Source organism: Bos indicus, chromosome 23 (genome assembly GCF_029378745.1).
Source record: "Bos indicus isolate NIAB-ARS_2022 breed Sahiwal x Tharparkar chromosome 23, NIAB-ARS_B.indTharparkar_mat_pri_1.0, whole genome shotgun sequence".
Classification (NCBI taxonomy): domain Eukaryota; kingdom Metazoa; phylum Chordata; class Mammalia; order Artiodactyla; family Bovidae; genus Bos; species Bos indicus.
Window position 1 is genome coordinate 31375819 of NC_091782.1, and position 72089 is coordinate 31447907.

General features: G+C 38.3%; 7 protein-coding genes across 7 annotated transcripts; 6 read left to right on the forward strand and 1 right to left on the reverse strand.

Moving 5' to 3' along the window:
- Positions 1 to 5568: 5568 nt before the first annotated feature.
- LOC139178841 (olfactory receptor 5V1-like) lies at positions 5569 to 6516 on the forward strand. The gene has a single exon (XM_070777631.1). It carries the CDS (start codon positions 5569 to 5571, stop codon positions 6514 to 6516), a length of 948 nt encoding a protein of 315 aa, XP_070633732.1.
- A 5477-nt stretch (positions 6517 to 11993) lies between these two features.
- On the forward strand, positions 11994 to 12944 carry LOC139178899 (olfactory receptor 12D3-like). Its single transcript, XM_070777706.1, has one exon. The coding sequence runs from the start codon at positions 11994 to 11996 to the stop codon at positions 12942 to 12944; it is 951 nt and encodes a 316-aa protein (XP_070633807.1).
- A 6729-nt stretch (positions 12945 to 19673) lies between these two features.
- LOC139178842 (olfactory receptor 12D3-like) lies at positions 19674 to 20630 on the forward strand. The gene has a single exon (XM_070777632.1). The coding sequence runs from the start codon at positions 19674 to 19676 to the stop codon at positions 20628 to 20630; it is 957 nt and encodes a 318-aa protein (XP_070633733.1).
- An 8958-nt stretch (positions 20631 to 29588) lies between these two features.
- LOC139178843 (olfactory receptor 12D3-like) lies at positions 29589 to 30527 on the forward strand. The gene has a single exon (XM_070777634.1). It carries the CDS (start codon positions 29589 to 29591, stop codon positions 30525 to 30527), a length of 939 nt encoding a protein of 312 aa, XP_070633735.1.
- Positions 30528 to 38733: 8206 nt separating this feature from the next.
- Positions 38734 to 39657, forward strand: LOC139178844 (olfactory receptor 5V1-like). Its single transcript, XM_070777635.1, has one exon. The coding sequence runs from the start codon at positions 38734 to 38736 to the stop codon at positions 39655 to 39657; it is 924 nt and encodes a 307-aa protein (XP_070633736.1).
- A 10904-nt stretch (positions 39658 to 50561) lies between these two features.
- On the forward strand, positions 50562 to 51515 carry LOC109576966 (olfactory receptor 5V1). The gene has a single exon (XM_019985624.2). It carries the CDS (start codon positions 50562 to 50564, stop codon positions 51513 to 51515), a length of 954 nt encoding a protein of 317 aa, XP_019841183.2.
- Positions 51516 to 70686: 19171 nt separating this feature from the next.
- LOC109576696 (olfactory receptor 14J1-like) lies at positions 70687 to 71649 on the reverse strand. The gene has a single exon (XM_019985341.2). The coding sequence runs from the start codon at positions 71647 to 71649 to the stop codon at positions 70687 to 70689; it is 963 nt and encodes a 320-aa protein (XP_019840900.2).
- Between the last annotated feature and the right edge of the window lie 440 nt (positions 71650 to 72089).

The window sequence follows — 72089 nt, forward strand, 5'->3', positions numbered from 1 at the left end:
TTCCGGCTCTGGCTGCCTGTCACCGGAGGGGGAAGGTCTGCAGCCGGCTATCTCTGTTCAGTCCTTTGTTCCGTGCGCGGGCCTGGCGGTCTTAGGTTAGGGCTGGCTTTTCGCGTGGTAGGTATCCCACAGTCTGGTTTGCTAGCCCAGATTATTTCGCTCAGATAGCGCTCAGGGTATTCAGGCCAGATTCTTACTCTCAGCGATGCAGCCCACGCCGCGCCTCCCTGCCCAGCCCCGGTTTGCTAATGGCGGATGCAGGCGTCTGCGCTGCTTCTCTGCTGGGGGAGTTACCGTAGGGCTCGCAATCTGCGAGTTTTAAATTGTTTATTTATTTTTTCTCCCTGTTATGTTGCCCTCTGTGCTTCCAAAGCTCGGCACAGATTCGGCAGTGAGAAGGTTTCCTGATGTTTGGAAACGTTTCTCTTTTTAAGATTCCCTTCCCGGGACGGAACTCCGTCCCTCCCTCTTTTGTCTCTTTTTTTTTTTGTTTTTAATATTTTTTCCTACCTCCTTTCGAAGAGTTGGGTTGCTTTTCTGGGTGCCTGATGTCCTCTGCCGGCATTCAGAAGTTGTTTTGTGGAATTTACTCGACGTTTAAATGCTCTTTTGATGAATTTGTGGGGGAGAAAGTGTTCTCCCCGTCCTACTCCTCCGCCATCTTGGCTCCTCCTAAAGTGAAGATATTTTTAATTTGAAGGTGAGATTAGGCCAGATACCCAAGTGAGAGAAAAAGAGTCTTGAACCTTCATTCTGTGTGATCCTAGAAATGTTCAAAACTTATGGGGACCTCAGTTTGTTTTCATTGCCAGTTGGATAGTGGTAGCAAATAAACATGATTGGAACAGGAATGTCTAAAGGCTTAAGAGTCTCGTAAGTCAGTCTCTTCTGAGGAGAGCTCTTACATAATCACCATGAAGGATTACCATTTATCTGAGACTTTTCTATTTCAACTCCCTAAAGCAGCACATCCTGCTTCTGTAACACCCACAGCATCGGCATTTAATTAGGGATGCTGGGCTCTTGTTAAATGTTTCTAACAGCATGGAAGCTCCAGGGACAAGAAGTCTGTCACTCCAAGAGTCCATAAAAGAAGCCTCGTACCAGGTTTTGGGATTTTGAATTTGAACATCTATTCTCATGTTCTCTTTTCTACTACAAGTAAGTGTTTTTCTTTTTGTTCTTATTCTCCTTGTCTTCCACCTCCTTTCCCCCACCTCCCTACTTCTTATTTCAGCCTGAATCTTAGATTTACTGTTTTTCTTCAATCACCCTCTTTGGAAAACAGTAGGGAATAGTTAGGAAAAAGGAAATCAATGATCTCATAGACCTTTATTTGGGGAGACAATAAGATATCCATCCTGTCTCTGGGTGTGTGGGGCAGCTCAAGTGTCTGTAAACTGTGTAGCTTCCTTCAGCAATGTCATTTTTTAGCTACAGGAAAGGTGCTTGGCTCTCCAAAGTATTTGATTCATCTGTTCTGCCAATACTGTGAATTCTTGAGACAAGTCGTTCAGTCCATGACAGTGAAAAGATACAAGTCCTACTGGATGATAAAAGAGTTTGGCATGATTTGGCATAAATGACTATTATCAAATCCATATTATGTGAGAAACAAAGACAAAATAAATTTCTTTAGTCCAGAGTCAAAAGTTTCATATAGCAAAGTCCTTCATGAAGAAGAGAGACCAAACTTTACCTGTGGTTTCAGAATTTAGATCTAAAACCAAATATGTGAAATAACAATAGTAATATCTATCATTCATTGTTATTTTTATGTACTACACACTAGGTTAAGTACTAAATGCATTACCTCATTTAATGTCAAAATTTTCAGATGAGAAAGATATCATTATTTTCATTTAGGGAGGAAGAGCTTTATAATTCATTCATGGTCACACAGCTAGTAAGTGGGTAGAATAGCTGCATTTTTTGTGTTCACACAGCTGGTAGGTGTAACCATTCTTCCAGTAATAAAACACAGTGACCAGGGACTTCCCTGATGATCCAGTGGCTAAAAGTCCTTGTTCCCGATGCAGGGGGCCAGGGTTTGGTCCCTGGCCAGGGAACTAGATACTACATGCTGCAACTAAACATCCCACATGCCACAACTAAAATGTGGTCAAGCCAAAAAACCCCACAATGATCAAAATTTTTTTCTAATACTTGGATTTGTCTAAAGATGGAATAGCCTCCCTTTAAAGAGTTTACATCTCTCATCAATACAGTATACAATTTTAGATTGGGTTATCACCTTGCAAAATATAGGGCTTCCCTGGTGGCACAAATGGTAAAGAATTCTCCTGTAATGCCAGAGACTGGGTTCAATCCCTGGGTTGGGAAGATCCCCTGAAGGAGGGCATGGCAACCCACTCCATTATTCTTGCCCGGAGAATCCCCATGGACAGAGGAGCCTGATAGATGACAGTCCATGGAGTTGCAAAGAGTCAGACATGACTGAGCAACTAAGAACAGCACAGCAAAACAGCTGTATAGGGTATTTCAGTGGCCGGACTAGATGACTTTTAAAGGCTCCTTCCCAATTGGAGCTGGAATTTCCATTCTGTATATTCCATAAGAGATGGTCCAAAATACCGCATTGAATTTTCAGCACCATGCCTTAGACTCAAGTACCATGCCTTAGACTCAGTAATGCTCATTGATTATATAAATAGCCATGGTTAGCCCCAACTTTGATTTCAATGTTGGAGAGGAGATGGATAGTGGTGGTACAGCAGATAAAAGCCTAAAGAAAAGGTTTTCTCAAGATTTCTACCTTTTTCATGATTTTTCAGTTAATACGTACAGTGTTATCATTTCTAGAGAATTCATTAATTAAAGGGAAATACGCTATTGTAGAGTTTTTCCTTCACTTATCTGAACACTCTACAAAAACAGCAACATAGGGTCAAGTAACACCAAACAAACCATTTTCCAAAATGGAACTTTTCCAAAACAAAAGTTTCTTATTTGTATACTGGATACAATGGTCAGATGATTCACAGAAAGCTTTGTTGTGTAAATGAATTCATATTAAATCCTTCACTTTAATATTGATAAGAATTCTGAAAGCCAGTTTAAATTTTACCTTAGTTCTAGTACTGAACTCTTGGGATTACTATTTCTTTGTCTTCCATTCAGTTCTCCACTGAGACGGAATTCAGCCAAGTATTGCCATCTGTAGACTAACTCATGGCACCCCACTCCAGTACTCTTGCCTGGAAAATTCCATGGATGGAGGAGCCTGGTAGGCTGCAGTCCATGGGATCACTGAGAGTCAGACACGACTCAGTGACTTCACTTTCACTTCTCACTTTCCTGCATTGGAGAAGGCAATGGCAGCCCACTCCAGTGTTCTTGCCTGGAGAATCCCAGCGGTGGCGGAGCCTGGTGGGCTGCTGTCTATGAGGTCGCACAGTGTGGGACACGACTGAAGCGACTTAGCAGACTAACTCACGAGAGATTTTCTTCATGGAAAGTTTATTTTTCATGATACTGAAATGATGCATGGCTACCGGGAAATTAAATAGAAATAAAATAATTTGCATTTACTAAGTGTATTTAATCTCATAATTTTTTGAAATAAGACTCAGTCTTAATCTCAGTTTCATTAATATTTCCTTGATGTTTGTTCTTTGGGCCTTAAACCAAAACATATTTCTAAGGTGTGTTTTGGAAACAGTTTGGCCAACCTAGGGGGAAACAACTAAATAATTAGAAATAAAAATTACTGATTATTACCATGGATATTATGTTGCTTTCTTACCCATTTTGTTTTTTTACTATTTTTTATTTTGACAATTTTAAGCATATAATATATACAAAATTTTATCCTATGTCCAAGAGATCCAAGTTTTAAGTTATCCTTTATTTTGTGTGGAAATATTTATAAATTTGATCTTTGTCATAAGTATCTGAGTTGGAGTAATTCAAACTTTTCATGGATCTGGAAAAAGACAGAAATGGGAAAGGACAATGGGCTAATGTCTCATCAAAGCCAGTGCCGTCCCAGCAATATTTTACTCAGCGTTTTATTTTAAATTTACTCTTTGAGTTGTAATATGCTATGATCATAGTATACTTAATTTACTGAGATCATTAATTATGATATCACATTACCAAAACCATTGATGAGAAATTGATTTTTAAACATTTTTGTTTCTTCATCATTCTAAGCAATCAGAATGGATCAACGGTCAAACTAAAACTGTTACTTTTACATCATAATACATAAATATTTTTCTGGAATTTTGGAGACAGAGAGTTTATAATAATTTTACATATGACTCAGGATTTCCCCTGTGGCTCAGCTGGTAAAGAATCTGCCTTCAATGCATGAGACCTGGGTTCAATCCCTGGGTTGGGAAGATCTCCTGGAGAAGGGAGCGGCTACCCATTCCAGTATTCCGGCCTGGAGAATTCTGTGGATTGTATAGGCCATGGAGTTGCAAAAAGTTGGATATGACTGAGCGACTTTCACATCACATATGACTCAACAGGGAACCAGAAAATTAAAATGATCTTTCCATGTTCAAACAGCTAGTGGATTGTAGAACTGAGGAGGGAACTCAGGTATTCTGACTTGTTGTGAGATGTGTTCTCTTGTTTGTTTCATGTTTTCTCTGATCAGCTAAGGTTGTTGTTGGTGACCATACCAGTTAAAGAGAGAGAAGTCTGATTTTTAAAGTTCCTGCTCTGAATGCAGACACAGGACTTAGTGACTAAACCACCACCACATCATGATATTTGAGGCTAAAATGAGACAAAATTATTATTTAAAATTTTTATTCATTTACTTGGTCTTACTTTTACAGCAGTGAAAACTCCAAGTCCTAATCACTGGACCACCAAGGAAATTATATGACAAAGCTTAGGGCACTGGAGAGTGGTTTCAATAACTAATTCCATTGATAACAGTGTCATCTTCAAGTCTTAGTGTCATGGTTTGAAAGAGTCTGTTCCAGGACATGCTTACTAGTGTCAACTATTGTTTTTTAAGATAAAGTTTTATCAAAGTACATGGTATCACATTCTGGAACTGTCTTGTTTTTGGAATTTTCTATTCCACTTTCATTTTCTTAAAATATAACTTAAAACCATAAAGATCAATCTCTAAGTGTGCAAGGAAGACAAGGAGGCATCACAAGGAGAAACTCAAATAACCCCACAACTCTTGAAACAAATTATGTAATGGATATTCACCAGTCATCTCTAAGACACAACGAGGTGTTAAGAAATGGGCTTGCCAAGACCTATTTACATAAATAGCTCTTATGCTGCACATAGACCTTTAAAATATTTACTTTTTCCTGCAAAGGTGTTGCTGATGTTCTGTAAGACATGCGTCCTATAGGAAAAGTTTAAATGTGTGTCGAAGGCTTATGTGATGATTGTGGTACAACACTGTAACTTGTCATAGATTCTAAATTTGAGTGTTTTTTCCTGTTATTTTCTGATGATTATTTTATCTATAAAGTTATATGTTCTTGTTTTGTAGATTACTGCTGCTGCAGCACATGAATACTGCAATCTGTACTGCTTCTTTCTCAGTTTCCAAGAGAAAACATCATGGAAGGAGAAAATCACACTCTGTCTGAATTTATCATCTTAGGATTCTCTGACTTAAATGATGTGCAGTTTTTATTCTTTACCATATTTCTTATGATCTATCTCTGTACCCTGGGAGGAAATATTTTCATTATTTTGGTAACATTGGTCGATATACGACTCTATACCCCCATGTATTTTTTTTTAAGGAATCTGGCCTTTCTTGATATCTGTTATACCACCACTAATGTCCCCCAGATGATGGTGCATCTCCTATCAAAGAAGAAAAGTATTTCTTACGGGGGCTGTGTGGCTCAACTTTTTGCATTCCTTTTCTTTGTGGGGGTAGAATGTCTCCTCCTGGCAGCCATGGCATATGATCGTTACATTGCAATCTGTAAGCCCTTAAGGTATTCGGTTATTATGAACAAGGTCCTATACAGCCAGTTAGCAGCCTCCTGCTGGACTGGTGGTTTCCTCAACTCAGTGGTGCACACAGTACTGACATTCCACCTGCCTTTCTGTGGCAACAACGAGATTAATTATTTCTTCTGTGACATCCCCCCTTTGCTGATCTTGTCTTGTGGGGACACTTCTGTCAATGAGTTGGTGTTACTTATCATTGGGGTCTTCATTGGATGGGCTCCTTTCCTAGGTATCATCCTTTCCTACCTCTACATTATCTCCACCATCTTGAGGATCCGCTCCTCAGAGGGGAGACAAAAGGCCTTTTCTACCTGTGCGTCTCACCTGGTCATTGTCCTTCTCTACTATGGCAGCTCCATCTTCACCTATGTGCGGCCCATCTCATCTTACTCATTGGCAAAAGACCGGCTGATCTCAGTACTGTACAGTGTGGTGACCCCTATGCTAAACCCTATCATTTATACTTTGAGGAATAAGGATATCAGAAAGGCCCTGAGAGCTGTGGGAGAAAAAGTAGCAACTTTCAAATTTCATTTCCCTTGAAGTGTAGTGTTTATTTTTCTCTCATGATAAATCTAGAAAATTATCTGTCTTGCCCATGCAATCTGTTTTTTCTTGCCAACAGTATTGATTTCAATGATAAATAGGGCAAAATGTTGACAAGAAATTAATCTGGGTAAAGGATTAATGGATTTTGGGAGTTCTCTTCTTATTCCTGAAATGCTTCTGTATATTCTATATATTTGAAACTATATCTAAATAAAAAGTTAATTTGAATCTTTTGAGCATAACTAAAACTACAATGTGCTTGTCTCTACTTGTGCACACTTTTTTTGGTATTTTAACCTCCATATCAAATATAGTGAACTGAAGTTGCTCAGTCAGGTCCAACTCTTTGCAACCCTAAGGACTTAGCCCTCCAGGCTCCTCCATCCATGGGATTTTCCAGGCAAGAATACTGGAGTGAATTGCCATTTCCTTTTCCAGGGGATCTTCCTGACCCAGTGATCGAACTCAGGTCTCCCACACTGCAGGCAGCCTCTACCGTCTGAGCCACTAGGGAATCCCAAATATATTCAAACATATCAAATATATTCTTCAGTTAATCTATTGTTCTTAAATTTTATTTTGTCTTATGGTGAACTAACTATCCATTGACTTGTGGTTCTCTAACTTTCAGCATTTGTCTCAAAGTTGTCTTCCTTTGTCACTGTCCTTCTTACGTTTACTGTACTTTCCCAGTGGCTCAGCTGGTAAAGAATCCGCCTGCAACGTGGGAGACCTGGGTTTGATCCCTGGGTAGGGAAGATCCTCTGGCGAGGGGAAAGGCTATCCACTCCAGTATTCTGGCCTAGAGAATTCCATGGACAGAGGAGCTTGGCAGGCTACAGTCCACGGGGTTGCAAAGAGTCAGACACAACTTAGCAACTAAGCATAAACCAGTGGTTAGAACTCAGCGCTTTCACTGCTGTGGCCTGGGTTCAATCCCTGGTGTCAGGGAACTAAGATTCTGTAAGCCACATAATGTGACCAAAAAAAAGAAAGAAACAAAATAGAAAATATATATTTATCATAATAGCACAAATAATAACCTTAGATTTTTTGCAATACTTCAAAGATCCCATACATAAAATTGCAAATTAAACAAATTTATTCCCATTGTTTATTCTTCCTTGTTTATCATTTCCCCAAATCCTTCCTTTTTCTTTATCTGTGGAATTCAGTTTATAATTCATATTTTTAGTTTTCATTATATTGCTCTAACTGATATCACTTTTTTGCATTTACAAGGTGTTAGACTTTTGAAGGATAGAGCTGTCTCTTCTCTTTTATATTCTCATCACTCCCTTTTGCTCATGATCAATCAAAGGCTCTGCCCCAAATTTATTATTAAAGAATTAATCTAGTGACTTCACAAGCACACCAAAGAAGGGTATAAATTGATACTTATGGAAGAGAAATATGGAGAGAATAAGTCTCTAGAGAGAAAAATCCCAAGATATTAATGTCCAGATACCCCCAGGGAAGTTTATACAGGATTTAGTCTGTTTGTTCTCTCAAATAAGACATGGATTTGCTGAGATTCAATCTCACATCTAGATAGAGGTTTCTTGCAATAAAATGGGTGTAAGAGTTTTGAACAGCTGGAACTATCTCTGATGATCTTATTCAAAGAGACAGTAAATGCAGCTGATCTCTGATTTTTGGATATCCTTTTTGAGCCAAAATTTTATTTTATTATAAAGTACGTGAAGACATGTGCAGGACAAATTGGCTGAGAGTAAACAGAAGAAAAGTGAGCTTAGATTAGAGGAATAATTTTCTGAAGAAGGGGTGTTAATATAATTGGAAAAAGCAAGTGAAAGTAAATGGGGAAAACTCTTTGAATCTAAGCCGTGAAAATTACAGAGTGGAAGAGCAGGTGGGTTTACAGCATAAGTCATTAGCAAGTAAAGCTTTGAATTTCTCAGTCTATGTGTATGTACATTTTTGTTTTTGTTTTTGGTTGTTTGTTATTTGTTTCAGGGTAGACTCTCATTGTGACCAAGTTAGGTCTATGTTTTAATTAAATGTCTGAGTGCCTATATCTGTTTAGTGGTGTGTGGGTATGGGTGTGGGTGTGTGTGGGTGGGTGTGTGTGTTACCGAGAGTTATAGAAAATATAAAGAAAAGAAGAAAGTGAAGTAGAGAAAAAAATTACATGAGTAGTACCTTAATGTATGTCAAAATTAATAATGCAAAAATGATAGGTTCTAGTTCTAGTCAAGCAATATGTTAGATTGTACCTACTATTTATATAATTACATAACTTTGCAATAGTATGATTTTTAGTGGGAGATGGATGGTGCTATTATCCAGGAAAAATATAATAATTTTCAAAACACTTGTATGAAGTATTTACTTAAGTATTAATATTTTCACTTGAGTACATCCCCAGTTTCCCATATATGCATAGGTAATAATGTCCTTCAATTATATTTATGACTCCTGAGATTAATCATCTTCTCTACCAACAACTCCATTTAGAATATTTCTTCTATATCCATACTCATGGAGTGCAGCTCCTAGATTTTTGTTTTCTTTCACCAATAATGTAATTTCTTAAATTTAAAATACTGTTTATAGACAGCAATTAATCATTAAGAATCACAAGTGTCTTTGAGAACAGTCCATGACAAAAATTAATTGCTAAAACTGGCCCTATATGGCTAAAAGTTATTTACTTAATCACAAATATTCATTGCTCATTTTCTATGTTGCCATGTCCTCTGATAAACTGGAAGAATCTTTTGTGAGTGTAGCATCACATTCAGGAGAATAGTATGGATAGGTGAGAATGTTCAAAAGAAAACAAATTTGACCTTTTGAGGGTAGCTTTTGTAACTGATAATGATTGAACAGGTAATCCTAATCCAGTAGTTAATTCAGTAAGTATAGAGAGAGCACCAAAAAAAATGTTCCAGACAATGTTTTAGGTGCTAGGTTGCAGTAGTGAATAAAACAGACAACAGTTTTGTGTGTGTGTGTTTGAGACTGCATGTAAGTTAAATAAAAAATATAAAATATTTAATAAAATCCAATACAGCAGATTAAGATAAGTGCCATTGATAACAACATAGCAAGAAAGGATATGCTTTTTTTTTTTTTTTTTTTTGGTCATTTAACCTGGAGAAGACTCTTAAGAGTCCCTTGGACAGGAAGGAGACCAAACCAGTCAATCTTAAAGGAAATTAACCCTGACTCTTCACTGGAAGGACTGTTGCTAAAGCTAAAGCTCCAATACTTTGGCCACCTGATGTGAAGAGCTGACTCACTGGGAAAGATGGAGGGCCAGAGAAGAGGGTGAGAGAGGATGAGATGGTTAGATAGAATCACTGACTCAATGGACATGAATTTGAGCAAACTCCAGCAGATAGTGGAGGAAAGAGGAGCTTGGCATGTTGCAGTTCATCGCATCACAAAGAGTTGTACAGGAGTCAGTGACTGAACAAAACAATCAGAGAAATTCACGATGAGGGTGTAGCTTTAGGGCAAAGGTCTGAAAGAGATGTGGGAATTAAACATGTGAATTTATTAAGTGTAAGAATGCTTCATATAAGTGGAGAGCTGGTGCACAGACCTTGAGATGAGAATGTAGTTAGTGTTTCAGTAACAACATAGAGATCAATGTGGCTGAGGGATAGAGTGGAAGTGGAAGCTTAAATCATTAGACATGTTTAACAGAATAATCCTGGATGCTGCCTTGAGAATAAGAGACTGGATAAGAGTGGAAATAAGATCATTCCAATAATTCAAATGAGTGATGATGGTGATTTGCACAGAGTCACATAGGAGACAGTGAGAAAGGAATTTTGCATCTGTAGTCATGAAACAGGGTAATCTGCACATTGCCTTGTATAGTCATTTTTCACTTTTATTGGGTCAATTTTTCCTTACATGCATACAGACACATGCCCATTCTGATATTCTTCACTTCCTTCTGCATTTCCATTCTTCTGCTTAGAGTCTTTTCTTACTGACTAGCAAACTTTTAGTGTATATTTTTAGTGTAGTGATAAATTCTCTCAGTTTGTATTTTCTCTTTTTTATGTGGGTGTGAATTCTTTTCTTACTGAGCTGTTTATATATGTCAATCAAATTTGTAAATTATGCTTTTCAGATTTTTATATTCTTACTAATTTTTTTTTTTTTTTTTTTTTTGCTTTCTCTTCTATAAGGCATAGAGAGAGAGAGAGAGATGTTAAAAACTTCTATTAGGATTGTGAATTTTACTCTTCATTATTTCTGTCAACTTTTGAAGCTATTTTATTGGGAGCTTACATTGGGTTGTGATATTCTGGACCAGTTGTTAGCAGGGGAGTGTTAGTGTGGGTAAGGGTGGGTAGGCTGCTGCTTAATCGCTCAGTCATGTTGAACTCTTTGCATCCCCATGGACTGGAGCCCACCAGGCTCCTCTGTCCATGGTATTCTCCAGGCAAGAATACTGGAGTGGGTTGCCATGCCCTTCTCCAGGGGATCTTTCCCACACTGCAGGCAGATTCTTTACCATCTGAGCCACCAGGGAAGGGGTATACCAGGTAGTTTTTCCATTCCTCAATTCAAGGGCTCCCTCTTCTGTTACTAAGGTGGTGATTATTTTTTACAAATGGCAAAGCGTTTAGTATATATTTTTCCTCTCTCTTTCAATGCTTATGTTTTATCTTCTTCTAATTCTCCTCCTCTTGTAGAAATTCCCACTAAATGTAGGGCACTTTTTCCTGGGCCTGAAAAATTGGGGATGTTTTCAAAATTCTCTTCCTGTTAACACTTTTTACTCTTTCAAGTTTTTCTCATCTACACACACAAACCCACCACTGTGCTGCAGTTTTGTGGCTACTGAGGCTAACTATGCTGGCGTGATGGGATTCATGGGGTCGCAGAGTCGGACATGACTGAGAGACTGAACTGAACTGATGCTGTTTTTATTCCCTCTGCTTAAACACAATATTTGAAGATTCTGGATTTTATGTTTCTTAGTTTTGCTGAAAGTTTAGGCATGTAGGAAGGATACATTAATTTCCTGAGGCTTTAAAATATCTTAGGAGAAAAGAAGAAATCCTCAGTAGGCTACATCACTTTTACTGCCAGAACCGAGAATCACAAGCTGAACAATTATTTCCTTTGTATGTTTTAAAATTTTCTAACCTCTAATTTTTTTTATCTAACCTCTAATTCTAATGTTGTAAATAAGATATAGTCATGCTTTACATTTTATGTTTTAAAAAAGTGTCTTTTATCTATATCTGACTTACTCATCATAAGCTGTTTTTATTAGTACATGATAAATTCTAAAGCAGTAAAAAGATGTTTGACTCATATTCAGGAGTGGTAAAGCTGTTTACTTACCACTTTTAAATATTCTCCACACTGGAGCTCACCCTTAGGCTTTTCCAAATAGTAAACTTGCTTCACTTAATTCCCACAGTGTAAAATTCAAAAAAACTAATTCATTGTCATCATTACATTTGCTTCCCAAAGCAATGGAGAATGTCACTACAGTAAATGAGTTTCTGTTACTTGGCCTGACCAGTGTTCAGCAGCTGCAGCCTTTCTTCTTTGTGATTTTCTTAATCATTTACTTGATAAACTTGGTTGGAAATGGAGCTATATTAGTGATTACGATTTTGGAACCCAAACTGCATTCCCCCATGTATTTTTTCCTGGGAAACCTTTCTTGTCTGGATATCTGCTACTCTTCAGTGACATTGCCCAAAATCCTTATAAACCTCCTCTCTGCTCGCAGGACCATATCTTTCCTGGGCTGTATCACTCAGCTATACTTCTTCCACTTTCTGGGAAGCACAGAGGCCGTCTTACTGGCTGTCATGGCTTTTGATCGCTTCACTGCCATCTGCAACCCACTTTGTTACCCTGTCATCATGAGCCCCAAGGTATGTATTCTCTTGGCAGCCATGGCCTGGATCACCAGCATCTTTAACGCTCTGGTACATTCTGTCATGACTGCACGCCTGAACTTTTGCCACTCTCAAGAGCTCAATCACTTCTTCTGTGATGTCAAGCCCCTCTTGGAGCTGGCCTGCAGTAACACGCTGCTCAACCAGTGGCTGCTTTTTGTTGTCACAGGCAGCGTATCTATGGGAGCTTTCTTCCTGACGCTTCTCTCCTACTTCTATATTATTTGCTCCCTTCTGCTCAAGCATAAGTCCTGCAGGATACTCCACAAAGCTTTGTCCACTTGTGCCTCCCATTTCACGGTCGTGTGTCTTTTCTATGGACCTGTAGGCTTCACGTACATTCATCCTGCCTCAGCCACTTCCATGACTCAGGATAGGATGGTGGCCATCGTCTATAGTGCAGTCACTCCAGTGCTGAATCCACTGATATACACTCTTAGGAATAAAGAAGTGAGGCTGGCGCTGAAGGAAATCTTCAGGAGCAAGTTATTTAAAGACTGCCGGCAGCACCACTGAGATTAATGAGGCTTATATCTGACTCTGATTAAGATTTTTATCCCTTCACTCTAATAAATGGTCTACATGATTTTTCCTCAGGAATTTGTAGCCCCATAACCATGTTCTGTGCTCAACCATGTGTCATTATTTGCTCAGTTTTTATTTACCTACTCACTTATTTAAGAGATAGTCATTGAATATATATTGTGTCAGGCAGCATAGATGTAGGAAGCAAGACTGAACAAAAGAAATTCTACAATCTTACACAATGGACAAATTCATAAGTATATATGTCAGGGTAATTAGATGCTGCTGCTGCTGCTGCTAAGTTGCTTCAGTCATGTCCAACTCTGTGCAACCCCATAGACGGCAGCCCACCAGACTCCTCCGTCCCCGGGATTCTCCAGGCAAGAACACTGGAGAGGGTTGCCATTTCCTTCTCCAATGCATAAAAGTGAAAAGGGAAAGTGAAGTCGCTCAGTCGTGTCCGACTCTTAGTGACCCCATGGACTGCAGCCCACCAGGCTCCTCCATCCATGGGACTCTCCAGGCAAGAGTACTGGAGTGGGGTGCCACTGCCTTCTTCAATTAGATGCTACAGAGAACTAAAAAGAGATAAGAAAGCTAGGGAGGGATGAGAGCAGGCACTTACTACATAATAAATGATTTATCTATTTCTTTTCTATTCTGGCCATTCTATTATATATGTCAGATGTTCTCATATCAATTTATTTATCGGAAAAAGATCAGCTGATCTGAACGCTAGAAAATGCACTCAATTTATTGGTAAATCCCTTGTTGTATACCTTGAAAAGGGAAGACATATTAAAACTGAGATTTATAATAAATGTCTCCATCAGCATCTGGATGCAGAATAATTGGAAGCCAGACTCTCAGGCAGCAATTTTCAATGAATGTCTATAGACTTCCTTCAGTCTGTAAGGAATGTCTGTAAGAAGTGAGTTTGCTTCTCCTTCACTGAGCCCTGGGGTGGTAGCCAGTTAAGAACAGTTTCTTTGTTTGTGACTGTCTGGTAAGCCCAAAGATACAAGCCCCTCTGGTCATTAGAGCAGGCTATCTGGGTTATGTGGCCTCTGGGTGTCAGCAACAAAAACCGGAACATCAGGAAGATGTTTTTTTTTCTCAGAAACACCAGATATCTGAGCTAGGGCAGAGCTATAGCCTGAAGATTGCATCCATTGGACTCCCTGAGCTCTAGAAAGGATTGTACTTGCCCCCTGTTGCTGCTGCTGGTGCTAAGTTGTGTCAGTCATGTCCGACTCTGTGTAACCCCATAGACGGAAGCCCACCAGGCTCCTCTGTCCCTGAGATTCTCCAGGCAAGAACACTTGAGTGGGTTGCCATTTCCTTCTCCAAGGCATGAAAGTGAAAAGGGAAAGTGAAGTCGCTCAGTCGTGTCTGACTCTTAGCGACCCCATGGACTGTGGCCTACCAGGCTCCTCCGTCCATGGGATTTCCCAGGAAAATGGCACTGGGGTGCCATTGCCTTCTCCAGTACTTGCCTTCTAGCTATGTGATAAATGAGAAGCCTGCCTCTTAGGCTGTAGCTTTTAAGGGAAACAAATAGTCCTATTTCACAGAAAGACTGGGTGTTTCTGTCTATGTCTCTGTGCTGTCTCAGGGGAGATAGCCTGTTAAGAATTGTTTCTCTGTTTGTTACAGACCTGTGGGAGCCAAAAGACATGAGCCCTGCTGGCCACTAGAGTCAAATGGTCAAGGGGTGTCCTCTGGATGTTGGGATATATTGGCAATCTGAATGAGGCAGAGGAATAGAAAAGAGATGGTGTCTGCTAAGGCCTCTGTCTATGGAGAGTATTGTAGTTGGCCTCTAGAAGTGTGTTAGATAAGAAGCCTACCACTTAAGTCAAGCCTTTAAAATAAGCAAATAGATCTCCTTCACATGAAGACTGGACACGTTTCATTAAATGGGAGTTTTTTTGTCTGTTTGTTTTGTCTTTTGTATTTTGACTATTCCATATGGCATGTGGGATCTTAGTTCCTTGACTAGGGATTGAACCTGTACCCTCTGCATTGGAAGCTCCAAGACCTAACCACTGGACAACCACGGAATTCCACAATTTGGTTTTTATTTTATTTTATTTAACTTTACAATATTGTATTGGTTTTGCCATATATCAAAATGAATCTGCCACAGGTATACATGTGTTCCCCATCCTGAACCCTCCTCCCTCCTCCCTCCTCATACCATCCCTCTGGGTCATCCCAGTGCACCAGCCCCAAGCATCCAGTATCATGCATCGAACCTGGACTGGCAACTCGTTTCTTACATGATATTTTTTTACATGTTTCAATGCCATTCTCCCAAATCATCCCACCCTCTCCCTCTCCCACAGAGTCCAAAAGACTGTTCTATACATCAGTGTCTCTTTTGCTGTCTCGTATACAGGGTTATTGTTACCATCTTTCTAAATTCCATATATATGCGTTAGTATACTGTATTGGTGTTTTTCTTTCTGGCTTACTTCAGTCTGTACAACTTGGTTTTTAAAAAAGCATTTTGATGGAAGAAAGTCTCCTGGGGCTTCCTTTGCTGTTTTCACCTCCTATGTCTAGTCCTCCCATGAGAACGTAAGAGGGTCACTCTGGGAAGGACTTCAGTCTTAACCACTGGACCTCCAGGGAATTCCCTAAGACTGGACACATTGCAATCTGCTGCCTCTTTTCTGAGCTTTGGGGAGTAGTAGGGTGTCAGTTAGCCAGAGTGAGGTCCTGTGAGCTTTTTAAGCTTTTTCTCCATAGCCTTGTAGGTCTCACATATGCAAGCCTTGTTTTTCAAAGCTAGATGTCTGGGGGCTTGTTCCTCAAGTGAAATTCTTTAGAGTTGGGGTGCCAGATGTGGAGTCTAAACTCTTTACTCCTCAGTGAGAAGCTGGGAGTTGTGAGTTGCCATGCTGGGAATAGAATGTTTGGCCAGACTGTATCTTGGTCTCTCTGCCTGATTCAGTGTGGAATGTTTCTCATTGATTTGATGTGTAACAGTACTTCAACTAGTTTCTGGTTTTCTTTTCTGTGTAGCTATAGATTGGGTGTGCCCATGGGAAGAGGTGAGTTCAGGGTCTCCTACTCCACCATCTTGAACCAGAACCTTTGTTATTCTTTTTTGTTAATTTAGAATCTGCTTGTCAATATCCATGAAAGAAAATACATTTTAAATTGGATGAAAAGTAATCCTTTGGCAAATGTCATCATGCAGTAGAACTGGATAAAATTCTAGATATGTGATTGAGGTTTCCAGACTATAATTCTTAACATCACAGATTCTCTCTCTGCTTCTTGCAAAATGTTTTTATAACCCTTATTCAGAATTCTCTGTAGCCATGATTGTGTGTGTATGTGTGTAATCACTTATATAGAGTTTGTTCACTTACAGATATTATTTTATTTAGCCTTAGTCATCACATCAATCAAATTAGGTTGGTTTCATTATTAGCATATGTTTACAGAAGGGGAAAACCAGAAACCAGAAAGGAAAAGTAACTTAACTATAGTCACATTACAAGCAGAGCCAGGATTCTAACTCCAGGAGATCTTGTTCCAGAGTCTGAGAGTTTTGCTGTATGCATCTATAAATAGTCATTATTAAGAAATTTTTGGCTAAGGCAGATTTTAAGAAAAATCTGTCAATTTCTCTTCCATTTATAGACAGGATCTATTTTGAGTCTAACAAGGTACTTTATTTTTTATTTTGGTGGCTATAAAGCCCTTATTTTGTTGCTGTTTTCTTTTTCTCTGACGTTTCTCAAGTTAAATCAATCACCTTGTCTTGTCAAAATGGTTCAGTTTAAACTTTATCATCTTTTAATTTCTTAACATATTTCTCTAAACAATGACAAACTTTGGATCCACAAGCTGTTAAGAGTTTCCAATGATAGGAGCTGTATTGTTTAAAAATTGTCATACTTACTCTTTCTTTAACCTTTCAGTGGAAATCACTGGCTCAGCATAATATTCTTTTCTAGTTAAATGTAGCAAAATGTTCTACCAAATAGATTAAAAAAACAAAATAACTATTTATTGAAATATTAAAGTAGAGAATAACCCTTTGAGAAGAGATCCCTAGACATCTATGCTAGGAACATCTCTAGGGAGAGTTCAGAGGGGATTCAATGTACTTATTTTGTGCTTAGAATGGGAATGAAGGCCAAGTCCTCTGTGATTTATATTTACTCTTAGGTATATGATATTTGTCATATAAGACTCTGAGCAGCTAAAATCTTTCTGATAATTTTATACAAAGAGATAATCAACATATTATAGCCCTCATTCTTGGGTTTCCTTATGCACCAAAACCATATATTTTTTCCAAGGATGTACACAGAGAAGTAAAGAATAGGGTGAATTGCCACAGTCAGTAGGTAGAACATAAGAGAATAGGTAAGAAGGAAGGTTTTTGTTTTTGTATGTGTAGAAATGTGTGGGGTTTTTTGTTTTTTTTTTTGGTGTTTTGTATATGTGTGTGTGTTTTATAGAAGGAAACTGAGACCATTAGAAAGGGTGAGTGAGAGTAGCTGGGGAATGTCTTTGAATATAATTTGTCAAAACTATAGGGTGGAACAAATGGGTTTATGGCACAATTTCTTAGTTGGAAAAGTTTTGATTTTCTTAATCTGTTTAATCATGCATCTTTTGTATGAAGTAGATATAGCAGCACATATGCATCTCTACCTGTGTACTTGTGAATGTTTTTTTGTGCGAGACAAAAAACAGTATATAAAGAGCTGCCTTGTTTTACTATTTCCTATGAAATTAAAAGACGCTTACTCCTTGGAAGGAAAGTTATGACCAACCTAGATAGCATATTCAAAAGCAGAGACATTACTTTGCCAACAAAGGTTCGTCTAGTCAAGGCTATGGTTTTTCCTGTGGTCATGTATGGATGTGAGAGTTGGACTGTGAAGAAAGCTGAGCACCCAAGAATTGATGCTTTTAAACTGTGGTGTTGGATAAGACTCTTGAGAGTCCCTTGGACTGCAAGGAGATCCAACCAGTCCATTCTGAAGATCAGCCCTGGGATTTCTTTGGAAGGAATGATGCTAAAGCTGAAACTCCAGTACTTTGGCCACCTCATGCGAAGAGTTGACTCATTGGAAAAGACTTTGATGCTGGGAGGGATTGGGGGCAAGAGGAGAAGGGGTCGACAGAGGATGAGATGGCTGGATGGCATCACTGACTCGATGGACGTGAGTCTGAGTGAACTCCGGGAGTTGGTGATGGACAGGGAGGCCTGGCGTGCTGCGATTCATGGCGTCTCTAAGTGTCGGACATGACTGAGTGACTGAACTGAACTGAACTGATGTACTGAAAATTATTTAACTAGTCCCGTATGGTCATTTAGTTTGTTTGCAATCTTTCTTATGGTGATGCTTAAATAAATATCATGGCAAATACACAATTTTTGACATTTGCAAACACATCTGAAGGACAATCTAGAAAGTGGAATTGCTTTGAATGTGAGATTTTTAGTAGTTATTGCTAAAATATCCATTAGAGATTAAATCAACTGACATCCTCATCTGTGTGTATTTTACCACCCTCAGGCAAATATAATGTCTCAAACATTTTAATCTTCATCAAAATAGCATATCATTGTGTTTTAATTTGAAATTCTGTTTTGAATATTTGTATATTTTTTCATTAAAAATTATGTTATAGTTTTAATAGCTTCACTTAGGAATGTTGTGCTGAAGTTTTCTGTTTCACTTCAAATATTTTTTTCCGAAGAAATATATTTGATTAAGAAATCACGATTTTCTATTTATCTGTTTTTTTCTTATTGTGCTTTCATGTAGATGCAGAAGTTCTCATATTATTGTTTATCTATGAAAAAGTTGAATTTGGGGGGCAAGTTATCAGCAGGAGGTTTATGGAAAAGGGGATAGGATATTTTCCCTAGATTCTTGGCTCATTTGTCCCCTCTTGTATTGCAACATTCTTATTGCCTCTGTAGTAATGTACTTTTCTCTGCATTCCATCATTACAAGCACATTGACTCTCTCTTTTCTGATATTCCAGAGAAATTCACTCTCAGTGTGAGGTACTCTTTTCTGAGACTGAATTTTTTTGCTGTTTTCGATATTCTCTTGCCTTTAAAGAGCTTGGTATTTTGGGATTTTCCTACATAATTAGCCCTGTTGCTGTGATGCCTTCTTCTGATGCTGACACCAATTCTGCTTATTTGTATTCCCTCTGCCTACACATGATTTGAAGTTTGTGGATTTTAAAAAATGTCTTCTAGTTTTATGAAGGCTTAGGTTGTGGAGAACCTACTCTTTTTTAAAAGAAGATATTTAGGACTATTGCTAAGCTTCTATCTGTACCCAGAAATAAATTTTTATAAATATATCTGACAAGACTCTTTTTAGATACATTAATTTTAATGCTGCAATGAGGCTAAAATTGAGTCCTGTTCTCTTACTGTATTCACTGAATATCTGCCTTTATTCTATATGGGCTGCTTTATAGGTTTAACTCAGCATCCTAAATATATTTCTTAGTTCTATGTATCACATATATCACACTGACTCAGAATTTTATCATATATTTCTGTCCTTAATTATGTTGCAAGTGAATTTAATTCTAGCATTTCTAATCATTTTACTCACCGTAGATCATCCTTATATACTTTCAGATGATGAACTTGCTTCATTTAACCCATACAGTCTACTAGAGCAGCTTTACTAACTGTTATCACTCCTTCTCAGAGCGATGGAGAACGTTACCACAGTGAATGAGTTTCTCCTGCTGGAACTGACCTCCACTCAGGAGCTGCAGCCTGTTCTCTTTGTGACCCTCCTGATTATATACATGATTGATCTGTTTGGAAACGGGTCCATATTAGTGGTTGTCATCTTGGAGCCAAGACTCTACTCCCCTATGTATTTTTTCCTGGGAAATCTTTCTTGTCTGGATATCTGCTATTCTTCAGTGACACTGCCCATACTAATGGCAAACCTCCTCTCTGCTCACAAGGCCGTATCTTTCCTGGGCTGCATCACTCAGCTACACTTCTTCCACTTTCTGGGCTGTACTGAGTCCATCTTGCTGGCCATTATGGGTTTTGACCGATTTGTGGCCATCTGCTATCCACTTCGCTACACTCTTATCATGAACCTCAAGGCATGTATTCTCCTGGCAACTGTGGCCTGGATCACCAGTTTCTTTTATGCTCTGATGCATTCTGTCATGACTGCACGTCTGAACTTTTGCCACTCTCTGAAACTGAATCACTTCTTTTGTGATGTGAAGCCCCTCTTAGAGTTGGCTTGTGGTGACATTCGGCTCAATCAGTGGCTCATTTTTATTGTCACTGGCAGCTTAGCTATGATACCATGCTTCTTCACTTTCCTCTCCTACTTGTATATTATCAGCTTCCTTCTGTTTAAGAACCATACCTGTCGTGTGCTCCACAAGGCTCTGTCCACATGTGCCTCCCATTTAATGGTGGTATCTCTGTTTTATGGAACTGTGGGGCTCACCTACATCGCCCCAACCTCTGCCACCTCTGTAATACAGGAGTGGTATGTGACTGTCATACACACCACTGTCACTTCATTGCTGAATCCATTGATATACACCCTTAGGAATAAGGAAGTGAAGTTGGCTCTGAGCAGAGTGTTTGGGAGGAAACTGAAGCTGCCTAAAGAAAATCATTGGCAGCACTAGAAAAAAAATCAAAACTCTATTTTATGTTTATGACATTTATTTCTAATTTTAATACTTTTGATACATTTCTTGAATTTTCTTTTCTTATCAGAAATTTGTTCCATTTGTAACTGTGTTCTTCATGTATATGATTCCAATTACTCTTCATTAGTCATTCATTCAATTGAAATATATTTTTCAGGAAGAAGTGTTCAATTTGCAGAGGATACTATCTTGGAAAAGATCCATGAGTACCTGACATGAGGACATGGATCTTTTTCATTTGAAAAGGTTTGCAAAGATAAGATGAACAAGTTAACGCATATGCCTTTCAGAAGATAAAACACAGAATGAATGAACAAGAATGAGCATGTGCCAGCGGGCACTCTTTTGTAAGATTGGGTCTATGAAATCTTATTTAAGAAATGACATTTGAGCAGAATGCCAAAGGAAGTAGGGAAGTGAGTCATGCAAGTATGTGACAATAAAGCTTTTTATGTAGAAATGACAGAGAATGAAAGAGTATTGGTATAGAGTCTTGTTCCAGTAAGATGTCCCATATGCCTGGAGCTCAGTGAGTAATGAAGCGGGTGGCAGGAGATAAGGGCAGAAAGTTGATGATAGTCATGTCATGGGCATTCTGTTGTCTGGCTGAAGGCTTTCAGCACTAACTCTGGGTGATTAGTATGATATGGAGCATTTGAGTGAAGAATTGACTTGACTTGACTTCTGTGGTGAAAGAATCACAATGTTACTGTGTTGAGAACAGAGAGTAGGGGAGCAAGGATGAAATTAGAATTTCCTTATAATCTTTTGGATGAGAATTTATGGAAGCCTAGACAAGGGTAATAATGGTGGGGATAGGAGAAGCAGTTAGATTCTGGATGTATTTTGAACACTCAACTTTCATTATTTGCTGATAGCTGGTAGGAAGATGAGAGGCATCGAGGATGATCATTAATTTTTATGTACTTATGTTAACACCAAGATATGTCGATAGTGTAGAAAAATCAGGCTATGAACAGAGAAGTGTGTGATAAAGGTTTTGATTTGTTTTTCTCACCATAATATTGTTTTGAATTGAGTTCTCCTTCCTATTAATTGGGCTTCCCTGATAGCTCAGACAGTAAGCAATCTGCCTCCAATGCAGGAGACCCGGATTTGATCCCTGGGTCAGGAAGATCCGCTGGAGAAGGGAATGGCTACCCACTCCAGTATTCTTGCCTGGCGAGTTCCATGGGCACAGGAGCCTGGTGAGCTATAGTCCATAGGTTTACAAATAGTGGGACACAATTGAAATGACTTAGCAGGGCACACACACAAAATTACCACAAAGGTATAACAGTTCAAGTGTGGTGGTCCACGAGATCTTAGTGATGTAAAAATAATCATTAATGTTAAGATAAAGGAAAAATTCTCAAGTATTTTCTTTTGATTTCTTTTCAGAACATGCCAATACAGGCAGACCTCAGAGATATTGTGGGTTTCCAGACCACCACCATAAAGATGATATAACAATAAAGCAAGTCACATGAATACTTGGTTCCCAGTGTGTGTAAATGTTATATGTACACTCTACTGTAATCTATTAAGTGTACAATAGTATTATGTATGTACATGTATGTACCTTAATTAAAAATACTTTATTGCTAAAAAAATGCTAACTATCATCTGAACTCTTCAGTGAGCTGTAGTAATAGCAACAAAGATCACTGATCACAGGTCACCATAACAAATATAAAGTACTGGAAAATTTTGAAATACTGTGAGAATTACCAGTATGTGACAGGTGATTCAAAGTAGGCAAACGCTGTTGGGAAAATGGAGCTAACAGGCTTGCTTAGTTAGACCTTGTGCCAGGTAGTCACAGACCTTCAAGGTTGTAACAACATTACAATTTTGTAACAACAACAAAAAAACACAGTATCCATGGAGTGCAATAAAATAAAACAATAAATCTAAGTATTCAGTTCAGTTCAGTTAAGTTGCTCAGTCGTGTCCGACTCCTTGCAACCCCATGAATCGCAACTCGCCAGGCCTCCCTGTCCATCACCATCTCCCGGAGTTCACTCAAACTCACGTCCATTGAGTCGGTGATGCCATCCAGCCATCTAATCCTCTGTCGTCCCCTCTTCCTCCTGCCCCCAGTCCCTCCCAGCATCAGAGTCTTTTCCAATGAGTCAACTCTTCGCATGAGGTGGCCAAAGTACTGGAGTTTCAGCTTTAGCATCATTCCTTCCAAAGAACACCGAGGGCTGATCTCCTTTACAATGGACTAGTTGGATCTCCTTGCAGTCCAAGGGACTCTCAAGAGTCTTCTCCAACACCACAGTTTAAAAGCATCAATTCTTCGGTGCTCAGCTTTTTTCACAGTCCAACTCTCGCATCCATACATGACCACTGGAAAAACCATAGCCTTGACTAGATGGACCTTTGTTGGCAAAGTAATATCTCTGCGTCTGAATATGCTATCTAGGTTGGTCATAACTTTCCTTCCAAGAGTAAGCGTCTTTTAATTTCATGGCTACAGTCACCATCTGCAGTGATTTTGGAGCCCCCCAAAATGTAGGTATCTCAAGTAGAAAAATGGTGAAAAATGCTGGACTCTCCTTCCTATACTGCCCTCTTCTGGATCTTGGTCCTGGAAATACTCAATGCCTTGTTAGCTCTCTGACTCCTTCAGAAGGATTTTTAATACATTGACCAACCTTTTGTTCCCAACCTGAGGGTTATATAAAATAGTGCAACCTACTGTTGCCAAAAGCATAAGTTTAGCTGTAGCATTTTTTTTTTATTTTTAAAAATTAATTAATTTATTTTAATTGGATACTACTTACTTTACAATATTGTAGTAGCTTTTACCATGCATTGACATGAATCAGCCAAGGGTGTTCATGTGTCCCCCATCCTGAACCACTCTCCTACCTTCCTCCTCATCCCATTCCTCAGGGTCATCTCAGTACACTGGCCCTGAGTGCCCTGTCTCATGCATCGAACCTGGGCTGTAGCATTTTTGATTCCACTTTTGAAGTCAGGTGATTTCTCCTTTTGTAAAACAGCTGAGATGTGCAGCTCCAGATCTGTTCTCACAGCTTTAGTAACAGACTATTTCCTTCAAATATGCAGAATTATTCTCTACATCACCGCCCCCAACCAGAAATAACTTCTGTCTAATTCGGCTTACTTCTTTTAGTCCACACTGACTGCTCTGCTCTAGGAACCAGACAAGGTCGAGAAAATTTCCTGCTGCTGTCTCGTTCATATCTTAACCTGTGCTACTTACTTTAAAAAGAGAAATCTGGCAGCTTTTTCTTAACTTTGCAGAAATGGACTTCCTTTCTTGACATCTTCCTACTCCCTTCTCTTGCCTCCATTGTTTTCTGAATATTTATTTCTATTTTATTGTTCTGGGATTCAGACTTTTTCTAATATTTGTTTTGAAATAAAGTTTGGATTTAGCTTCTTTTTCTCCTTATTTCTTTCAGAAAAGTTTTTAGAAGATAAGAGAAGAACACTGATTAATCCAACCATATTATTAACACTGTTATTAACACTGATTTAATAACAGCCATATTAGCACTGGATGTTTTATTTGTAGATTTAAATGATTTATATAATAATTTTCATGGCTGAACTTCTGTAAATCTCTTCACCAAGAAAGCTGGCTGAAATTTGTGTGGTAGCAAAATAAATGCAGAATGATTAGAAAAAAATGAATCACTTGATATTATTGTCAATTGATTACAGTGGCTATGATGACATTTTACAGAAAGAGATAAAAAGCAAAACTTTTAAGGTCTTCCCTGGTGGCTCAGAGTAAGAGAATCTGCTTGCCAATGTAGGAGACACAGGTTCAATCCCTGATCCAGGAAAATCCAAATGCTCAGAGCAAGTAATCCCAGGCACGCAAATATTGAGCCTCTGCTCTAAAGCCCAAGAACCACAGCTACTGAACGCAAGTGCTGAAACTAGTGAAGCTCGTGTGTTAGAGCTAGTGCTCTGCAACAAGAGAAGCTGCTGCAGTGAGAAGCCCATGCACCGCATCTAGAGAGCGGGCCCCACTCACTGCAACTAGAGAAAATCTCGTGCAGCAATGAAGACCCAGAGCAGACAAAATAATAAATAAATAAATTTTTAAAAGCAAAACTTTTAGATATTATGCTTTTTAAGATTTCACTCTTTTTTGAACAGTTGCTTCTCTTATTTGTCTAATTGTATGCTATTTAAATTTATGTAATTATGTAATGAAGTTCACATTAACATCATTTAAATACAACAATAAAAACAACAGCAATAATAAAAAATTCCAACATTATCCAGTTATAAGGATTTAATATTATGGAAAATTATAAAGGTAATACTATTTTGTGGAAAATGATAATAATGGTATGCTATGCTAAGTCGCTTCAGTCATGTCTGACTCTGTGCAACCCCATAGATGGCAGCCCGCCAGGCTTCCCCGTCCCTGGGATTCTCCAGGCAAGAACACTGGAATGGGTTGCCATTTCCTTCTCCAATGCATGAAAGTGAAAAGTGAAAAGTGAAAGTGAAGTCGCTCAGTCGTGTCCGACTGTTAGCGACCCCATGAACTGCAGCCTACCAGGCTCCTCCATCCATGGGATTTTCCAGGCAAGAGTACTGGAGTGGGGTGCCATTGCCTTCTCCGGATAATAATGGTATTTTTCTTATTTTGCCCCTGTAGACAATTTTACAGTATACCTTAATTACCAGTAAGATACCTAAAGTCCCCAAAGTCTTCATCATTGCTATTTGGGGAAAAGTAATTAGATTCTCAGTATGCTGTGTGTGTGTGTGTGTGTGTGTGTGTGTGTGTTTTAAAGAAATTATATAAACAGGAGGGTTTATAAAGAAGAGGGTTCCTGGTGTTGGGTATGTGAGTTGGACGAGAACAGAAGAGTCCAGCCACACTTCCAGTTGTTCCAAACATAAGTGGGCACAGATGGTAACACCACAGGAGAAAATTTCACTCCTGTTCACATAATAATATGAGAGAGAGGCTATTATTTCTTTATAAGGTTAACATTTTTCTTCATGACAACTCCTGGTTGAACCTATACCACAGCAAATCAAATTAAACCAAACTGGGTAAGTGGGGCAAAAATAAGTTGTCTTGAAAAAACAAAGAGACTTTCTATGAGTTTTCTGCAAAGGGAAATCAGCTAAGTTAATTCCTCATGAAAGGAGACTAGAAAGATTGATTTAACAATGAACAAATACGTGTTGTGTGTCAGGTACTGTTATAGATGCTCAGAAGACATCATTAAGAGATAATACACTGACTTTGTAAAGATTATATCCAACTAGAGGAGTAGGTAATACACAATAAAGAGAATAAAAAAATAAATAAATGATATGGGATTTCAGAAGGTGTTATGTGTCATGGGGAAATGAAAGGAGAGTGAAGGGGGTATGGAGTGTATGAGAGCCCCAGTAGGATGATCAGAGTGGGTCTCATTGAATAAATACCATTTGAGGTAAGATTGAAATGAAGTTAGGGCTTTTGTCAGACAGCTAGTCATGGGGAAGAGCAAAGGAGAACAGCAAAGAGGCCAGTGTGACTTGACTGATTGAACTCAGGGGAGAAAGGGAGAAAATTAGGCTGGAAGAGTAAAAAGAAAAAGACATTACAGAGCTTGTAGTCTTTCTTAGAATTTGAGTTTATGGAGAATTTCCTGGTTGTCCAGTGGTTAGAACTCCACACTTTCACGCCAAGTGTCCTGGTTCCATCTCTGGTTGGGGGACTAAGATCACACAAGCTGTGTGGTGTGGCAATGAATAAATAAGTTTGAATTTACAATCTGAGCTGAAGTGTGGTGGGAGGGTTATAAGAAAAAGCATGATGATGGGAGGTGATTTACAGGTAAGGTTAGAAGCAAGAAGCTATTAATAATAATACTATAACTGTTAATAATAATAACTGAGACATGACATGGACTCACTTGATAGCTAGAGAAGTGAAAATAAGTGGAAGATTCTGTGCATATGCGTTTCATAATTGATCCAACAACTAGAGTTCAGGGGAATACTGAAGTAAAGGTCTAATGAGATAGGTTGAAGAGAGACAGGAAAGAATAAGAGTTGAGACCATCAATTTAAACATTGTTTGTGAGAAGCTTTGATGTAAAGATCAGAGGAAATGGACAGTGAAGAAAAACAGAGAGAAAGGAAGACTTTTAAATGTTCCTTTGCTGAAGAGAATGTTACATTAGAGAAAGGAAAAATAATTATGGAAGAGAGAATGGCATTGTGGGAGTGCACACCTGATTAAACAAATGGGTATCATTGAAAGGACAAGCAAGAGCTTTGGCTTTAAAAAAGCACAGGTTGGGCAGGGAGAAAGGCTCATGAGGGAGAAGATATCTGTATGATTCACATTATTATATGACAGAAACTAACACACCATTATAAAGCAATTATCCTCAATTAAAAATAAAAAGAAAGTGCAATCACTTTCTAATAATATAAACACAAATGATAGTGAGTCTGGAAGTTCTTTTCAATTGCTTCAAATTTCTTATAGACAAGGAAGCAAAGTCAGTATTGGACAGTCAATATGGAGAAGAATGTTGGCTGGAGGTTTGAAATGGTTATCCAGGAGTGTGTGAGGGTGAATGGACTTGACAGTTGTAAATAATTCCTGAATACATTGTAACTTGATCAAATAGAGGTTGAATTTTAGCTATGGTGTGAATTTCAAATATAGTTGAATTTCAGCAAGTATTTAGCAAAAATCAATATTAGCATTCTGTGAATGTCAATTCAACAAAGAAATCTCTCGCATCAATGATGAATTCCATTAGGGTTTGATATGTTTATGTTAATAACAAAGACAAAAGTGAATCAAGGAAGTTATATGCCTGGATTTCTCTCATTGGTCAGTGATATTAGTTTTCCTAAAGTACAAAACTTTTTGAATACCAGAAGAAATGTTCCTCCATTTTTGCGTTATTCACAATATAATGGCTACAAATATGACACACTTTTAAGTTTAATCTGCATCATTTCCATCACTTTCTTAAGCCTAGACAATCAAAAAACCATAAACCATGCTTATAATTTGTAGAATTTACCAATTCCTTGGCATAAGCACTTCCACCATGACCAACTGCAAGCTGTTAATGTGGTTCACTGAATGTGAATTTGGGAATAAATGAACAGGTCATTTTATGGCATCTCTAACATACAGATACAATAAAAGTGATAAACTCTAAACATGCAGATAATAGGAACATCTAAAATGATTAGGGAGTGATGTTTTGTGTAATTTTGTTGTTGTTTAGTCGCTAAGTTGTGTCTAACTCTTTGTGACCCCACAGACTGCAGCACACCAGGTTTCTCTGTCCTTCACTATTTATCTCCTGGAGTTTGCTCAAATTCATGTCCATTGAGTTGGCGATGCTGTCTAACAATTTCATCTTCTGTCACCTGCTTCTCCTATTGCTTTCAATCTTCCCCAGCATCAGGGTCTTTTCCGTTGAGTTGACTGTTCGCCTCAGGTGGCTAAAGTACTGGAGCTTCAGCTTTAGCATCAGTCCTTTCAACGAAATCCAGGGTTGATTTTCTTTAGGGTCTTGCTGTTTGATCTTGCTGTCCAAGGGACTTTCAAGAGTCATCTCCAGCACTATAATTCAAAAGCAGCAGTTCTTTGGTGCTCAGCATTCTTTATGGTCCAACTCTCACATCCATTATTACTAAAATGTCTGTTAGAGATTAAATCAATTGACATCCCCATCTGTGTGTATTTCACCACCTTCAAGAAAATAAATGTTGCAAACATTTTAATCTTTGTCAAAATAGTATATCATTGAATTTTAATTTGAATTTCCGTTTTGAATATTTGTATATTTTTTCCTGACTAAAAAGTATGTTGTAGTTTTAGTGGCTTCTCTTAGGAGTGCTGGGCTGCCATTTTTCTGTTTCACTACAAATATTTCTTTCAGGTGACGTAATTCTGTTGAGAAATCATGATTATCTATTTTTCTGTTTGTTTCTTATCATACTTTCATGTGCATATAGAAGTTTATCTATTTATTGTTTATATATGAACAAGTTGGATTTGGGGGGCAAGTTATCAGGAGGTTTATATGGCATGGGGGATAGGATATTTTCCCCAGATTCTTGGCTCATTGGTCCCCTCTTCAGTTGCAACATTTTTACTGTCTTTGTGGTAACATACTTTTCTCTTCATCATTATGTGCACACTGACTTGCTTGTTTTCTGGTATTCTGGAAAAATTCACTCTCAATGTGAGGCACTCTCTTTCTGAGACTGATAATTTTCTGCTGTTTTCAATACTCTTTTGCTACTAAAACTTCTTAGTACTTTGGGATTTTCCTGCATAAATAACCCTGCTGCTGTGATGCCCTCTTGTGATGCTCACATCAAATCTGCTGATTTGTATCCCCTCTGCCTACACATGATTTGAAATTTTGGGGTTTACAATTTTTTTTTCTAGTTTCATGAAGGTTTAGATTGTGGAGAACCTACTCTTATTTTTTTTAAGCATATTTAGGACTATTGCTAAATTTCTACTTGTACCAGAAATGAGAAGTGTGCCTATTATGTCCATTTAAAAATATTTAAATTTTTACAAATACATCTGACAAGACTCTTTAGATACACTAATTTTAATGCTACAATGAGGCTAAAACTGAGTCCTGTTCTCTTACTGTGTTCACTAAATATCTGCTTTTATTCTTTATGAGTTGCTTTATAGGTTTAACTCAGCATCCTAAATATGCTTCTTTGTTCTATGTATCACATATATCACACTGACTCAGAATTTATCACAAATTTCTGTCCTTAATTACATTGCAAGTGAATTTAATTCTAGCATTTCTAACCATTTTACTCACCATAGATCATCCTTATATACTTTCAGATGATGAACTTGCTTCATTTAACCCATACAGTCTACTAGAGCAGCTTTACTAACTGTTATCACTCCTTCTCAGAGCGATGGAGAACGTTACCACAGTGAATGAGTTTCTCCTGCTGGAACTGACCTCCACTCAGGAGCTGCAGCCTGTTCTCTTTGTGACCCTCCTGATTATATACATGATTGATCTGTTTGGAAATGGGTCCGTATTAGTGGTTGTCATCTCGGAGCCAAGACTCTACTCCCCTATGTATTTTTTCCTGGGAAATCTTTCTTGTCTGGATATCTGCTATTCTTCAGTGACACTGCCCATACTAATGGCAAACCTCCTCTCTGCTCACAAGGCCGTATCTTTCCTGGGCTGCATCACTCAGCTACACTTCTTCCACTTTCTGGGCTGTACTGAGTCCATCTTGCTGGCCATTATGGGTTTTGACCGATTTGTGGCCATCTGCTATCCACTTCGCTACACTCTTATCATGAACCTCAAGGCATGTATTCTCCTGGCAACTGTGGCCTGGATCACCAGTTTCTTTTATGCTCTGATGCATTCTGTCATGACTGCACGTCTGAACTTTTGCCACTCTCTGAAACTCAACTACTTCTTCTGCGATGTGAAGCCCCTCTTAGAGTTGGCTTGTGGTGACATTCGGCTCAATCAGTGGCTCATTTTTATTGTCACTGGCAGCTTATCTATGGCAGCATGCTTTCTCACTTTCCTCTCCTACTTGTATATTATTGGCTTTCTTCTGTTCAAGAACCGGACCTGCCGTGGGCTCCACAAGGCTCTGTCCACGTGTGCCTCTCATTTCATGGTCGTATCTCTGTTTTATGGAACTGTGGGGCTCACCTACATCCCCCCTGCCTCTGCCACATCTGTATCACAGGGACGGTATGTGGCTGTCATACACACCACTGTCACTTCATTGCTGAATCCATTGATATACACCCTTAGGAATAAGGAAGTGAAGTTGGCTTTGAAGAGAGTCTTTGGCAGGAAACTGAAGCTGTCTGTCTAAAGAAAATCATTGGCCAAACAGGAATAAATAAAAACTGTGCTTTTTATGACATTCATTTTCTCATATCTAATAAATCTGGTACATTTCTTGAATTCTGTTTTCATTTCAGAAATGGTAGGGAGATGAGAGGCATCAAGGATGATCATTAATTTTTATTTATTTATGTTAACACCAAGAAATATCTATAGTGTAGAATTAGTCTATGAATAGAGCAAGGGTGTGATAAAAGTTTTTATTTGCTTTTTGCATAATAAAATTGGTTTGAATTGAGTTTTCCTTCCTACTAACTAATCCTCTTTATGCATAGAACAATATATTAAAAAAAATCATAGATTAGTATGCAGGCTTTACTTTCAAAGACAACTTCATTTGTGACAATTTATTCTCTCTAGGCATGGTTTAATTCAATTTTTCTGGTAATAAGAGCAGTAATAAAAAAAACATAGTTTCACCATTATGGAATTTATACATAACTAAAACGAATCGGATAAGAATATAAACATAAAAGTATGGCAGAAAATGGCAGGTGAAAACGACATTCTAGATGTTAATTCGAGGTAAAATCTAGGATGAATAGAGAGCATTTGTCTAAAAGAGAAACCGTGTTATATTTGATCCGTGATAAAATTACCAAAAAGGTATAACAGTCTAAGCGTAGTGGTCCACAAGATACTAGTGATGTAGAAATAATCATTAATGTTAGGATAAATGAAATCTTCTCAAATATTTTCTTGTGACTTCTTTTCAGAATATGCCAGTACAGGCATACCTCAGAGATGCTGCGGGCTTGTTTCCAGCCCTAAAGCAGATGTGGCAATAAAGCAAGTCATGTGAATACTTTTTCCCCACTGCATACGTTCATACCATAGTGTGTAATCTATTAAATGTACAGTAGAATTATGTCTAAAACAAAGTATGTATCTTCATTAAAAACACTTTTCCTCGCCATCATCTGAACCTTCAGTGAGCTGTAGTAATAGCATCAAAGATCACGGATCACAGATAACCATAACGAATATAATAACACTGAAAAAGTTTGAAATACTGTGAGAATTACCAAAATGTGACAGGAGATTCAAAGTGGGCAAATGCTGTTTGGAAAATTGTGCTGACAAGCTCGCTCAATGCTGGGCTGCCATAGATCTTCAATTTGTTAAAAAAAAAAAGCACAGTATCTGTGGACTGCAGTAAACTGAAATACAAAAAATTAAGGTATGCTTGTACCTCAAGGAGAAAAATGGTTTAAAAAAAATGCTGGACCCTCTTTTATGTACTGCCCTCCTCTTCTAGATCTTAGTCCTGCAAGTCCTCACTGCCTGGTCAGCTCTCTGACTCCTTCAGAAGGATTTTTAGTATGTTGACCAACTTTCAGTTCTCCTCTTGAAGGTTTGTGTAAAACTGTTGCCAAAAGTGTAAATTTAGTCGAAGCTTTTTGGATCTGGTTTTTGAAGTGAGGTAATTTCTTTCTTTGTAAAGCAACTGAGGTTTGCAGTTGTAGATCTGTTCTCCTCACAGCTTTAATAACAGACTATTTCCTTCAAATACACAGAGTTTCTCGCTACATCATCACTTCCTTCCTGAAATAATTCTGTCAAATGCGGCTTGCTTCTTTGATTCTTTGAGTCCATGCTGACTACTCCTTGAAACCAAATCAGGTCAAGAAAAATTCCTACTGCTGACTGATTAATAGCTTAGCTTATGCAACTTACTTAACAAAGGGAAATTCAGCAGCTTTTTCTTAGCTTTGCACCAGTGGGCTTCCTTTCTTAACATCTTCTACTCCCTTGTTTTATCTCCATTGTTTTCTAAGCATTTATTTCTATTTTATTGTTCTGGGATTCAGACTTTTCTTAATTTTTTAAAAATAAAATTTGGATTTATTCCTCTATCATTTCTTTCAGGAAAATTTTTAGAAGATAAGAAGGGAACATGGACTTAATCTAACCATGTTAACATTGAATGTTTTACTTGTAGATTTAGATGATATCTAGAATAATCTTCATGGCTGAATTTCTGTGAATCTCTTCACCAAGAAAACTGGCTGAAATTTGTGGGGCAGAAAAATATATGCATAATGACTAGAATAAAAATGTGAAATGCCTAATATTGTCAATTGATTACAGTGGCTATGATGATATTTTATAGAAGAAGATAAAAAGCAAAACTTTTAAATATTATGCTATCTTTTAAGATTTTACTCTGTTGAACAATTGCCTCTATTTCTCTATTATTTTTATCACAATGAACTTGCCCAAATTTCTCAGATAGAAAATAATAGGGAGTTGGAGAGGACATAACCATTGCTTCTATGTGGGAATAAAGATTTATATTGTCAAACAAATGTATTTTGATACTTTAGGTATAAGGAGATAGATGTGGAATAGTGAGAAATAGTGTGCTGTGAGAAGATGCAATTTTATGTGACCCTTCTACATTATTTTATTATTTGTAAAATTCTCATATAGACATAATTTCACTGTACTATTTTCTATTGTCTTTTCTATTAAAATGACAATCATTTATTAGCTTAGTTGTCAGTTCTGTAGGTTAGAATTCCAGGTGTGTTATGTCTGGGTTTTCTGCTAAGTTTATCAAATGGCTGAAATCAAGCTGTTGGCTGGGCTGCATTCCTTTCTGGAATCCAAGCTCATTCAGGTTGTTGGCCAAATTCCTTACAGTTGTAGAAAGAGATCTTCATTTCCTTGTTGAATGTCAGTTGAAGCTACTGTTGATTTTTAGAGGCTGCCTACACTTCTAATCATGTTTAAGCAAGAGTGGAGAACTTCTCACACTTAAATTCCTCTTCTAATTTAACTCTGACCTTTTCAACTCAGATTTAGGCCCACATGATTATGTCAGACCCACCTGGAAAATCTCCCTATTTTAATGCTAATTAACTTGAGGATATCATTACATCTGCAAAATATATATATTTTGCCATATAATATAATTATGGAAGTAATATCACCTTATGTTCATATGTTCTGCCTGTATTCAAAGGGAGGAGATTATACACAGGTTAGGTTTGTTAGGATTTATCTTGGAATTTTGCCTACAAATATACACCCATCTTAAAAGTTGTTATGTGACTCAATGAGACAAATAGTATAAAAATATAGTCTTTAAAAATTTAAGTTTCTGAAATTACATGCTATTTAAATTTACATAATTATATAATGAAGGTCACTTGAACATCATTTTAAATACAACAATAAAAGCAACAGCAATCTTAATAATTTTCAACTATATCCAGCAATAAGGATATAATGTTATGGAAAATTTATAATGGCAGTATTATTTTGTGCAAAATAATAATAGCAGTATTGTTCTTTTAAATTCTGCCACTATAAACAATTTTATGCATCCATGCTGAATCACTTCAGTCATGTCCAACTCTTTCCAACCTTATGGACCATAGCTTGCCATGGTGCTCTGTCCAAGGGATTCTCCAAGCAAGAATACTCGAGTGGGTCACCATGCCCTCCTCCAGGATCTTCCCAACCCAGGGACTGAACCCTGTCTCTTATGGCCCCTGTATTGGCAGGTGGGTTATTTACCTCTAGTGCCACCTGGGGAAGCCCACAAACAATTTATAATATACCCTAATTACTAGTAAGATATTCAAAGTCTCCAAAGTCTTCATCATTGCTATTTGGGGAAAAGTAATTAGATTTTCACTACAGTGTGTATGCTTTTCTAAAGACATTACATGAACAGGAGGAAAGAAGAGGGTTTCTGGTGTTAGGCATGTGAGTTCGAAGAGAGCAGCAGCTTCCTGCCACACTTACGGTGGTTCCAAACATAAGTGGCCAGAGATGGTAACACTGAAGGAGACAATTTCATTCCTGTTCACATGAGAATATGAGGGAGAGGCTAATCCTTCTTTATAAGGGTAACATTTTCCTCCTTGACAACTCCTGGTTGAATCAAGACAGCAAATCAAATTAAACCAAACTGGGTAAGTGGGGCTAACATAAGTTGTCTTGGAAAAACAAAGAGATTTCCCTATGAGTCTTCTGCAAAGAGAAATTAACTAAGTTAATTCTTTATGAAAGGAGATCTGGAAGACTGATTTAACAATGAACAAATATGTGTTGTGTGCCAGGGACTGTTCTAGATGCTCAGAACGCATCATTAACAGTCAATACACTGATATTGTAAAACTTATATACAACTTGTGTTAGTCGCTCAGTTGTGTCCAACTCTTTGCAACCCTATGGACTGTAGCCCATCAGGCTCCTCTGTCCAGGGAATTCTCCAGGCAAGAATATTGGAGTGAGTTGCCATTCCCATCTCCAGAGAAGCTTCCTGACCCAGGTGTCAAAGCTGAGTCTCCTGCACTGCAGGAAAACTCTTTACTGACTGAGTCACTAGAAGAGCCCATATCCAACTAGGGGAATAGGCAATCCACAATAAGCAGGATAAATAGATAAATTATATATGGATTTCAGAAGGTGCTATGTGTCATGGGGAAATGAAAGGAGCATGAGAGGGGTTTAGAGTGTAGGAGGGCACCAATAGGATGATCAGAGTGGGTCTCATTAAATAAATGTTATTTGAGGTAAGATTTAAATAAAGTTAAGACTTTTGTCAGATAGCTAGCCATGGAGAAGAGCAAAGGGGAACAGTAAAGAGGCCAGTGTGACTTGACTGAGTGAACAAAGGGGAGAAAGGGGGGAAATTAGGCTGGAAGAGTGAAAAGAAAAAGATTTTACAGAGCTTGTAGTATTTTTTTAAGAATCTGATTTTATAGGGAATTCCCTAGTGGTCCAGTGGTTATGGCTCAGTGCTTTCACTGTGGTGGGCCCTAGTTCTATCCTTAGAGGGGGAAATAAGACTCCCACAAACTGGGAAAAGCAGCAAAAAAAAAAAAATTTGAATTTACAATCTGAGCTAGGGTGATTGGAGGGTTATGAGTGGAAAAATGATGATGGAAGGTGATTTACACATAATTGGGCTTCACTGGTGGCTCAGCCAGTAAAGAACCTGCCTGCAATGCAGGAGACCTGGATTCAATCCTTGGGTGGGGAAGATCCCCTGGAGGAGAGCATGGCAACCCACTCCAGTATTCTTGCCTGGAGAATCCCCATGGACAGAGAAGCCTGGTGAGCTACAGTCCATGGTGTCACGAAGAGTTGGACACAACCAAACAACTAAGCACTGCATGCACTGGGCAAGATTAGAAGCATTAAACTATTGAGAATAAGATTATAACTATTAACTGAGACATAATGAGGACTCGGTAGCTAGAGAAGTGAAAATAAGCAGTAAGATTCTGTGTATAAACATTTCATAATTGATCCAACAGCTAGGAATTGGGGGAACATTGAGATAAAGGTCTAACAAAGTAAGTTCAAGAGATGGCAAAGAATAGGAAATGAGACCATCAGTTTAGTTATTGTTTTTGAGAAGTTTTGATATAAATATCAGGAAAATGGGATGGTAAAGAAAAATAGTGAAAAAGAAAGACAACAAATTTTTATTTTATTTTATTTTTTAACTTTACAATATTGTATTGGTTTTGCCATACATCAACATGAATCTGCACAGGTATACAAGTGTTCTCCATCCTGAACCCTCCTCCCTCCTCTCTCCCCGTACCATCCCTCTGGGTCATCCCAGTGCACCAGCCCCAAGCATCCAGTATTGTGCATCGAACCTGGACTGGTAACTCGTTTCATATATGATATTATACATGTTTCAATGCCATTCTCCCAAATCATCCCACCCTCTCCCTCTCCCACAGAGTCCAAAAGACTGTGTTAGGAGAAATAATAGCCTGTTCCTTTGCTGAAGAGAATGCTTCATCAGAGAAAGAAAAAAGAATTACAGAGGAGAGAGTACCATTGCTGGAGTGCACACTTGATTAAGTGAGGGGGTGTCATCAAAAGCACAAGTGAGAAGGTTGGCTTGTGCTTTTGGGAGGTGGGAGTGGGGTTCAGGATGGGGAACACATGTACACTCATGGCTGATTCATGTCAATGTATGCCAAAAACCACTACAATATTTAAAAAAAAAAAACACAGGTGGGGGTGAGGGGGAGCTCAAAAGGGAGGAGATATATGTATACCTATGGCTGATTCATGTTGTTGTACAGCAGAAAGTGACACAACATTGTAAAGAAATTATCCTCCAATCAAAACTGAATTTTTAAAAAAGCACAGGCAGTCACTCTCTAGTAATATAGACACAGATGGGAAAGCAGACTTGTACATAGAAGCAAACACATGTGATGCTGAGTCTGGAAGTTCTTTTCAATTGCTTCAAATTTCTCATAGACAAGAAAGCAAGATTAGCATTTGAGAATAAATATAGAGAAAAAGCATAGCTGGAGGTTTGAAATGGTTATCCAGGAGTGTGTGAGAGTGAATGGACTTGAGAGCTGTAAATAAGTCCTTGAATACAGTCTAACTTGATCAAACAGTAGTTGAATTCAGCTATAGTGCGGCTATAGATTCAAGCATTTAGCAAAAATTAACAATAGTATTCTGTGAACGTCAATTCAACAAAGACGTCTCTCACATCATTGCTGAATTCTATTAGTGTTTGATATGTTTGTCTATGTTAATAAGTAAGATGAAAGTGAATCAAGGAAGTTATATGTCTGAATTTCTCTCATTTGTCAGTGACATTAGTTTTACTAAAAGTACAAAACTTTTTGAATGCTGGAAGAAACGTTCCTCCACTTTTTGTGTTATTTACAGTATAATGGCTACAAACATGACACAGTTTTAAGTTTAAACTGCATCACCAACAGGGCTTCCCCAGTGGCTCAGAGAGTAAAGACTCTGCCTTTAACACAGAAGACCCGGATCTGCTTCCTGGGTCAGGAAGCTCCCATAGAGAAGAGAATGGCAACCCATCCTGTATTCTTGCCTGGAGAATCCCTTGGACAGAGGAACCTGGTCAGGCTACAGTCCATGGGGTCACAAAGAGCTGGACATGACCGAGCGACTAAGCAGGCAGACATCATTAACATATTCCCACCACTTTCTTAAGCCTAGACAATCAACAAAACCATGAATCAATCTCATAGTTTGTAGAATTACCAGCTCCTTGGCATAAATACTTCCACTGTGACTAGTTGCAAGCTATCGATATGATTCACTGAACATGAGTTTGGGAATAAAAGATCAGTAGCAAGCCATTTTATGGCATCTCCATCATACACATACAATAAAAGCAATAATCTCTAAAGTAAAGATAAGAGGAACATGTAGAATGATGAGGGAGTGATGTCTTGTGTAAGTTACCTCTGTTTTTAATATAATTTACTCAATTGGAAGTTTATGTAATTTCATTTTAAATAATGCTTGTGCTTAATATCTTGCCTACAAAATTTCTGGACATTAACAACAAGCTTTTTTGAACCAGTAATAGCTAGCTCTAGTGCACCTTTGCTGTAGTGATTCCTAGTGGCATAAAGTATAGGATAAACTTTGTACAGTAAATGATAAATAAAATATTAATTCATTCTCCCTTTATAAAGAGTTTTTTTTGTTTGTTTGTTTAGAAAGGCTTTCAACAGGCAGAACTTATTTTTATTAGCTGAATGCCCAAGTCTGAGCATCTTGAACTGTAAGATCTATACGGTAAGATTAATTGTGAATTTCCTCTGTATTTTATGGAACTGCCCTCCCCCTCAAATATATTATCAACCCGTGGTACCACTATGTCTTTTTCCGCTCTCCTAATTCTCTAAGCGTGACCAACTGACTCTACATTCAATCCACAAATGTCAGCCTCCAGAAGTGTGCAAGGCAGCACAGTTTTTTGTTTAATTAATTTTTATTGGAGTATAGTTGCTTTACAATCAGGGCAGCATAGTTGACTGACCCACTGACAATTGTCTTCAATGAGCTTCCAAATTGCTGCAGCCCAGGAAGACAGAGTAGATGGGCCTTTTCTTCCTTTAGTGCACGTGTTTTACTTGAAAATTCAAAACTGTCTGTAGTGTTCATTTTAAAATATTTGACCAACAGATGAAAGGCTGATAATGTTTATGCTGGGTGCTAATGCATACAGTTGATTTGCTGTGGGATTGTGCATTTTTATAGACCCATCTAATATTTTCTTGATAAATAATATCTTTTCCTCTGTGAAACTTTTATTTTCTAGTTTCGTAGCCTGTTTTTGGAGCAATACCTGACTACAGATATCTATGCTTCCTCGTTCTCAATTTCAGAAAGAAAACCAGAGCTGTATTATGAAAGGAGAAAACCAAACGGTTCTATTTGAGTTTATCATCTTGGGATTCTCCAACTTAAATGAGTTAAAATTTTTACTTTTCACTATTTTCCTGGTAGCATATATCTGTACTTTGGGAGGAAATACCTTCGTAATTTTGGTGACCATGATTGATCCATGCCTCCACACTCCCATGTATTTTTTTCTGGAAAACTTAGCTTTTCTTGACATCTGCTACACCACCACCAATGTTCCCCAGATGATGGTACATCTACTATCAGAGAGAAAACGCATTTCTTATTTGGGTTGCATAGTGCAACTTTTTGCATTTATTTTTTTTGTTGGGTCAGAGTCCCTGCTTCTGGCAGCTATGGCATATGATCGCTACATTGCAATCTGTAAGCCCTTAAGGTATTCGGTTATTATGAACAAGGTCCTGTATAGCCAGTTAGCAACCTCCTGCTGGACTGGTGGTTTCCTCAACTCAGTGGTGCACACAGTACTGACATTCCGTCTGCCCTTCTGTGGCAACAACAAGATTAATTATTTCTTCTGTGACATCCCTCCTTTGCTGATCTTGTCTTGTGGGGACACTTCTGTCAATGAGTTGGCCCTATTATCCATTGGGGTCTTCATTGGTTGGACTCCTTTTTTGTGTATCATACTTTCCTACCTTTATATTATTTCTACCATTTTAAGGATCAGGTCTTCTGAGGGGAGGCAAAAGGCCTTTTCTACCTGTGCTTCCCACTTGATCATTGTCCTTCTCTATTATGGCAGCTCCATCTTCACATATGTACGACCCATATCAGCGTATTCACTGGAGAAGGACAGACTGATCTCAGTATTGTACAGTGTTGTCACCCCCATGTTAAACCCTATTATCTACTCCTTGAGGAATAAGGATATTAAAGAGGCTGCAAAAGTTGTGGGGAGAAAGTAGCAGGCTTCAAGCTCCCTCTCTTTTGCTGTGTAAACTTTTCTAAGAAAACGACATATTACAAAACTGTCCATCTTACTTTTAGAGCTGACTTTTGCAAATTACTCTCAAGCAAAATTAAAAGTCAATGCAAATTTTCACAGCCAGTGATTAGCAAACACTCTTGTTTAAAAAGTCTGTATCAGATCAGATCAGATCAGATCAGTCGCTCAGTTGTGTCTGACTCTTTGCAACCCCATGAATCGCAGCACGCCAGGCCTCCCTGTCCATCAACAGCTTCTGGAGTTCACTGAGACTCATGTCCATCGAGTCAGTGATGCCACCCAGCCATCTCATCCTCTGTCGTCCCCTTCTCCTCTTGCCGCCAATCCCTCCCAGCATCAGAGTCTTTTCCAATGACTCAACTCTTCTCATGAGGTGGCCAGAGTACTGGAGTTTCAGCTTTAGCATCATTCCTTCCAAAGAAATCCCAGGGCTGATCTTCTTCAGAATGGACTGGTTGGATCTCCTTGCAGTCCAAGGGACTCTCAAGAGTCTTCTCCAACACCACAGTTCAAAAGCATCAATTCTTCGGCGCTCAGCCTTCTTCACAGTCCAACTCTCCCATCCATACATGATCACAGGAAAAACCATAGCCTTGACTAGACGGACCTTTGTTGGCAAAGTAATGTCTCTGCTTTTGAATATGCTATCTAGGTTGGTCATAACTTTCCTTCCAAGGAGTAAGCGTCTTTTAATTTCATGGCTGCAGTCACCATCTGCAGTGATTTTGGAGCCCAGAAAAATAAAGTCTGACACTGTTTCCCCATCTCTTTCCCATGAAGTGGTGGGACCGGATGCCATGATCTTCGTTTTCTGAATGTTGAGCTTTAAGCCAACTTTTTCACTCTCCTCTTTCACTTTCATCAAGAGGCTTTTGAGTTCCTCTTCACTTTCTGCCATAAGGGTGGTGTCATCTGCATATCTGAGGTTAATGATATTTCTCCCGGCAATCTTGATTCCAGCTTGTGTTTCTTCCAGTCCAGCGTTTCTCATGATGTACTCTGCATATAAGTTAAATAAACAGGGTGACAATATACAGCCTTGATGTACTCCTTTTCCTATTTGGAACCAGTCTGTTGTTCCATGTCCAGTTCTAACTGTTCCTTCCTGACCTGCATACAAATTTCTCAAGAGGCAGATCAGGTGGTCTGTATAAAATATTGCAAATTTTTTTTCAGGGATCAGTGAACTAAAAGGACAGGAATCACAAGGCCAACACTGAACAGAATTGAAAATAAAAAACTGTGAAAGGGACTCCTTGTGAGGACTTCTGATGATCTTAGGAAGTGTTTGAGTTTCTGAACAGCATTTTAACATTCTTGTAAGATTGGAGGGCTAAAATTGGATCTTGAGCTACCTAATTGAAATTTAGCTGGTATCCTCATTTTATCTGGCAAATTTATCAATAACTCATGTGCCTGTGCTATGCTTAGTCACTTATAGGCCTAGTGGCTATCATAGTGGACAATGTACACATAGAACAATTCTGTCTTTGCAGTTATTGGGTAGTGCTTCTCTGAAAGAAGAAAACTAAGATAGGCAACTTGCTTTAAGAGATGTTGCAACCAATTGCAAAGTTAAAAAGGTAGTGTGTTAATGATTCACTTATATATTGATCATTGAAACAAACTAAAAAATGTTCTATGAATAAACATGTGTATTTGATTATATGATAGATGAGGCTAGAATAAGCTTGAAAAAAAAGTTGAGTAAGAATAATCTTTTCAATAAAAAGACAAAAGGGTTTATGATTCCAGCCTTACAGTTTATACAAAAATCAGTTCTAGAATACTGCATACCTCAATGTATAAAAGAACAGTAAAGCCTTTAGAAAATGATATAGGATGTACTACCATATCACATATGAATTTGTCAGATCCAATCCAGAGAAGAGACCTGAGACTACACAGTCTCCTTGGGAACATTGCGGCCTCTGGTAGGAAGGGCAACAGTCCCTGCACTCAAAGGCTATGGGCTAGAGAACACCAGGCCTCTTGGGTGGAGACCCTCAGTGCTTCCTGCAGCCTGTAGCCATCCAGCCCAGCCCTTTATGGCTAGGGCTGCTGCTCTGTGGTTAACAATCATGGTGGGTGGGGTTGATCCCGGTTTCCAGGGGACTGTCACTGTTGACACCATATGAGATAAGATGAATAAGTGACAAAGCCAACATTTTACATGTCAAAAGGAAATTAAAATTAAAAATATTAATATATTCCTTTCCACCCCCACCCAAGTCTCTCTTGCTTAGGGATTGATTTTTTTTCCCCCTCTCAATTTTCTTGACTAATACTAAAGCCTCCTATTAAGTCTCCCATTCTTCACCCTATTTTACTAAATCCTATACATTTGTCTGAATAAACTCAAAGCATATATTTGTTAGAAGTTAATGAAGCAAAGAGAGAGGGAAGGTGCTTTAGATGGTTATGAGCTGTGTATTAGGAAGAAATAAATATCTCTTGTTTCACTTGGTATCAAGTAATCTGTATTTTAGACTTGTTCACGGACTTTCCTTTTTTCTTTCTGTTGACAGTAAATGCTTAGTAAATGCTTGTGATAGTCATCCATACTGTTGCATACACTGTTGCCCATTCACTTTTCATTGCTGTATGGTATTCCCTCACATGGCTAGGCCCACAAACACTTTATTCATTCAATAAACTTAACAAACATCTAAAGGTTGTGTGAAGGTATTATTTTCACAATTTCTAGGTTAATTTTTGAAGAAAAATTTAAAAGGGAGACTTGTTCAACCTGGCATTAAGACATAAACTAAGGTCTACTAATAGAAAGTCAAGTTCCTGGTCCAAAAAGAAAAATATCATGGGATAGAGGTCTTAGATACAGATCCAAGAATTTGTATGGAAACAGTATGTACTAAGTATGGTGCTACAATAAATAATGAAAATTTAGTTATAGTTTGGAAAAATCAGATCATTAAGTGAAGAAAAATAAAATTAGTTTTCTAACTTCCACTTTGTAAAAAGATGAACTTTAAGTGGATCAAGAAGCAAAATTTGAAATTTAAAAATTGTAAAGTTAATATAAAAAAGTTTCAAAGAATATATTTATGAACTAGCAGTGGGAAATTTTAAATAAATCTTAAATTGCACAGCCCATAACCTAAGAAAATATGGATTTTATCATGACAAAATGAATGACTTCTTTTCTATGGAATGATAAAAATTAATGCACAGATGAGCCCTTTCTATAAATTATTTGAAAAAGTTAAATTTATAAATGACCAATGATGTCTTAAATAAGGAATTCCTACAAATGAATGAGAAAAAAACCCAGGAAACTTAATTAAGAATATGTGCAAAGAATAAACATAGCAGATTAGTAGGAGAGGAAACCCAAATGATTGACACACAAAAAATCTCCTCATAGTTAGGACATGTTCAAAATTGCTAGTAGTCTGAGTTATTCAAATTAGAATAATAATGAGCCACCACCTCACTTCCATCAGATTGACAAAAACTAGAAACCTTGATAACTCCAAGCAATGTGAGGAACACTTGTATGCTTCTGTGGATGGTACAGGTATAACTGGGCTAGATGGTAGAATTTTGAAGATCAACCTTGTATAATTTAACTCTACTCTGTGGAAAGTTGGTTTCACTTTGCTCTAACTTTAATTTGCTCTAGAGAAGTCCCCTCTGATTCTGAGGTACTTCCAGGACAGGAAAGAGCTATAAAAATCTTAGCATTATCTTTAGTTTTCCAGAGTGAAAAGCTTTCCAGTGTATCATGATAGAATGGATGATGGAATTATATTCTAAAGTCATGGTGGCTTGATGAACTTAACGACTTGAATATGGCTTAAGTGCTTAACATGGGTAGGAAGGGAGAATTTTAGAAGTGGTAACAGAAGTGGTTTCCGAACATTTTTGTTCCAAACTCAGTTTCATTAAAAAAACAAAAAACAAAACAAACCTCTTGGAACCTACATATCAATACATTACACATCTTGCAGGATGTTAAAATATTATGTTTCCATTTTAGCTGAGACAAATATATCCAAAAGCAAGGTGCTAGGTCACTAAAGAAGTACATAGTTACAGAATTGATTCTGTGGCTAAAGAGGATTTCTTTGGTGAGAACTGGGGTGTTAAGTAAGCCTCCCCCAGTCCCAGAAAGGTGCTTCCCCTTAACTTCAGCTGAGAGGAAAAAAGAGAACAAGTTAAAGAGCTCGATTGTACCACTGGAATTGTAGAGTTCAAGGACCAATATACGATAATGTGGTAGAGGAACAAAAAACCAGAAAACGGCTTTTCTTCTAATAATGGGCAAAGGCTGCAAGATGATTCTCATTGGTCAGTTGTGGGCCAAAAGGTAAGAGTCTACCTGGAACAGTTTTGATTTCACATGAGACTTCCAGAAGCAGAATTGCAATGGCAACAGAGGCGCTGGAAGACAAGCAGATGCTTAGGGATTGAGGCAGGAGTTGGAAGGAGCGAGTCTCTGGACCTCAGACGTGTGTCTCTAGGGTCCTTAGAAGAGTCCACAAAACACAGGGACCTTCTGCATCCAGGGAGCATGTCCTTGCCCACTCCAGTTCCTTGCGCTGACTTTCAGGAGTTGAGGATGCTCCTGGCATTCAGGTAGAAGACCCTGTATTCAATAGCACAGACTTTCCAGGGTCAGTTAATATCTGTCACTTCCTTGTGTTCATAAAAGTTGTTCTACACTAGGGTCTACAATTTGAATTGTGATCTCTGCACTTTTGGTGTATTTTTGATCACAGGTGAGTAAGCAGTTTTTAAATTGCTTAGCTATATAGCTCTACATCTCTTGGAGATACATTTTCTATGCCTTGTTCTTTAGATGAGAGACTACGTAAGTGGGCACGTGGAGTGTAATGAGCTGTGAGATTCCAAAGGAGGGAGAAATTGAACTCTCATCCCATGCTATGAATGGCAGGCTGAGTGTGTGTGCACCAAGGAGCTGCTGCTATTTTAGGTATTTCAGCATCACTCAGAATGGCCCTCTGCTGGCTTACTGATTCTTCATTAATAAAGGACAGAAACATAGGGTCAAAGTCTGACTTACACATCAATTTCTGTTTTATTTATCATTTTATTTCAAGTTTTAAAAATACATTTGTTAAGTAAAATAAGCAGCATGGGTTAGTCTAGTAGTTGGTCTCTTACCACCTCAAAAATAGAAGGAAAGATTGAAAAAGGTGAAGGAAGAGATAAGCAGTGATGGAAAACATGGGTTAGACAATGGGATTTTAGGGTCCCTCTCTTGACAGTGCTGTTTGCATTAGAGAATTCATTTGATTCTGGTAAAGTGAAATACTATAGTATGGGAATTTAACCCTTTATCCAACATATTTGTTCCTTCTACTGAAAATATCCACAGTAGGTCACAGAGGGAATAGACAGAAATTAAAACAAAAATACAAATAAGCATCCTTTCAAACTTAGAATTCAAATATGTATTTGTATACAGACAAGGGCAATCAATGAAGTTTATTGTTTTGATTAATATACAATACTCTCCTTCATTTTTACTTTTGCTTTTTATTTTATTTTTAAAATATTTATTTATTTGGAAGCACCAGATCTTAGTCGCAGTATACAGGATCTAGACCCCTGACCAAGTATTGAATCCAGGACCCCTGCATTGGGAGTGCAGAGTCTTAGCCACTGAACCACCCTCACCTTCATTTTTAGAAAGTCATGTTTAATTTATCTTGTTAGCTTCTTTTTTGTATCAAACTACAAAATCAATATTTCTCTGTGAATTAGAACTTGAACATTTTAAACTAAGAGATTCTCTGTATTATTATTTTAATTTTATCACACATTTCTATTAATTGACCTAAACCAAGCTCTAGAGCAGTATCCTTTAATAATACAAGCATGAACACTTAAATTAATTTACAGCAGAGCCAGGAAATTAAAAAATTATAATAAGGATCAATTTTTCAAAAATTAATTAAATACCAGATATTTAGTAACAATTATTAATAGATTTAACTATCAGGACATGGCAGGCATAGCCCATTGCCATTAACAGTCAGGAAAAAACCGATCAGAGTTGGAAACAAATTGAAATAATCCAGTTATGTGAATATAAGTGGTAGTAAAAGTATTTTTAAAGAAAATTCTATTGTCAGCAATAAAGTTTAATTTTTAGCTACTCAATCAAATGTGTATTAGTCTGGGAAAGATAAAACTTGCAATTTTTACCTGATGGACACATAACTCTGCTGCTGCTGCTGCTAAGTCACTTCAGTCGTGTCCGACTCTGTGCGACCCCATAGAAGGCAGCCCACTAGGCTCCCCCGTCCCTGGGATTCTCCAGGCAAGAATACTGGAGTGGGTTGCCATTTCTTTCTCCGATGCATGAAAGTGAAAAGTGAAAGTGAAGTCGCTCAGTCGTGTCTGACTCCTAGCGACCCCATGGACTGCAGCCTACCAGGCTCCTCTGTCCATGGGATTTTCCAGGCAAGAGTACTGGAGTGGGGTGCCGTTGCCTTCTCTGCACATAACTCTATCAGATATTTATTTTGCTGAGACTCAGTGTTTTCATCTGGAATTCGGAATGACAACATTATTTATCTCAGAGAACTTATCTAAAGAGAAAATTAGATTCTGGGTAGAAAGTACTCAAAGGTTTTAAGTGCTTTTCTCTACCCAGCACTTACAATAATTTGTCCAACAAACACTGAATCCTACAGTAGCCAAATGGCTCTTGAATTTTCCAGAATTATGACCAGCATCAGGGGGTCTCTAATTTATTAGGATGAAACCTTAAAAGTTTGTTAAAAGATAGGACAGTTAACTCCAAGTTCAAGGAATCTAATTTAGTATGCTTATTACTGAAATTTATCATAACAAACATAAACATAATCGTCCATTAATAAGGGTGGGTGTATAAAAAATTGCTGTATTCATATGAGTATTTGTATATCATTCAAACATCATGTTTCAGGAGAATATTTATTGCCATGAGAAATCATTATAAAATGGTGCTTAAGGAAAAAACACAGATTAAAACATGTACTTTCTGATCTCCATTTTGAATATTTCGTGCATGGAAAATTGATTAGATGAACATATACCAAACCATTAGTAGAGGTTTTCTTGGATGGAGATACTAATTTTTAATGTTTTTGATATTTTCGAAACATTCTAACACAAATATGTTAACTTTAATCAGAAAAAAATAGATGATGAAAACTTTGGAAAAAATTTATCTAAAGGTGAACATTGGGCACGCTCTCTATGATATCTTTTAAAATAACTCTAAAGCACTCTACAATGTGAAAAAAAATTCTCCTTGAATTTAGATTTGTCAAGCAATTTAGGAACTAAAGAAGTCACTGTAGAAGTCACTACAGACTGAAAGTGAAGGGCTGGAAAAAGATTTTCCATGCAAATTGGGACCAAAAGAAAGCAGGAGTCATAGTACTCGTATCAGATAAATTAGACTTTAAAACAAAGGCTGTGAAAAGAGACAAAGAAGGTCACTACATAATGATCAAAGGATCAATCCAAGAAGAAGATATAACAATTATAAATATATATCCACCCAACATGGGAGCACCGCAGTATGTAAGACAAATCCTAACAAGTATGAAAGGAGAAATTAACAATAACACAATAATAGTGGGAGACTTTAATACCCCACTCACACTTATGGATAGATCAACTAAACAGAAAATTAACAAGGAAAAAAAAAACAAAACATGTATCTATAAAGCTCACTAAAGCAAAGCACAGTAAAATGAGGTATGGCAATAAAAGGCGTTAAATTTATCAATAAAAAAAAAATAAAGTGCTGAAAAATTAAAGCTGTCAAAAAAAAAAAGATTCCTTGAGAAAGGTTTTAAGAGGGCATTTAAAACATAATTTGAACATAACATATATATGTAAAAATAATGGAATATTTAAACTTGTAGAAGGTACAACGAATGTCAAGTGTGAAGCCTAATATAAACTGAACTTTGGTTATTAAAAAAAAAAAATAAATAAAGCAGTCACCTTTTCCATCTTTGGTTCTAACTTGCTTCCTGACCGGCATACCGGTTTCTCAGGAGACAGGTCAGGTAGTCTGGTACTCCGCTGTGGTTAAGAATTTTCTAGTTTGTTTGATCCACAGAGTCAGAGGTCTTAGCGTAGTCAATGATGCAGCAGCAGATGTTTTGTGGGATTTCCCTTGCTCTCCCCATGATCTAACAAATCTTGGCTATTTGATCTTTGGTTCCTCTGCCTCCTCGAAACCTAAGTTGTATATCTGGAAGTTCTCGGTTCACGTACTCTTGGAGCCTAGATTTAAGGAGTTTACAAACCAGGAGGCTTCAGAACTTGGGGACAATCTAAGTGGAGAAGCACAGGAAATTGGCGGATGTGAAGGAAGTCTGAAAAGAGGGACAAGAAACTGAAGCTCTACTTTCGATGTTGCTAGCAAGGTAGACAGGGGCTAGACCATGCCTTCAAGTCCTTGTACAGGAGAGTAGCCTTTATCTAGAAACACATAGACAGCTCTGCAACTGTAAGAGAGGGAGGGAGAGGGCGGGAATAGGGAGACAGACACACTCAGTGGATGTAAGAGACCAGTGAGAAGGGGGGTTGACAATTAAATGGAGGGAGGCTTGGACTAGAGCAGATGTGATGGACATGGGTAAAAGGAGACACATTAGACGTTTATGAAATAAAATGGACAGAACTCAGCAAGAATTTGGACTTGAGGTGAAGGAGAGGGAGTTGTAAATGTGGTTAAGAACACGTTTATGTGTTCTGTCATAAGACTATGAAACTGTCATGGGGAATCCTAGAAGTTGGCCAGGTCTGGGAAGAATTCCAAAATAAGAGTTTTATATTTTTGAGCTCATGGTCTAGATGGATACAATAACCAATATTTAAAACTTAAATGTTCCTTTTCCTTAAAAAAAAAAAAAAAGAAGTCACTGGTAAAGAATGAACTGGGAATTTAAATTCAAACTATCCATAATTATCAGTGTAGTAGAGATATTAGGTCATGTTAAGCTTATGACACTTCTCTCCATTTACTTCTCTTTGGCACCAATAACTTATTAAGAAAGTCAGGAAATATCTCTGATGGAAACATCGATAACTGTTACTGAAGTGAAGTGACTAACGGTTGTTGGACTGGGCACCAAGAGTTTGTCCTTAGTCTACACAACTGAGCAGAAAAATGTCAGGAAAACTTGGAAATCTCAGAGTTAAGGGTAAGAAGATATGTGTCCGAGGAATGTGTACTAACACCCTATCATACAAAGTGCAATGTTGCCCTATGTGAACCTGTTTCAAAAAGCTATAGGAAGAGGGGAGAGTATGGGCAGTGGAGTGGGGGTGGGGAAGGAGAGGGAGAGAAAGACGGGATGAAAGAGGGAGGGAAGGAGAGGATACTTGAAAGTTTTCCTAAAACAGGCTTCAGAAAATCTATCTCTGAAGGCAAAATAAAGCATAGTTTTAAGTCAGGTTGACAAATGGAAGGAATACATGAAATCACTATCATTTTCTTGATTAACAGTCAAAATTGCTAGGTTCAGAACACATTTTTCTCAACTTACATAGGATACACCCAAGTTAGGTAAGCAGTCTTCAGCAAAAGAATTGGCAGGGAAGATGAGACCTGCTTGCCACTCTAGGTCTCCAAAACAGGCTGGAGATACAGACTTAGACAGAACTAAATGTGATCCCTCTTTAGTTCTCACTGGCTGTGTGATCTCGAACACACTGTTTAACCTCTCTGATCTTTAAAACTTCATCTGCAAGATGAAGATGATAACACCCATTCTGAAGAGCTGTAGTGAATAGGAAAGGTCAAAAAGTATGTGCTATATCTTACCACAATGTATAACATCTAGAAAGCTACCATGTTCCCTTTAATCTAAAAATTTCTCTGTTCTTAGAAGAGGTCACAATAAACCAGGATCCATGTCTTTTACCTGTTTCTTCTGCTCTTGCAGATATGAACCACAATTTGTGTCAGGAGACCCTAACAAAGGGTGATTGACCTAACAAAGAGGTGGAAAAGCCTTTTAGTGCCTTTTATCCTTATGTCCTCTTCTGTCTCTATTCAGTTCAGTTCAGTTCAGTTGCTCAGTCATGTCCAACTCTTTGTGACCCCACGAATCTCAGCACTCCAGGCCCCCCTGTCCATCACCAACTCCCGGAGTTTACTCAGACTCACGTCCATTGAGTCAGTGATGCCATCCAGCCATCTCATCTTCTGTTGTCCCCTTCTCCTCCTGCCCCCAATCCCTCCCAGCATCAGAGTCTTTTCCAATGAGTCAACTCTTCACATGAGGTGGCCAAAGCACTGGAGTTTCAACTTTAGCATCATTCCTTCCAAAGAAATCCCAGGGCTGATCTCCTTGAGAATGGACTGGTTGGATCTCCTTGCAATCCAAGGGACCCTCAAGAGTCTTCTCCAAGTAGAACACTAGATGTGCTTATAGCTGTGTCTGATGATAAGAAAGTGAAAAAGTGAAAGTGTTAGTCGCTCAGTGGTTTCCAACTGTTTGGGACCCCATGGAGCATAACCTAACAGGATCCTCTGTCCAGGGAGTTCTCCAGGCAAGAATACTGGAGTGGGTTACCATTCCCTTCTCCAGGAGAATCTTCCCGACCCAGGGATTGAACTGGGGTCTACTGCAATGCAGGCAGATTTTTTACCATTTGAGCCACCAGGAAAGCCCTGTTCAATGATACATATGAGTATGATTTGTGAAGGGATGCTGCTTCTCAAGATTGGAATCTGGTACAGATGGTGGTGATTTTTACTCATAACACTTTTCTTGTTTTGCAGATCTTTCTACTGTGCATATGATTATTTTAATCTGTGCTTCTCTTTGCCCAATTCACCAAAGAGAACCAGGCAACATCATGGAAGGAAAGAATCAAACAGCTCTGTCTGAATTTATAATTTTGGGATTCTCTGACCTAAATGAACTGCAGTTTTTGCTATTCACCATCTTCTTTCTGACTTATGTCTGTACTTTAGGAGGAAATGTATTCATTATCTTGGTGTCTGTGCTTGATCCACACCTACATACACCCATGTATCATTTTTTAGGGAATTTGGCTTTTCTTGACATCTGCTACACCACTACCAATGTTCCCCAGATGATGGTCCATCTGCTATCAGAGAAGAAGAGCATTTCCTATGGCGGATGTGTGGCTCAACTTTTTGCCTTCATTTTCTTTGTAGGATCAGAGTGTCTCCTCCTGGCAGCTATGGCATATGATCGCTACATTGCAATCTGTAAGCCCTTAAGGTATTCGGTTATTATGAACAAGGTCCTGTATAGCCGGTTAGCAGCCTCCTGCTGGACTGGTGGTTTCCTCAACTCAGTGGTGCACACAGTACTGACATTCCGTCTGCCCTTCTGTGGCAACAACAAGATTAATTATTTCTTCTGTGACATCCCTCCTTTGCTGATCTTGTCTTGCGGGGACACTTCTGTCAATGAGTTGGCCCTACTATCTATTGGGATCTTCATTGGTTGGACTCCCTTCTTGTGTATCGTCCTTTCCTACCTTTACATAATCTCCACCATCTTGAGGATCCGTTCCTCAGAGGGGAGGCAAAAGGCCTTTTCTACCTGTGCCTCTCACCTGGTCATTGTCCTGCTCTATTATGGCAGTGCCATCTTCACGTACGTGCGGCCCATCTCAGCTTACTCACTGGAGAAGGACAGACTAATCTCAGTATTGTATAGCGTTGTCACCCCCATGCTAAACCCTATAATTTACACGTTGAGGAATAAGGATATTAAAGAGGCTGTGAAAGTTGTAGGGAGAAAGTGGCAGCTACCAATACTCTCTTTTGATATATAATCTTCCCTTTGTTGTAGTTTTTCAGTCACCCAGTAATGTCTGACTTTTTGCAACCCCACGGACTGTAGCATGCCAGGCCTCCCTGTCCCTCACCATTTCCCGGAGTTTGCCCAAGTTCATGTTCATTGCATCAGTGATGCCATCCAGCCATCTCATCCTCTGATACCCTCTTCTTCTGCCCTCAATCTTTCCCAACATCAGGGACTTTTCCAATGAGTCCTCTGTTTGCATCAGATGACCAAAATACTGGAGCTTCAGCTTCAGCATCAGTCCTTCAGTGAATATTCAGGGCTGATCTCTCTTAAGATTGACTGATTTGATCTCCTAGCTGTTCAAGGGACTTGCAGGAGTCTTCTCCAGCACCACAGTTTGAAGGCATCAATTCTTTGGTGTTCTGCCTTCTTTACAGTCTAGCTCTCACAACTGTATGTGACCACTGGGAAGCCATAGCCTTGACTATATGGACCTTTGTTGGCAAAGTAATATCTCTGCTTTTCAATAAACTGTCTAGGTTTTTCATCACTTTCCTGCCAAGAAGCAATTGTCTTGTGATTTCATGACTGCAGTCACCATCTGCCGTGATTTTGGAGCCCAAGAAGAGGAAATCTCCTCCTTCTTGGAGGACAGAATGGCAAACCACCCCAGTATACTTGCTATAAGAACCTCATGAACTGTATTAAAAAAACCCTTCTCTTATCTGCAGTCAATTAACATGTTAAAAATTAACTTTTTCACCAGCCAGCTATTCCTAATGGCACTCAATTTATAAGAAACTCAGTGTAGGGACAGGTACTGAACAGTTGGCACACTTAAGCCTAAGTGTACATATTTTGAGCTTTTGTTAGTTCTGAGCAAAAGAAATTGATGTTACTCTTTTGAGATATTTTCTTCTTGTTCATAATATCCACTCCTGAATTCTTCATTCCAAAGATGGTGCCCCTTCTCATGAAAAACTGGTTATAAAGTTTAAATAAACCTCTGTGTTCACATTTGCTTATCACTTAATCAGATAATATTAATGTTTTTGTGTCAGCATGTATTTCTAATCAGATACTATAAAAGTGAGAAAGATCCTAGGCTTAATCTTGGAATATATGTTCTCCTATCTCAGTTCAGTTAAGTTCAGTTGTTCAGTCGTGTCTGACTCTTTGTGACCCCATGAACTGCAGCATGCCAGGCCTCCCTGTCCATCACCAACTCCCGAAGCCTACCCAAACTCATGTCCTTTGAGTCAGTGATGCCATACAACCATCTCATCCTCGGTCATCCCCTTTTCCTCCTGCCCCTAATCTTTTCCAGCAACAGGGTCTTTTCAAATGAGTCAGCTTTTCGCATAAGGTGGCCAAAGTATTGGATTTTCAGCTTCAGCATCAGTCCTTCCAATGAACACCCAGGACTGATGTCCTTTTGATGGACTGGTTGGATTTCCTTGCAGTCCAAGGGACTCTCAAGAGTCTTCTCCAATACCACAGTTCAAAAGCATCAATTCTGCGCTCAGCTTTCTTTATAGTCCAAATGTCACATCCATACATGACTATTGAAAAAACCATAGCCTTGACTAGATGGACCTTTGTTGACAAAGTAATGTCTCTGCTTTTTAATATGCTGTCTAAGTTGGTCATAATTTTCCTTCCAAGGAGTAGGAATCTTTTAATTTCATGGCTGCAATTACCATCTGCAGTGATTTTGGAGCCCCCAAAAATAAAGCCTGACACTGTTTCCACTGTTTCCCCAACTATTTGCCATGAAATAATGGGACTGGATGCCATGATCTTAGTTTTCTGACTGTTGAGCTTTAAGCCAACTTTTTCACTCTCCTTTTTCACTTTCATCAAGAGGCTCTTTAGTTCTTTACTTTCTGCCATAAGGGTGGTATCATCTGCAGGTTAATCATCTGAGGTTAATGATATTTCTCCTGGCAATCTTGATTCCAGCTTGTGCTTCTTCCAGCCCAGCATTTCTCACGATGTACTCTGCATATAAATTAAATAGGCAGGGTGACAATATACAGCCTTGACGTACTCCTTTTCCTATTTGGAACCAGTCTGCTGTTGCATGGCCAGTTCTAACTGTTGCTTCCTGACCTGCATATAGGTTTCTCAAGAGGCAGGTCAAGTGGTCTGGCATTCCTATCTCTTTCAGATATTTCCACAGTTTATTGTGAGCCACACAGTCAAAGGCTTTGGCATAGTCAATAAAGCAGAAATAGATATTTTTCTGGAATTCTTTTGTTTTTTCCATGATCCAGTGGATGTTGGCAATTTGATCTCTGGTTCCTCTGCCTTTTCTAAAACCATATATTTCTTGAACATTTGGAAGTTCACGGTTCATGTATTGCTGAAGCCTGGCTTGGAGAATTTTGAGCATTACTTTACTAGTGTGTGAGATGAGTGCAATTGTGCAGTAGTTTGAGCATTCTTCAGCATTGCCTTTCTTTGGGATTGGAACAAAAACTGACCTTTTCCAGCCCTGTGGCCAACGATGAGTTTCCCAAATTTGCTGACATATTGAGTGCAGCACTTTCACAGCATCATCTTTTAAGATTTGAAATAGCTCAACTGGAATTACATCACCTGCACTAGCTTTGTTTGTAGTGGTGCTTCCTAAGGCCCACTTGACTTCACATTCCAGGATGTCTGGCTCTAGGTGAGTGGTCACACCATCGAGGTCATCTGGGTCATGAAGATCTTTTTTGTACAGTTCTTCTGTTCATTCTTGCCACCTCTTCTTAATATCTTCTGCTTCTGTTAGGTCCATACCATTTCTGTCCTTTATCGAGCCCATCTTTGCATGAAATGTTCCTTTGGTATCTCTAATTTTCTTGAAGAGATCTCTAGTCTTTCCCATTCTATTGTTTTCCTCTATTTCTTTATATTGATCACGTAGGAAGTCTTTCTTATCTCTCCTTGCTATTCTTTGGAACTCTGCATTCAAATGGCTATGCCTTTCCTCTTCTCCTTTGCTTTTCACTTCTCTTCTTTTCACAGCTATTTGTAAGGCCTCCTCAGACAGCCATTTTGCTCTTTTGCATTTCTTTTTCTTGGGGATGGTCTTGATCCCTGTCTCCTGTACAGTGTCACGAATCTTTGTCCATAGTTCATCAGACACTCTCTGTATCAGATCTAGTCCCTAAATCTATTTCTCACTTCCGCTGTATAATCATAAGGGACTTGATTTAGGTCATACTTGAATGGTTTAGTGGTTTTCCCCACTTTCTTCAATTTAAATCTGAATTTGGCAATAAGGAGTTCACGATCTGAGCCACAGTCAACTCCCAGTCTTATTTTTGCTGACTGTATAGAGCTTCTCCATCTTTGGCTGCAAAGAATATAATCAATCTAATTGCAATGTTGACTTCCCATCTGGTGATGTCCATGTGTAGAGTCTTCTCTTGTGCTGTTGGAAGAGGGTATTTGCTATGACCAGTGCATTCTCTTGGCAAAACTCTATTAGCCTTTGCCCTGCTGCATTCTGTACTCCAAGGCTGAATTTGCCTGTTACTCCAGGTGTTTCCTGACTTCCTACTTTTGCATTCCAGGCCCCTATAATGAAAAGGACATTTTTTAAAGTGAAAAGGACATCTTCTATCTCAGTGTGGTCTAACTCTTTAATCTCCCTCCCTACTTCCCTTCCTTCTTTTTCTTTCCTTCTTTCTTTCTTTTATTTATCTCAATAAGCCTTTTTTAAACTTTTAAAAATCATTATTTTAAATTTTTCATTGTGGTAAGAGCACTTAACCTGAGATCTACCCTCTTCACAAATTTTAAAACACATAGTACAATTTGATATTGTCAGTTATTTTTTACAGTAACAAAGAAAGTTGGCTCATGTAATTTTGAAGTCTAGAGAGAATAGACTTCCATTATGGTTGCATGATGGCTCTGCCCCCATTTGTGATTCTCTTGGATCTGCTCCCATCCATGGAGATTCATTCTCAGGCTGCCTTCCAGAAGCACCCATGGTTGCTGGGCATACCTTCTTTTCCATGCCTTCTTTTCCAGGGATGAAGTTAGACTCCTCCCCACACTCAAATCTCACAAACGTTGTAAAAAAGGCCCTGGGTTTTGTCTGACTTGATCTTACTCAAGCCTGTTCTGCCTCTTGGAATGTCTGGTTCTAAACGGCTGTTTAAGGAGATGGAGCTGACAAGGATTTCTAAGTGACACTTGGCCCCAGGACAGACTGGAGTCAGGAGGAGTTTCTGCAAAGGTGTTGGAGGAGGTAATGGAAATGGTGAGCTAGCAGTTGACTCAAGAGCTGGACCCCAGCAATCAGAGCCTCCTCATCTACTCCTCTGTCCTTGGATGTCAGTTCTGCTCATTGTTCCCACAGCGGGAGCCATATTTCAGGGTTGCAACCTTGAGAGAGCAATGTACTGCTGAGACATCTGGATGGTATGCATGGCTGAGCCCAGGTAAGGCCTGTATATAAACTTTAAGATTCTTAGGGTGGGTGCCAAGATCTACTCTTCTGGAAGCCACCCAGAAGAAGTCTTGTAAGTCCCCTGGTTACTTTTTAATTAGCTGCCACCTACCAATCTGGAGTGTTCTCTGTTTATATTCTCTCCCCCTGCCCTTTATTTATAAGTAAGTTTTTATGTCACCCCAGGAACTCCTGAGTTTATGAACCAACACAAGTGCTCTCTGCTCAACTTGCTACTATCTGATTTTACCAAAGAATACAAGTAGCCTGACAACAGGACGTGGGAGCTGGGACACCTAAGCCTGAGCCCTTCAGGATTTAGTACCCTATGAGGGGTCTCTTTGAAGACCTGTGAGTGTTCCAGTGCTGAGCTTTTGAAGGTTATACTATACATCATGGTGAACAGATTGAAACGTGGCTACACACCACAATCAATATAAGTAAAACCTGGGAGTGGTATTGATAAGAAAGCAGTAGTCACTCAAAGCACTCTTATGTGCCCCTGTTAGCTTGTGTAGCTGCTTTATCTGTCTGTCCTTGTAGCGCAAATAATGGCAAGGCTGCTATTCTGCTACACTGACTTCCGTTCTTTCTCTCTTAGACAAGATTTTACTGTTTTTATTCTGTGATCTATTCGTCTATTTAGTGCTAACACCAAGGTCTGATGCTGTAAAGAGCAATATTGCATAGGAACCTGGAATGTCAGGTCCGTGAATCAAGGCAAATTGGAAGTGGTCAAACAAGAGATGGCAAGAGTGAATGTCGATATTCTAGGAATTAGCAAACTGAAATGGACTGGAATGGGTGAATTTAACTCAGATGACCATTATATCTACTATAGTGGGCAGGAATCCCTTAGGAGAAATGGAGTAGCCATCATGGTCAACAAAAAAGTCCAAAATGCAGTACTTGGATTCAATCTCAAAAATGACAGAATGATCTCTGTTCATTTCCAAGGCAAACCATTCAATATCACAGTAATCCAAGCCTATGCCCCAACCAGTAACACTGAAGAAGCTGAAGTTGAACTGTTCTATGAAGACCTACAAGACCTTTTAGAACTAACACCCCAAAAAGATGTCCTTTTCATTATAGGGGACTGGAATGCAAAAGTAGGAAGTCAAGAAACACCTGGAGTAACAGGCAAATTTGGCCTTGGAATACGGAATGAAGCAGGGCAAAGACTAATAGAGTTTTGTCAAGAAAATGCACTGGTCATAGCAGACACCCTCTTCCAACAACACAAGAGAAGACTCTACACATGGACATCACCAGATGGTCAACACCGAAATCAGATTGATTATATTCTTTGCAGCCAAAGATGGAGAAGCTCTATACAGTCAGCAAAAACAGGAGCTGACTGTGGCTCAGACCATGAACTCCTTATTGCCAAATTCAGACTTAAATTGAAGAAAGTAGGGAAAACCATTAGTCCATTTAGGTATGACCTAAATCAAATCCCTTATGATTATACAGTGGAAGTGAGAAATAGATTTAAGGGACTAGACCTGATACACAGAGTGCCTGATGAACTATGGAATGAGGTTCGTGACATTGTACAGGAGACAGGGATCAAGACCATCCCTGTGGAAAAGAAATGCCAAAAAGCAAAATGGTTGTCTGGGGAGGCCTTACAAATAGCTGTGAAAAGAAGAGAAGCGAAAAGCAAAGGAGAAAAGGAAAGATATAAACATCTGAATGCAGAGTTCCAAAGAATAGCAAGAAGAGATAAGAAAGTCTTCTTCAGCGATCAATGCAAAGAAATAGAGGAAAACAACAGAATGGGAAAGACAAGGGATCTCTTCAAGAAAATCAGAGATACCAAAGGAACATTTCATGCAAAGATGGGCTCAATAAAGGACAGAAATGGTATGGACCTAACAGAAGCAGAAGATATTAAGAGGAGGTGGCAAGAATGAACAGAAGAACTGTACAAAAAAGATCTTCATGACCCAGATAATCACGATAATGTGATCACTGACCTAGAGCCAGACATCCTGGAATGTGAAGTCAAGTGGGCCTTAGAAAGCATCACTATGAACAAAGCTAGTGGAGGTGTTGGAATTCCAGTTGAGCTATTCCAAATCCTGAAAGATGATGCTGAGAAAGTGCTGCACTCAATATGCCAGCAAATTTGGAAAACTCATCGTTGGCCACAGGACTGGAAAAGGTCAGTTTTCATTCCAATCCCAAAGAAAGGCAATGCCAAAGAATGCTCAAACTACCACACAATTGTACTCATCTCACACACTAGTAAAGTAATGCTTAAAATTCTCCAAGCCAGGCTTCAGCAATACGTGAACCATGAACTTCCAAATGTTCAAGCTGGTTTTAGAAAAGGCAGAGGAACCAGAGATCAAATTACCAACATCCGCTGGATCATGGAGAAAGCAAGAGAGTTCCAAAAAAACATCTATTTCTGCTTTATTGACTATGCCAAAGCCTTTGACTGTGTGGATCACAGTAAACTGTGGAAAATTCTTCAAGAGATGGAAATACCAGACCACCTGACCTGCCTTTTGAGAAATCTGTATGCAGGTCAGGAAGCAACAGTTAGAACTGGACATGGAACAACAGACTGGTTCCAAATAGGAAAAAGAGTATGTCAAGGCTGTATATTGTCACTCTGCTTATTTAACTTCTATGCAGAGTACATCATGAGAAACACTGGGCTGGAAGAAGCACAAGCTGGAATCAATATTGCCAGGAGAAATATCAATAACCTCAGATATGCAGATGACACCACCTTTATTTATGGCAGAAAGTGAAGAGGAACTAAAAAGCCTCTTGATGAAAGTGAAAGTGGAGAGTGAAAAAGTTGGCTTAAAGCTCAACATTCAGAAAACGAAGAACATGGCATCTGGTCCCATCACTTCATGGGAAATAGATGGAGATACAGTGGAAACAGTGTCAGACTTTATTTTTTGGGCTCCAAAATCACTGCAGATGGTAACTGCAGCCATGAAATTAAAAGACACTTACTCCTTGGAAGGAAAGTTATGGCCAACCTAGATAGCATATTCAAAAGCAGAGACATTACTTTGCCAACAAAGGTCTGTCTAGTTAAGGCTATGGTTTTTCCTTGGTCATGTATGGATGTGAGAGTTGGATTGTGAAGAAGGCTGAGCGCTGAAGAACTAAGGCCTTTGAACTGTGGTGTTGGAGAAGACTCTTGAGAGTCCCTTGGACTGCAAGGAGATCCAACCAGTCCATTCTGAAGGAGATCAGCCCTGGGATTTCTTTGGAAGGAATGATGCTAAAGCTGAAACTGCAGTACTTTGGCCACCTCATGCGAAGAGTGAGTCATTGGAAAAGACTCTGATGCTGGGAGGGATTGGGGGCAGGAGGAGAAGGGGACGATAGAGGATGAGATGGCTGGATGGCATCACTGACCTGATGGACGTGAGTCTGAGTGAATTCCGGGAGTTGGTAATGAACAGGGAGGCCTGGCATGCTGCGATTCATGGGGTCACAAAGATTCGGACACTACAGAGCGACTGAACTGAACTGAACTGAACCACACTCTCAGGTTTACTCTAGGTCTAGGTCTATAATAAGCCTTGAGGTAAAGTTGTTTAAATATTCAAATTGGTCGTTTTTCAAAATGTGTTGGTTATTCTAAGTATCTTTGATTTACAAATAAATTTTGCAGTCAGCTTGTCAATTTCCACTGGAAAGATTTCTGGGTTTTGATAAGTAAGGCATTGAAATATATTAAGGGAGAGTTACATAGATCAGTGTCTCCCAATCTTTTAAAATTATCATCCCTCCAAGAAGCCCATTCCTACAAAATTTTAATGCCTCAGACAGTAATGCTAGTTGGAAAGAACCCATCTGCCAGTGCAGGAGGCTTAAGAAATTTGGTTCAATCGGGAAGATCCCCTGGAGGAAGGCATTGCAATTTTTAATTTCATTGATTACTGTCCTTTATTATTTTAATGTATATACATAATTTGTTTTTTTTTCCTATTCTTTTCTCTTTTGTTAAGTTGAAATTCAAATTATTAATTTGAGAACTTTAAAAATTTTCTAGTAGGAACATTTAAGCACTCCTTTAGCTGCATTTCACAAAATTTATATGTTATATTTTGACTACATTAAAGTATATATTAATTTCCCTTGAGACTTCCTCTGATCAGTGACATCAGTGGGAGCAGAACCCATAAGAGTCAAATTTCTGATGGAGAGGAAACTGATTCTCCATTCTGTAGAGTTACAGTTTCATGAGACTAGAACCAACTCCAGCTCTCCCTGGATCCCCAGTTACACTAGCCAGCGTAACTGCAGATTTCAGATTTACCAACTCTATAATCATATAAGCCAATTTCTTAAATCTCTCTAAAGGTACACATCCTATTGCTTCTGTTCTGTAGAGAATCTAGACATATACAGATTTTGGTACTCCACATTCTGAGCATTAGGAATTCACTTTGTGCTTCTTGAGCCAGAGAGTCTCAGCGGGCTTCTCCTAGAGCTCTCTGTGACTGTGGTATGGTGTTACCCGTTCTTGCTTTTGTTTCTGATTGTGTTAAACTCAGGCTGAGATGTTGCTGATGGAAAAAATGGTAAACACTGCCAATTTGGTGGCAATTTGAATTCTAGTATTCTTCCCCAACCCACCTGCTAATATTTATTTTTCAGGATGCTCAAATAGCTTCTCCTTGCTTTCTGCTCAGGTTTTACAGCTGCCATTTCATGGAAGAGACAGAGCAAGCATGTTTATGTCATCATCAAGGGAACTAGAACCTGTATTTTGGAAATTTTATTGATACTTGGTGAAACAAAATGGTCAGGACTTCTTTCTTCCAGTTTTAGTTGTCCATACTGTTTTCAATTCTGTCAGTACGGGAAGGGATTGACTCTATCAGCACTTGCTGGTGGGTCTAGAAATAGCTGTGAGGTGGTGGAAGCACCCCAGATTAGTCAATAGTCTTGAGTTTGAATTTGGACATTACTGTTAAATACCAGTATAATTTTATTCTAGGCTGTTATTCTTTAATTTCAATTTTCTTTTCTGTTAAAATGAACATAGTCTTTAAAAAATGCAAAAGTAATTTTTTGAAATAAACAACTGTAGAAAACAACACATTGTTGTTTGGGTAGCAGATTAATGAGAGCTAACATCTCTTGTGTGCTTATTGTATGTGACACGATTGTGACACTATTTAATGTGATTAGTATATGTTAGAGGGCTTACCAAGTGGCTCAGTGGTAAAGAATCCATCTGCCAATATAAGAGACCAGATATGCAGGTGCAATCCATGAGTCAGGAAGATCCCCTGGAGGAGAAAATAGCAACCCACTCCAGTATTCTTGCCTGGAGAATCCCCATGGGCAGAGGAGCCTGGTGGGCTACAATTCATGGGGTTGAAAAGAGTAGAACAGGACAGAGACTGAGCACTAAGTATATTAACTTATTTGATATTCACAACAGCCACATGACAGAGGTACTAGTACTACCTTTTTCTTACAAACAATTGAACCACAAAATTGTTAATTAGCTTTCCTAAGGTCACATATGCTTTTGAATTGTGGTGTTGGAGAAGACTCTTGAGAGTCCCTTGGACTGCAAAGAGATCCAACCAGTCCATTCTGAAGGAGATCAGCCCTGGGATTTCTTTGGAAGGAATGATGCTAAAGCTGAAACTCCAGTACTTTGGCCACCTCATGCGAAGAGTTGACTCATTGGAAAAGACTCTGATGCTGGGAGGGATTTGGGGTAGGAGGAAAAGGGGTCGACAGAGGATGAGATGGCTGGATGGCATCACTGACTCGATGGACGTAAGTCTGAGTGAATTCCAGGAGTTCGTGATGGACAGGGAGGCCTGGCATGCTGTGATTCATGGGGTTGCAAAGAGTCGGACACAACTGAGCAACTGAACTGAACTGAACTGAACTGAAGGTCACATATTTAACAACTGTTGGGCCATTGTTTAAACTCAAGCAATCTGAATCTAAAAACTGTGCTGTTAACTGATGCATCCCTGATAGCTCAGTTGGTAAAAAATCCACCTGCAATGCAGGAGACCCTGGTTGGATTTCTGGGTTGGGAAGATCCCCTGAAGAAGGGAAAAGCTACCTACTCCAGTATTCTTGCCTGGAGAATCCCAGGGACAGAGGAGCCTGGTGGGCTGCAGTCTATGGGGTCGAACAGAGTCGGACAGGACTGATGTGACTTAGGAGCAACAGCAACAGTACAAAGAGTCGAACATGACTGAGCAACTTTCACTTGGACTTGGATGTATATGCTACACTGAAAATGAGCCTTATGGTTTATTGCTTTCATGAAATAGTTAAAAAGAAAGAGGGATTGAATCAGTCTGTTTGGAATATTTCACTAAATTATTTAATCACAAAGCAGAAAAGAATTTGAAAAAATGAAGTTTGAATTCCTTCTTCTAATATAAAGAAGTAACTAGAATAACTTTGAAGGCCCCTACAGTATTTATTTTCTCACCAAGACTCGAGATTATGGCGATTGCTAGCCTGTACTAAAGACATGTGCTCATCAAACCTTGTCCCAAGAAACAATCCATTCATTTCACATAGATCAAGCAGCAGCTGCTTACAGCCATCATTTTGCAGTTTCCAAGCAATTAAAATTTGTCTCCTTGGAAATTGGCTGTTGTCAAGCAAGGTCTTGTTCTACTACAGCCACTAGAGGGCTCATTAGAAAACTTCCAGATAATTGTATTATTAAAATATGAACGTTTACACCAAGTCAGTCAGTACCTAATTGTTTTAGTGCTTCAGAACTATTTTCCCTGAAGAGCAAGGTGATTTATCAGGGCACATGAGGTTGTCTCCAGAGTCCCCAGCTTTGTTAGGCAATCACTGGCGCTTCTATCTCAATTTTGCCCCAACGTTTTAACAATCTCACAACTTAACTCCTGGAAGAGGCCTCTGGGGTCAGACTTCTTAACAAAGAACATTGAGATAAACTTTATTCAAAGTTTAAAGCTTTCCCCAAGGAAAAGGAGATAGGTAACTGAGCACAAAATACCAGTCAACGGTAGAGTCATTACTATAGAGAAAGGAAGACACTTTAGGAAACCTCCAGGGTGTTTTATTTTCTCTAAGAGCCACTAACTCCAGAATGAATGAGAACTAGACCTCTGTTAATATCAACTCTCTTTATAGTCATGCAACCATTCATTCATTTATTCACTCAGTTCATTCAATTAGTAATTCTGATATCCTGGATCATTGTTATAATAGCTTCCCATATCCAAAGTTCTAATTAAACCAAATTGAATAATAATTTAGGTAACATAATTGCAAAGAATGTGTCTCACCCTGTAGCATGGAAGCTTTTTACCACTTGATATTTCTATTTGCAGCATTTAAAATAAATTTGTCCAAGTTTATAATAAAAATCTCCTGCTTTTCTACAGTTTTACTGCTGTTTGTGTATCATGGTATAGATTTTTCCTATTTGAACACAATTTACTGTTAGGATTACAGTCTTTTTTATTTTTATTTTTTAAGATTGGCCTTGTGGCCGGGGATCTTAGGTCTGGGATGAGGGATCAAACCCACACCCTGTGCAGTGGAAGTGCAGAGTCTTAACCACTGGTCCGCCAGGGAAGTCCCATTACAATCTTTTGTTTGGTATTTATTACTAGATTGTCTATAAATTCTTTTTACCTAGCTTTGAAAGCTATATACATTTTATATCTATATATAAAATGCTACATACAGATATTACAAACATACATATGTATAGATACATTTAATAAAATTGTGTATTTGGAGTATTTCATTAGGTAATTCCAACTCATGAAACATGTATTATCACAATTAAGAACCTACAAAAAGTGAGATTTTGAGCTAAGGAAGAATAACTTCAGATAAAAATAGGATAATGATAATGGAAATTATCTCCTACTGCTATAGCATCTTTTTATTTTAATTCATCATTAAATTCCCTTGATACAGAATTTCTATGACTACATTTGAAATGGTTAAATTAACCACCGCTACTCCCTTCGCTCAAGTCCTCTGTTTTTTATGTGCATTAATAAATTAATAACTAAGGAGATATATAGAGAGATATAAAACAAATCACTTTGCTGTACATTAGAAATTAGCACAATGTTGTAAATCAACTTTATCTCAATAAAATAATAAAACAAAATTTAATAAAAAATAAAACAAAATTTAAAAATTATTAAAAATAATAAAAACAAAATTTAAAATAATAAAACAAAATAAAAACAAAATAAAAACTTTATCTCAATAAAATAATAAAACAAAATAAACAGTGTTTATTTGAGGGAAATTGATGGATGTGGAAAAAGGATATATATCTCATTGTATATCTTTCCTTGGCCTTGGAAGAAAAGCTATGACCAACCTAGACTGCATATTAAAAAGCAGAGACATTACTTGGCTGAAAAGGTCCATCTAGTCAAAGCTATGGTTTTTCCAGTAGTCTTGTACAGATGTGAGAGTCATACCATAAAGAAAGCTGAGTGCCAAAGAATTGATGCTTTTGAACTGTGGTGTTGGGGAAGACTCTTCAGAGTTCCTTGGACTTCAAGGAGATCCAACCAGTCCATTCTAAAAGAAATCAGTTCTGAATATTCACTGGAAGGACTGATGCTGAAGCTGAAACTCCAATACTTTGGCTACCTGATGCGAAGAACTGACTCATTGGAAAAGACCTTGATGCTGGGAAAGATTGAAGGCAGGAGGAGAAGGGGATGACAGAGGATGAGATGGTTGGTTGGCATAACCAACTCAATGGACATGAGTCTGAACAAGCTCCGGGAGTTGGTGATGGACAAGGAGGCCTGGTGTGCTACGGTCCGTGGGGTCGCAAAGAGTTGGACATGAATGAGTGACTGAACTGAACTTATATCTTTCCTATATTTTATTTTCTAAAATAAATGACTAATGACTACTCAATGACTAAATGACTAAACTACAATGACTAAACTACATCCATAATTAAATAAACAAATGCATGGCAGAAGTACATTATGCAAGGGTGTTTTCATGTTATTAATTGGCATAGGACATAAACTTTTATCCCATTCAAAGTGGCAGAGAGCACATTTTTAAATGGTGTTAATATCATCTAATTCAAATGGGAATTGTTTTTTAAATTTTAACCTGATTTAGTTTAAAAATTATAAGTCAAAGTCTTAAAATCTAACTGACCATTGTGTTTCCCCACTAGTCTGATGTGCATTTCAAGATATAAACAAATTTAGTATTAGTAGGGGCTTCCCAAGTGGGGCTAGTGGTGAAGAATCCTCCTGCCAATACAGAAGACATAAGAGACACAGGTTCAATCCCTGGGATTGAGCCTCCTCATTAATCTCAGAACTCTTTGACTTCATTCATTTATTGTTTATTCAAAGTGACTGTTGATTACCAACTTAATATAAGGGATGTGATATCCGGTGGACATCAGAGAATAGAAATTTTTAAAAAGTCAAGTCTTAATTCTCCACCCTCATATAATTAATCATGTAAAGATGAAAACAGATATTGATTTCAGATGTTTAGAATATAATGTGGTAAATGCAATAATTGACATGAAAAGATGTCACAAAGACATAGACGAGTCCTAGAAAGACATTTCAAAGGAGATGACTAAAGGATTTTAGGATATCATCATGTTACAACCCACACATCTACCAACTATCCTACCTTCGTTTCAAGGCTTCATGCTTGATCTTGGAGTAAGCTCATATAATTACTATTCTCTCTTTCTCCCACTATTTTTCTTTTTCCAAAATTTTTATTAATGTATAATTTACATATAGTAACAATCACCCTTGACTATATATTTTTGTGATTTTAAACAAACATTTGTAGTCATGAAGTCATAGCCATATTCAAGCCACAGAATGATCCCCTGCATATGTGCTAAGTTGCTTCCGTCCTGTACAACTCTGAGACCCCATGGACTGTAGGTTTCTAGGTTCCTTTGTCCGTTGGATTCTCCAGGCAAGAATCTGAGGTGGGTTGCCATGCCTTCCTTCAGGGGATCTTCCTGACCCAGGAATCGAACCCTTGTCTCTTATGTCTCCTATATTGACAGGCAGGTTCTTTACTGCTAGCACCATCTGGGAAGCCCCTAGAAAAGTCCTATCACCCCCTAAAATTGACCCACACCCTTTTCTAGTGAACCCTCTCCCCCAAGCAGCCACTGTGACCATAGATCTGTTTCTGTGCTTATAGTTTCAGCTTTTCCAGAAAGTAATCATATAAACAATTGTAAAAGTGGAATCAAATAATGTGTAGTCTTTTACACTATTTCTTTTTCTTTTTTGGGGCTTAAAAAATAGCTTCAGTTTCAGACCATATTCTCTAGAACCAAAAGTCACATCTCTAAGAGTGAGAGTAGAAAACTTCTGCTTTTTTCTGTGACTTCTAGCTCCCCAGAGTATATATTCTCCTTCCTTATTTCCACCACACACCCCAAAGCAACAGTCTCTTCCACTCATTTTGCTCAGAAAATCTGGAGAAAATGCCACAATAATGTACTCTGCTATCTTTGTAAAATAACGAACTCAGTCTTATTTTTCAGTGATTTGTCCTTTGTTCCCAATTTTTCCTATTTCCTTCTGGAATTGTTTCAAAATTTTCCATTTTTCATTAACTTATCTATACTCTCTTCATTATTGGTGGTGCCCTCACCTTCACCTGTTTTACAGAAGAAATGTAAGTCATTAGGCAGCATCATTTAATGGCACTTTTCATATTCTCGGTCATCTTCTACAAATTGTCTCATGTCGGTATCACCAAATACAATTATTGTTAAGAAATATGATTCAACCATGACACTGTTGCTAATTGCAAGGAAATGATTACTGGCCATAAGCAGGAAGTTTTGGTGTAGTAATAGAAGTGAAAGCCTGATTGCAGGATGCAGCATGAATGGACACAGCCTATCATATAAAGACTTCATAAATGCAGTATGCAGTCTTTCCCATGACCTCTTTTCCATTTCTTCTCGTATAATGTTGGATGATTGACATCATCCTATCAACTTATTCTTACTTCTATATTTGGCTGTAATGTACTTGGAGAAAAAAATTGTTCAAACATATTTAGCTTGTCGTGTAGTAGCTTCCTTAAGCCACAGTGCATCTAGATCAGGATTTCTCAGTGGCAGCTGCATTGACATTTGGGGCTGGATAATTCTTTATGTCTGGAGTTTTGTACATTGTAGGATGTTTAGCAGCACCACTGGCCTCTACCCACTAAATGTTAGGAGCATCCTCCCAAGCAACTGTGACAACTAAAGATACCTCCAGACATTGCCAAAAGATACCTCCAGACATTGCCAAATGTTCTTACAGACAAAATCACCCTCTCTGCACATCACTGCCCTAGATGGTGCAAAGTTCTGTATTTCCCAGTTGTTCATGCAGTAACTGTTTTGCATTTTGGGTAAACAGTGGTAACAAAAAGGCCATATCACCATCAAATGACTGATGAACCAACTCACTGGCTTCTTCCTCACTCTAGGCTCCTGTCTTTAGAAAATTTGAAATTGTAAACTCTTTTCCTGTCCCTTTTTAAAAAGATATGGGGCTGGTGCACTGAGATAAACCAGAGGGATGGTATGAGGAGGGAGGTGGGAGGGGGGTTCAGGATGGGGAACACATGTACACCCATGGCGGATTCATGTTGATGTATGGCAAAACCAATACAATATTGTAAAGTAATTAGCCTCCAATTAAAATAAATAAATTTAAATAAAAAAAATTTTTTTAAAGATATAAATCTTTTAAAAATTTCCTATCATTTTTTTCCCTTTTTTCAGCTTCACTGTGAAGCTTGTAGATTCTCAGCTCTCTGACAGGGATTGAACCCAGGGCTGCAGCAGTGAACGCATGGAATCTTAACCACTAGGCCACCAGGGAACATCCTTTCTTGTCAGTTTTACAACCCAAGAATGTCTTTCTCAGGGATGAACGCCATCATTTTGAAATATAATTGTCAAGGAAGAAACATTTCTGATCTCCTAGTATCTCTGGGAGGGTAAGAGTCTAACCTTCACAGAAATCAATTACTGCTAGAGTTATTAGAAATTAATAAAGTGGCTAGGTTTAAGTTCATGATATAAGAATCAGTGTAGTATTCTTAACAGTTATAGTTCTCAAATTTCTTAGTAGCAACACACAGAACAAATCCTAACTGTATCTAGCTATACCATACAGGGTCTTGGAAGGTCTGATAATCAAGCTTGGAAGATATGAGCTCAGGACAATGACACTGTCCTAGAAGGGAGCACACTTCTGTCACTGCTGAACAGACTGCATTTCCTATTGTGGGTGTGGGGAACAGGGTTACAGACTCTACTACTTCCACTCCCCAAAACTGAATGCCTGGACCACTAACTTCTTTAGAAATGGATGCCACATAGTTCCTGCTTCTCACATTTTTCTTTTCTTAGTTAAAACCTCAGGCTGAAATATCTAATCTCAGAACCAAGGTTCTATGTCTACATTCTAGCTGAAATAAATACCAAGAAAGTGAGTTTTTGTTTTCTGCCTTGGGAGATAGTGGTAGGAGTAGTGTGGGAATTCCTACAATTTATGGCATTGTTCAAAGGTGCTTGGTACCTGCAGTGAGTGTTCAACATGAATAGAAATTAAATCAGGTTTAAACCAGTCCATTCTGAAGGAGATCAGCCCTGGGATTTCTTTGGAAGGAATGATGCTAAAGCTGAAACTCCAGTACTTTGGCCACCTCATGCAAAGAGTTGACTCATTGGAAAAGACTCTGATGCTGGGAGGGATTGGGGGCAGGAGGAGAAGGGGACAACAGAGGATGAGATGGCTGGATGGCATCACTGACTTGATGGACGTGAGTCTGGGTGAATTCCGGGAGTTGGTGATGGACAGGGAGGCCTGGCGTGCTGCGATTCATGGGGTCGCAAAGAGTCGGACATGACTGAACGACTGATCTGATCTGATCTGATAGTAACCACACAAATGTAAAATCATAGAAAAAGGCTATTGAGAAATGTGAGCTACTTTCATAAAGAGAATTAGCAAAATATTATTTAGTATAAAACATTTTAGTATTTTTTGGTTAAAAGAAACTATATAACAGAGTACATATCCCAAGTTAATTTGTAAATTTTGAATGACTGAATGCTCTCAAGAACAAATGCAATATTTATTGAACTGAATGAAGAGGTTCAAATTAAGAATACAAGGCAATAAAAATACTTTGTAAATCAAAGAATAGTCCTCTACCTAAATCACTACAGTAAAAAAAAATACAATATTACTTAACTAGCTTAAATACATAAACATAGATTAATAAAAATTTGAAAGCATAGAAATGGAAATAAAAATTGACATACTTTATAATTCAGTAGGCTCATTAAATAATAGGTCAATAAAAGAAATATTTCATAAATTAACATATTTAGTTGGTGTGTAGCATAAAAAATATAATTTATACATTATTACAGATGGATTGAAGAGTCTAATAACTAACAAAAAAGATTTAATTATTAGTCATTTAAGACTATCCCTGGTAACTTAGACTGATTAAGCTTTGTTGCTACAACCTTTAGAAACTCATATCAAATTATATGAGATTGCATAGTAAAGAAAATTAAAATAATAAAGTTAAAGAGGGACTGAGAAAATGGTTTTCGCTGTTATAAAACACAGACTTCTAAGATTTATAAAACTTTTTACATAATGGATAAAGAATAAAAATATTTAAAATTAAAATGAATAATATGAGAGCAAAATAAAAATTGTAATATATTTAATTTCTTCATCTATCACATTCAAAATAATTAAAGTTAAAATATTGCAGCTATAAAGATGAAAAATCTCCACACTACCCAATGTGTGTATATTTTATACACTTTTATGTTCCAGGCACCTGTTATGATTTCAGCCACCTAATAGAATCTCTCTGCATGTTTGTTGTATGAATTCATAAATCATGGGAGACGTGTAGAACTGACATGGCCACACATTCCTAATAGCCACATAAAATGATTTAACATTTTTAGAAAACAATACAGTCACATACTCAAAGCAGCTTAACATTTCACATGTTTGGCTCAACAATCCTAGTCCATGGAATTATGAAGAGTAGAAATTCAATTTCTAGCATGAATGAATAATTGGAAAAAATATATATGTATAAAATAGGTGAATGGTTAAATGTATTATGATATGAATTCCATTGAATTCTGTGTATTCAAGAAAATTATATTAGTGAAACTACTTAAATATGCATAATAATTGTATATATTTGTATCAGCATGTAAACTTGGCATTTAAAAGACAAAAATTTAAATGGACATTTGGAATTAAACAGTTGGTCACTGTTTATTAATATTATTGCTGTAATTTTGCCTATGCTGTTTTTCCAAAAGTGCTGTTGGTATGACCTGATACGTGTTTGTGTCTGCATGTCTATACGTATTGGGAGGAAAAGGAAAGTAGTGGACCTACACTAAAATATTATATATAATTGTTTATTTTCTCTTAATTTGAAAGAATAACAAAAAGTCTTATTTCAGTGTCTAAAAAAGTGAAGATGTCAAATGAAGCATTTTCATTATGATTGTGGTTATAGCATTTGGTTTATCAACGGGGAAAAAAGTGTTGTTTTTCCTCAACATTACTATATACATGTTACATGAATGCTCAGTTGCTCAGTCATGTCTGACTCTTTGGCAGTCTTTACCATTTATATATAATGGATTCCAGTTATTAAATATGCTCCTGTGTGTAATATTGGACAGCCATCAACCACAGGACAAAAATGTTTTTTTCCTGGTGAATTCACCAGGCAACAGTAACTTTCTTAAAGCTCCCTTCATGTCTTCATTCCTCAAGCTGTAGATCATAGGGTTCAGTGTTGGGGGCACTACTGTATAAAAGATAGATATGATAATGTCAGAAGCGGTTGGAGAATCTGAAGTTGGTTTTAGGAACTCAAAAATGCCTGTGGAAAGAAAAAATGACACAACAAAGAGGTGGGGCAGGCAGGTAGAGAAGGCCTTGGAGCGGCCCTTGGCAGAGGGTATTCTTAGAACTGTGGAAAAGATGTGCGCATAGGAAAGAACAATGGAGACGAAGCAGATGAACGCCAGCATCGTCGTGAAAGCAGCCACTCCAATCATGCCTAGGTAATCACTGGAGCAGGAGAGCTTCAGCAACTGGGGGATATCACAGAAGAACTGGTGGATTATTTTGGCCTTACAGAATGTGATGGAGAAGGTGGCAGCTGTATACAAGATTCCAGAGATGCCACCACTCAGCCATACAGCTATCATAGCCCGCTTACAGGCTCTGGGATCCATAATGTCTTCGTGGTGCAGCGGGAGGCAAATGGCGGCATAGCGATCATAAGACATCACTGTGAGAATGGCCACCTCAACCCAGGCCAAAGCTGTGAAGAAGAAAACCTGAAGCATGCACTGACTGTGGGCAATATAGCCATTGCCTGTCAGTGAATTGTCAATGGACTGGGGGACCGTGACAGAAATGAAGGAGAGGTCCAGGAGCGAAAGGTGTTTCAAAAAGTAATACATCGGGTTTTGGAGATGTTGATCCAGAGTTGTGATGGCGATAATCAGGAGGTTTTCTGCTAAGGTTAATAAGTATATTAACAAGAAAAGCAATGCATGTAAGATCTGCAGCTCACGGTTGTTGGAAAACACCATGAGGAGGAATCCGCTCATTGTGGTTACATTTGCCATAACCATTTTGAAGGTACAAATTGTATTGGCAGCTGGAAGATAAAAAGGATGGAGGAAATGCAGTAGAGAGATGTTAAAATATTCATTTATTCATCAATGCTTCTTTCAACAATTAATTTTTGAGTACCTGTCATTCATCAGCTGTGCCCTAGATGATGGGGACTCAAAGGTCTTCACAAGATATACAAGATGTATATGTATATCTTGTGTTCAGGGAGCTTACAGAAAACAAAAGTAAACCTGAGTGCAGATGTGATCAGAGTCACTGGTCCTATCACAGAAAAATGGTTGCATTTCCGCCACTAAAAACACTATTCCATTTCCACAAAGTGAAACTTGTTGTTTTGCTTTAAGTCAAGAATAGAAATTAAGTGATCAGTTCTTAATTAGGGGTTTCACAAAATTGGATAGATTATATTGCTCTATTTTAGTATTCTGAAGGGCCC

What these genes read in the sequence shown, in the direction of transcription:
- LOC139178842 (XM_070777632.1), top strand. Translation starts at nt 19,674, where the DNA reads ATGGAGAACGTTACCACAGTGAATGAGTTTCTCCTGCTGGAACTGACC.
- LOC139178841 (XM_070777631.1), top strand. Translation starts at nt 5,569, where the DNA reads ATGGAAGGAGAAAATCACACTCTGTCTGAATTTATCATCTTAGGATTC.
- LOC109576696 (XM_019985341.2), bottom strand. Translation starts at nt 71,649, where the DNA reads ATGGTTATGGCAAATGTAACCACAATGAGCGGATTCCTCCTCATGGTG.
- LOC109576966 (XM_019985624.2), top strand. Translation starts at nt 50,562, where the DNA reads ATGGAAGGAAAGAATCAAACAGCTCTGTCTGAATTTATAATTTTGGGA.
- LOC139178899 (XM_070777706.1), top strand. Translation starts at nt 11,994, where the DNA reads ATGGAGAATGTCACTACAGTAAATGAGTTTCTGTTACTTGGCCTGACC.
- LOC139178844 (XM_070777635.1), top strand. Translation starts at nt 38,734, where the DNA reads ATGAAAGGAGAAAACCAAACGGTTCTATTTGAGTTTATCATCTTGGGA.
- LOC139178843 (XM_070777634.1), top strand. Translation starts at nt 29,589, where the DNA reads ATGGAGAACGTTACCACAGTGAATGAGTTTCTCCTGCTGGAACTGACC.